The sequence below is a fragment of the Erpetoichthys calabaricus genome, chromosome 3 (assembly GCF_900747795.2).
Source record: "Erpetoichthys calabaricus chromosome 3, fErpCal1.3, whole genome shotgun sequence".
Taxonomy (NCBI): Eukaryota; Metazoa; Chordata; class Cladistia; order Polypteriformes; family Polypteridae; genus Erpetoichthys; species Erpetoichthys calabaricus.
This window is the reverse complement of record NC_041396.2, coordinates 290,320,450-290,381,397: the sequence shown is the minus strand read 5'-3', so window position 1 is coordinate 290,381,397 and position 60,948 is coordinate 290,320,450. Positions and strand designations below refer to the sequence as shown.

General features: G+C 42.3%; 1 protein-coding gene across 1 annotated transcript; it reads left to right on the top strand.

The window, feature by feature from the left end:
• The first annotated feature begins 1,179 nt into the window (after positions 1–1,179).
• Positions 1,180–41,382, top strand: LOC114649081 (pleckstrin homology domain-containing family A member 3-like). Its single transcript, XM_051924371.1, has 8 exons — positions 1,180–1,341; positions 7,401–7,517; positions 18,479–18,634; positions 22,554–22,690; positions 26,648–26,809; positions 26,901–26,944; positions 38,129–38,280; positions 40,496–41,382. Exons 1-8 carry the CDS (start codon positions 1,239–1,241, stop codon positions 40,570–40,572), a joined length of 948 nt encoding a protein of 315 aa, XP_051780331.1. The 5' UTR covers positions 1,180–1,238; the 3' UTR covers positions 40,573–41,382.
• The last annotated feature ends 19,566 nt before the right edge of the window (positions 41,383–60,948 follow it).

Genomic DNA, 60,948 nt, shown 5'->3' with positions numbered 1-60,948 from the left:
TTCGAAGTCTGTGTCACAATCTGATTGTATGGGTGGTTACCTACATATATATGTGTGTGTGTGTACTGTGCAAAAGTTTTAGGCAGGTATGAAAAAATGCAATGATGTAAAGTAAGAATCCATCCATCCATTTTCCAACCCGCTGAATCTGAACACAGGGTCACGGGGGTCTGCTGGAGCCAATCCCAGCCAACACAGGGCACAAGGCAGGGAACCAATCCTGGGGCAGGGTGCCAACCCACCGCAGGACACACACAAACACACCCACACACCAAGCACACACTAGGGCCAATTTAGAATCGCCAATCCACCTAACCTGCATGTCTGTGGACTGTGGGAGGAAACCGGAGCGCCCGGAGGAAACCCACGCAGACACGGGGAGAACATGCAAACTCCACGCAGGGAGGACCCGGGAAGCGAACCCGGGTCCCCAGGTCTCCCAACTGCGAGGCAGCAGCGCTACCCACTGCGCCACCGTGCCGCCCTAAAGTAAGAATGCGTTCACAAATATAAATTGTAATTGCTTATTTTTTACCAGTTTACAAAATGCAAAGTGAGCTAACAGAAGAAATATATACGACACCTTAAATGTGGCTAGTGACATTTTTTATATATTCTATAATTCTGTAGTAGTCACTGTAGTATTTTGGGCCAGTAACATTAGAGAATCAAGAGACTCCCAGCAAATAAACAAGCTGATTAAGAAAGCACATTCATTTATGGGACTCACCTGCTAGAAGTAGCAGAGAAGGAAAATATAACACAGAGCCTTTCATATCTATCTATCTATCTATCTATCTATCTATCTATCTATCTATCTATCTATCTATCTATCTATCTATCTATCTATCTATCTATCTATGCCCTGTCCAAAACGGAGTATAGATAAACTAAGAAGGAGTCCTGTGAGGTGAATTGAAAAAGAAAAATTGAGCAAATGTCAAGAATGGAGCCGATGTTGCTGGATTCGCGTTCGGGGAGATGTGCTGTGAATTCGCTCCCTTACCGTGTTAACCAACTACAAGTACCAGATTACTTTGTATACAGTTCCTAAACTCCTCTTCTCTGCTTACAGCTATTGGTTGAGCTACAGACTATATGCTAATTACTTATATTGGCCCGCCCAACTAGTGCCAACTCAGCTTTGTCTAAAGTGGAACGAAAGCAGCCAATCTGTATGCACCATGTCTGGACTCCTCCACCGTGATTGGTTCGTGTTGTAAACAGAGACGCGCAGAATGGGAATTGTCAGCCCCAACCCACCCCCTCACAGCAGAAGGGGATGGAATGGAATTGTGGAGATGGAAGGAATTTTGCACAAATGGACTAACTACTTATCGGGTGAGTTTTTCAGTCCTCTCTTTTATTTTGTATCAAACACTTCTGTACTGTGAAAATCGTCTGCTGTCGCGCCTTTGGGTAGAGGTTATAAAAAAAAGAACAAGAAAAAAAGTGTCGCGTGGCATCCATCACCGCCTCTCTTCCTACGGCTTAGTGCCCAAAAAGTTTTTGGTTGTACATCTATAGCGGATTGGTGCGGGAAAGAAATCATAAAACTGTGTTTGTGTGAAGACTGTCTGCATCGTACGGTCGTACCGGACTATGGTGATCTTTCATCGTTGAACAGCACCTGCTAGCTTCATTTTTGATGCCGGTTTGAAACTCCGCAAATACAAATTTATTGACCGATGAGTATTTTAAATACCAGACAAAATGCTTGTAAATGACAAGTTCATAAACATTTTAGTGCAACCGATGTGATTTGTTACGTAACTTTTGCTTGTAAACTGGCTTTTACGCTTCACAGATTCAACATTACGATTGAACTGCTGCTCGCCGTGCATCGTTTCCTAACTTCTTTATTGTTGTACTGTGCACGTATGCAAGGCGATATATTATATAATGTTAGTTCACTGCAGTTCGTCAGTCTAAACTAACAAGCACTAATAAGAATTCCAATGATGCCGTTGAAGAAGATGCGGACATCTTAATAACATTGTATTCCATCCATCCGTCCACCCATCTTCTAAACCGGCTTGACCAGTGTCAGGCGTTTTCCAGTAAAGTTGGGCCCACAAAGTAAACCGCATTTATAAACCGATGTTTTCAAGCGAGTTATATCGATTGATTCAGTGAAACGTATTTATTTATTTAGTATATTTGTCGTCTGACTGGTCAGACTAGCACGGTTTCAAACACCAAACATCCCTTCTACAGGATTTGTCTTTTATTCTTTACTGCGCTTTCATTTAGCTCCCATTACTTCGTACAGCGTTTACACGTTCTCCTCGTATTAAGAGTACGTTTCCCATCAGGTTCTCCCACACCCAATTGATTTCTGATTTCGAATTGGCCCACTGTGGTTGTGTGCGGGATTTATCTTTAGGATCAACATGACGCCCCTATAGTGTGGGGACCCTAATTGGGATTAAGCACATTTGAGAATATTATGTTCTTCCCTGACATTGCATTTCCTATTTAAATCACATATATAGCACACTCATACTGTAGTTGCTCATTACTCGTTTATATGTCTGCTTTATCCTTCCCTTCATTTCCAGTCTTTCTACCTAGGACTGTCATTGCGTTTTGTTATACACATTTATTGGTTATTGCGTTCTTTCCCCATAATATGGGGTGCTTTTTTGAAGATAAAGAAATAAAGTACTGTAACACATAAACAAAATGTACTGTGATATGTGACAATAAATGAATAAATAATAAAATATGAAATGTAAGTATCAGAAATTAAATTTGTAAAAAATGTTTTGTTTCTTGTTACCTTATATTTATTTCTTCATTTATTTATTTCAGTGATACCACATGCAACATGAAATAAGCCTCGAAATGAAAACTGTCACTGTCTCACATCAAAGTTGAGAGGGAGGCCCTAGTGACCAGTGAGTGCTGTTTTCTGATTGGTGAATCCTTCCACAGAGTGGCTGTAGGGGCCTTGCTTGACGTAGGAGTCCTGTGGCTCTTGCACATGCTCAAAGTTATGACACGAGTACCCAGGATTCCTGTGCAAAGCAGCGAGTTTAATTTGTCACTAGGAGTTTGCATCTGATATGTCCGTTGTAAATGTGATACTGTCTGCACTACCAATGATTCACCAATCAAAACACAGTACTCTGTAGAGCCCGCCCTCTCATCCTTGATGAGTGAAAGTGACAGTTTTCATTTCAGAGCTTATTTCAACTTGTGTGTGTATCACTGAAATAATATAAGAAAGATTTAAATAAATATATTAAGAAATAAGCAAAAAAAAAAAATCTATATTTTGTGACACATTAAATTATTTATACTCGCATTCCAGACCTAACCAGAGATTGCAGTCCATCTAGAGACCATGGAGACCAGTGGTGGTTTCCAGAATCCCTTTCTTTCCTTGGCCATCTTTATTTCTGTCCAGATGTCATCAGTCCATCTCTGTACTGGTCCTTCTGTTCGCTGTTCCTAATTTCTTTTTCTTCCAATCATCAATCTGATTAGCCTTTTTCTCCCATCCTGCATATGTGCTCAAAGATAACATTCCAGGTTGTTGTTTGTTTATTGTCACTTTTCACATTTCTTTTATTTATCTGCATATTTATTTATTCATTCATTTGTTCATTTATTTAATTTTGTCTGAAATATTACTCAATATCTCCAGTCCTACTTGCACTCTCTGTTCTCTTTTTTTTCTCTCACTTTCCAGTGTACATTTCACTTTTCCTTCATAATGCTTATTATTCTGTCTGGGACACTTCTTTCTTTCTTTCTTTCTTTCTTTCTTTCTTTCTTTCTTTCTTTCTTTCTTTCTTTCTTTCTTTCTTTCTTTCTTTCTTTTAAGGTGGATTGGTGAATTAAAGAGTCATTTTATGTGTGTCTGTGCATCTGGGAATCCATCCAGTTAGTATGTCTCAGTCATTCCAACAGATGGTGATTTCCACATATTTGTAGTAATAAAATGCATTACATTTGTCATTTCAACAGATGGTGCATCACAAACATTAACACTGCTTTTACAAATTCCTTACCAAAGGTCATATAACAGAGACATAAATGTTGCATTTGTTATTCCAATGAATGGTACATCACAAACACTAACACTCCATTTACGAATCCCATACCAAATGGCATATAACAGAGACGTGTGTTACATTTGTCATTGCAACAGTTGGTGCATCACAAACATCAACGCTGCTTTTACACCTCCCACACCAAATGGTATATAACAGAGACATATGCATTACACATGTCATTTCAACAGATGGTGCATTACAAACATTAACACTTCTTTTACTAATCCCATACCAAATGCATTTAACAGAGACATGTGTGTTACATTTGTCATTTCAACAGATGGTGCTTCCCAAAAATTAACATCAGTTTTACGAATCCCATACCAAATGACACATAACAGAGATACATGTATATGCATTGCAGTTGTTGTTTCAACAGATGGTGCTTCACAAACGCTAACGCCACTTTTATGAATCCGATATCAAATGGCATATTACATGGACATATGCATAGATTTTTTTATTCTACCAGATGGCACATCACATTTGTATTGATGCATTTTATTACTATAAATATTTGTGATGTGCCATGTATTTAAATAACAAATGCAATTCATTTTATTACTACATGCATTACAAAACACATTCCAATAGGTGACACATTGTAAATGTTAACTCTGTGGTCTACATGGATTATTTTGATTTCAATCACTCTTAGACAGGTAGCACAGCTAATTTCCAGTATAAACTGTAAGATTCCAAATTAAATAATGAAATATAAAACACGCAGACTTTGTACATATATACATACAGTTGGTGAATTTTGAAAGTGTTATATGCAAATAATATTAAAGGGTTGAAATAAATGAAAGTACTTAGAGACTCAAAGCCTTACAATAATGTTTTGCCTGAATATTTTTTATTCTCCCAATGTATTACTATAATGAGCAAATTCAATTTTAAACTTTGTAAAGTTAGGCATTTTCTTGGACTGTTGACATTTATGAATGTGCTTAGTACTAGGGTGTTGTACTGTGTTAGCCATTATGGATGTAATGAGAAGTCAAGGAAAGTGACACCTTTTATTGGCTAACTAAAGAGATTACAATATGCAAGCTTTCGAGGTAATATCTTGCCTGAAGAAAGGGCTTGATTTGCCTCGAAAGCTTGCATATTGTAATCTCTTTAGTTAGCCAATAAAAGGTGTAATTTTCCTTGACTTCTCATTACATTTATAAATGTGGAATTTATCATAAATAAGGAATACATTTAGGACATTCCACTCCTAATTTTCCAAATTCACATTATGAAAGACCGATACAGAATTTCTTTGTCCTTTAAGGTAATTTCAACACCTGTAGTCAGTCCTTTGTAAATAAAGGTTCAAGATCACACATCCAAAAAGTAGTCAACAATAACTCTTCACCTCAGAGTTACAAAATCCTCAAATTAAATCAACCGCCGTTTTCAACCTCACTATCATGCAGGGTAAATGCAATGAATAACTTTGAAAGAAATCTTGTGGATTTTATTGGTAATAGCATACCTCCTGCAGATAGTACAGCATGTGCTTCCTGCCCTTGAATATCTTCAAACGGAGAAAGTCAAAAACCTTTAGCTGAAGCAGGAGTTGTGCATACTGTATCTGGCAAATGTATCTAAGATACTTCTTGTTTCAATTGTTTGTGTTATATTTTAATACCATCCAGCATTAGATTTGAATTAGTATTTAGCTTTAAATCCACAATGACATTTTGTAATAATTCAATGAGCCCAGAAGTCCTGTTGTCAAATACAGCTGCATATTCTTTAACTGATTTTGTAAGTCTGTAAAAATCCTAAAGAAAGATGTAAATCGCTGTTATTATGAAGTAACAAGGGGGCTCCGCCCCCTGCTCGCTTCGTTCGCCTACCCCCGGCGTTGGGTATCCTGAAATTCATTAGTCTAGCTCGTTTGTTTTGGAGCCGTGCCCGCTTTCCCCGTGGCATTTCAGACGCGCATTGTAGGTGCCTGTGTTCATCGATTTTATCCAGGCGGGCTCGTGTTTGTATATCCGTCATTCGAGCTCGTTCGTTTTGAACCCGTGCCTGCTTTGCTTCCGCAGTTTCAGACGCGTGTTGTAGGCGCCTGCGTTCATTGATCTTATCCAGGTGGGCTCGTGTTTGTATTGTTGAGCTGTATTGTGTTTGAATTTGGTGTAAAGCATTCAGCGGTTTGTACAATCCCAAGCAGCACATTATTCCTAACTTCACTCCGCAGTAGTGCCACTCACAATATGGCGGTGACGCCTGCACCTTCCGTACTATGTCGGGTTTCACTATGCTGTGTAGGCTCCTTTGCCTTTCTTACTTTCCCGCGCCTTCCGTACTATCTTTGTGGGCCTCCGTAGCCTCTTCCGTTTGAATCCAGGCTGCAGCGCAGAATCCTCTTCTGTGTGTGGCTGTGTCATTAGTCGTTAGCTATGGGCGCATTGTTGCTTCATTTCTCATTCACGTCAGTTGAGCTCTTTCGTTTTTGGGCCGTGACTCCTTCGTGCGCGGTGGATACGACTTCGCTTGCGGTTTATGAGACGTGCGCTGTAGGCGCCTGCGCAGTACGTCTCCTGCATCCATCGCTGTGTACCTGGGTCCATGCCAACCAGTTTACCATTCTCGGTTAGTAATATGGATTGTGTGTGACGCCCCTTCACCACATCTGCCAGGGGGACAAGGGTGGAAAGCCTAGTATCTCCCCCTGGACGCTTAGATGGCAGCATCTCTGGGTTGCAGCGTTGCCTCTGACTCCCCCAGGGCTTCATGGGGGTTGGAGTTCTGTGCAGCTCTGTGGGGTTCCGCAGGCGCCACCAGGGGGTGCTGCAACAGGAGCGGCTGGCCCCTTTTGGGCACTGGTTTCGCCTTACCTGGAAGTGCAGGCGGATGTCAGGCACTTCCGGGTACCTGATAAAAGGGGGCCAGTGACCACCACTCAGTGGCCAGAGTCGGGTGGAAGGAGGACAAAGCTGAGGAGGAGTGGTGGTGAAAGAGAGAGGAGTGTGGTGACTCAGTGATTAGTGCTTGGGACTGTGTTGTGGCTGGAGGGATTACAGGGAAGATGTGCCCTCCAGCTGAAGAAAAATAAAAGTCTTTTTATTTTATACGTGCCTCCTGTGTCAAGTCTGTGCCGGGTCGGGCTCAATATAGTGCCTTTCTTACATGTGTTACCAATACAATGTCATTTTTAAACCAGTTGTTCTTCTCATTTCTGTTTCCATTTCCTGTCTTTCTCGCTCATGTAACCTTTTCTCCTGTTTTTTCTAACATGTTAATTTCAGCTTTCTCTATTGTGGCGCCTCCATTTCATGAATATTATTCTTTTTTTTTCCTTCATCCTCAACCCCTACCCCCTTTCACTTGCAGGATGGCAACCTCGCTATTTTGTCCTGGATGGTGCCATCCTGTCCTACTACGACTCGCAAGACGACGTTGGTAAAGGCAGCAAAGGGAGCATTAAAATGGCAGTGTGCGAGATCAAAGGTGAGTATTTCTGGTCCCGTTTGCTTCTTTCTTTTCTCTCCCCAGGTGGTTTCTTCACCAGAGAGCAGACACTTTATTCCTCAACCCTCTTGAGGTGCCACCACCTTTTGCTCCTTTCACGCTTGCAGCGCGGGTCCCGTTTGGCTCTGATAAGATCCCGTGTGTTCACAGGTATCGCCTGTGTGACTCCACCCTTCGGGTTCTTTTATGACCGACTTGCAGTTTATCTCCTTATCACTCGTCTCTGCCTTTGCGTCAGGGCATTTCCAAGGCAACGGCAGCCCATACCTGACCAGCTCCCATAACCCCTGAGGCACGAAAGCCAGAAATTTCTCTCCTGCTGTCTTTGGAATGTGGACAGACAGAAGCAGAAAGTCAGTAGAGCCAGTTGGAGTTCGTGGGCCTCACCTGGCGACGGGTGAGCAATGCAGTGCATTCTTCTTTCAGCCTGGCTGAACGGGATGCCATTGTCTAATGATCCAACTCCCTCAGATTTACGCAGACAGCTATGTTTAAAAATAATTACGCCTTGTGCTATTTTTCTTGTTAGACAGGGAAGATTCAACCTGTTTTTCAGTTTGCTAGCTGGCGTTCTTCCAAGTCCCATTCAGTACAGATCACACGGAAGATACTGTACATTTGGTTGGTGGCATAGAATTACATAACAGGGTGGAAACGCTCGAAATCTTGGAAAACCACAGAGGCTCAATTGGTTACATTTCTTTTGTTTCTCGTCCTATTGGAGCACAGGAAGGTGAAGTGACTTACGCCTGGTCACACAGAGTCAGTATCCCACAATTTTAGGGCTTGAAGTCGGTCAGTCTGTCATTGGCCAACCCGCTATATCCTAACACAGGGTCACGGGGGTCTGCTGGAGCCAATCCCAGACAACACAGGGTGCAAGGCAGGAACAAACCTCGGGCAGGGTGCCAGCCCACTGCAGGACACACACACCCACACACCAAGCACACACACCAGGGACAATTTAGGATTGCCAGTCCACCTAACCTGCATGTCTTTGGACTGTGGGAGGAAACCGGAACACCTGGAGGAAACCCATGCAGACACGGGGAGAACATGCAAACTCCACGCAGGGAGGACTTGAAGTCCGAAGACTTAATTACTTCACTACAAACTCCCCCGCCCCCAAAAAAAATAAGTACAGAGTCGGCCATTGTTTATTCTCACGGTTTGAGATCAACGTCTTCTGTTAATGAGATTTTCTGCAGACGGCAGCTCTCTACTGGTCATTCGGAAGTTGGTAGTGGATGTGTTGTATGCCTCAATATGAAAAAACACTTAGTATAGCACACCAGGAATAGACTCAGTCGCTTTCTTCTGCAATCACTCATGTGTCAAATTAAAATTTCAAATATTGCAAAATAAAAATATTGATATTAAAAAAATAGATATTAAAGTTACATCAAAATAGCAACTAGGGAGTGTTCTAAGAAGGTCACATCACTGACCCAGACAACCTGACTACAGACCGACATTGTATGGTAAAAGTCATCAGAAACTTCAAAAGACTTTGTTGGACAGTTATCTTATTCAAAGATCTTGACCAGACATTGTTCTTCCCTGTTGTTAAATGAATCTTAGCCTGAAGAGGTCTATTAATTTTTTACATTTAGATAGATAGATAGATAGATAGATAGACAGACAGATAGATAGATAGATAGATAGATAGATAGATAGATAGATAGATAGATAGATAGATAGATAGATAGATAGATAGATAGATAGATAGATAGATAGATAGATAGATAGATAGATAGATAGATAGATAGATAGATAGATACTTTATTAATCTCAAGGGGAAATTCACATACTCCAGCAGCAGCATACCAACAAAGAACAATACCAAATTAAAGATTGATAACAATGCAGGTATACTGACAGACAATAACTTTGTATAATTTTAACGTTTACCCCCCCGGGTGGAATTGAAGAGTCGCATAGTGTGGGGGAGGAACGATCTCCTCAGTCTGTCAGTGGAGCAGGACGGTGACAGCAGTCTGTCGCTGAAGCTGCTCTTCTGTCTGGAGATGATCCTGTTCAGTAGATGCAGTGGATTCTCCATAATTGATAGGAGTCTGCTTAGCACCCGCCGCTCTGCCACAGATGTCAAACTGTCCAGCTCCGTGCCTACAATAAAGCCTGCCTTCCTCACCAGTTTGTCCAGGCATGAGGCGTCCTTCTTCTTAATGCTGCCTCCCCAGCACACCACTGCGTAGAAGAGGGTGCTCGCTACAACCGTCTGATAGAACATCTGCAGCATCTTATTACAGATGTTGACGGAGCCTTCTAAGGAAGTATAGCCGGTTCTGTCCTCTCTTACACAGACCATCAGTATTGGCAGTCCAGTCCAATTTATCATCCATCAGCACTCCCAGGTATTTATAGGTCTGTACCCTCTGCACACAGTCACCTCTGATGATCACGGGGTCCATGAGGGGTCTGGTCCTCCTAAAATCCACCACCAGCTCCTTGGTTTTGCTGGTGTTCAGGTGTAGGTGGTTTGAGTCGCACCATTTAACAAAGTCCTTGATTAGGTTCCTATACTCCTCCTCCTGCCCAGTCCTGATGCAGCCCACGATAGCAGTGTCGTCAGCGAACTTTTGCACATGGCAGGACTCCGAGTTGTATTGGAAGTCCGATGTATATAGGCTGAACAGGACCGGAGAAAGTACAGTCCCCTGCGGCGCTCCTGTGTTGCTGACCACAATGATATATTTAAGATGTCTCACTTAAAGATTTACCAATATTGTTACTTGTCCTGGTGTCTATATAAACACAGGGAACTCCAGTTACCTGAAGAAGGGGCCCGAGTTGCCTCGAAAGCTTGCAGATTGTAATTTTTTTAGTTAGCCCATAAAAGGTGTCATTGTGCTTGACTTCTCACTACTTTGGAGCCTACATTTTTAATGTAGACTATCTAACTCGTTTATTTTAATTGTATATAAGATGAAATACCCCACACTTTAACTTAAAGATATTTACAACTATGGGTCACAACCCAAAATAGGTCATGGGGTATTGCCTTTTGGGTCACTCAGGGTCGAGAGTGGTTTGCGATGGGTTGCTGTGGTTAGTTTAAGCCAGGGGTCCTCAATCACAGTTCTGGAGGGCCGCAGTGGCTGCAGGTTTTTGTTCTAACCTGGTTACTTAATTAGAAAGCAATTCTTGCCAGTAATTTAATTTCATGGCTTGTTAGTGCTTTAACTCTGCTATGTCAGGTGATTCTCTTATCCTAGATTTTCTTCCCGTTTCTAAGGATATCATCCAAATGATTTGTAGTACTAGGGTGTTGTACCGTGTTAGCCATTATGAATGTTGAGAAAAGCCAAGCAGAATGACACCTTTTATTGGCTAACTAAAAGATTACAATATGCAAGCTTTCGAGGCAACTCAGGCCCCTTCTTCAGGTAAGATGTAACATCCAAATGATTTGAAGGCTAAAATGGAGGAATAATTCTCAGTCCTTCACCTTTTTCTCTTCACTTTCCTTCCAAGTATTTAATTAAACCCAATAGTTCCTGATCAATATGCACAAGTGTAAATGGTAACAAGCTAAATAGAGAAATGTTGGTCTCTTTTGTCATTTGTATGTTATTGCTAATTAAAAACAAAGAATACCACTCCTTAAGACTAAAATAAGCAATAAGGGTTCAAAATCTTAACAAGCGAGACAACTAAAGTGAAGCAGAAGTTTTACTCGAGCAATACGTGCTTCTTATTAAGCACTTGGGTTGAAACAAAAAGCCTGCAGCCACTGCGGCCCTCCAGGACCGTGACTGAGGACCCCTGGTTTAAGCACTCAACATCGCTCTGCTGATTGACAGTTGGTGCCAGTTGTCCAAGGGGGTCCTCCCCATGCTATGTACTGTATGTTGGTGCCAGTTCCCCAAGGGGGATAGTCCCCTTCACTATGACTGTTGGTGCTCAAAGGGGACTCCCCCTACCCCCCCTTTTTTTTCTCAAAACCGACTAAGAAGGGCAAGATTGAGTCGTGAGAAGAAAAAGTTTAAGAAACACGACCATAGGAACCCCACCAATCACAAGGCAAGTTAAAAAAAAAAAAATCTACGGTATCATTGCAACAATAACAGAGAAAAGAATAAATAATATCAACAGCACGCTGCTAAATAGAGGATAATTTTGGGATATTGGAAATCAGAATATCATCTAACACTCCTGTATATCAATAGGTATTTGGTCTGTCATATACAGAAACCAATCCCCAGCATGCAATAGAAAATGTTACATTACATTACATTTGTCACAAAACGTCAAATTTCTTTCAGCGTTGGACAGGGGTCAGCATGGTCACTCTGAGCAGTCTGTTTGCTATACTGCCCCATAAGCAGCAGGCCGTGATGCACTGCGTGTCCTCACACTTCTCTCTCTCTCTCTCTAATGGCCAGCCTGACGTTTTCAGCAATTTGTGCTCCAGTAGCCCTTCTGTGGAATTGGACCAGACAGGCTAGCCTTTGCTCTCCATGCACATCCATGAAACATGGCTGCCTGGTCCTGGTTGTTGTTTTATACTTGTCATTAATTTAGACCACTTTGCAGAAGAGCTGTTTCCACTTTTTCCTGTCAAAAAAGCCAAATGAAATCCACTGAGATTCAATGTTGTGAAACAATGAAACAGTAAAACGTCCAAGGGGGTGAATATTTTTTTATATGTGAAGGCTCCGTCCATCGTTGTATCTGACCCCCTGTAAACATTTAATTACGAGTTTTTCCAGTTTCTTTGTTGTTTCCGCTCTCCCAGGCTCCTTTTCATATGCGTACTGGGGACGTCCCACAGGGTCAGCCTTTTAGCAAGTTGTGTCACAGAGTGTGTCATCTGTCCTCTTCCGTGACTCCTCAAGTCTTCCATCTTCTGGGCCTTTCTGCTCTTTCTTTTTTCACTTTCCCACAAGCCACAGAGTTGGCCTTAGCCTATTGTTGGAAAGCCCCTGATTTTCAGTCACTCACTTTTTGGTTGATTTAATGAGAGTTATCTGCCAGCAATTCTTTTCAGACATTTGCCACATGAAGATTGCAAATTGAACTTGTATGCAGAAGGCAAAAAAGCAAAACCCCAATCATGTACTTAAATGTTTTTGTATTTCTTTTTCCTTTGTAATTCTGTTAATCTGATGTTTATTATGCATTGTGGATGCTGGCCCGGACACAGACTGGTGGACACCGATGGTTCACCCAACACATGTTTATTATACATATTTACAACAATAAAGTGCACACGCAACCCCAAAACTCCCCCAAAGTCCAGGCCTCACAATGCCTTTGCCTCTTCAGGCCCGCCTCCACTCCTCTCCACCAAGACTTCGTCTTCTACACTCCCGACTCAAGCCATCGAATGGAGGGAGGCGGCCCCTTTTTTAATACACACCCGGACGTGCTCCAGGTACCTCCCGATTAGCTTCCGCCAGCACTCCCCAGTGTGGCGGAAGTACCAGCTGCACACCCGGAAGCACTCCAGGTCTCCCCGGTCTTCTTCCCCCCAGCACTTCCGGGTGTGGCGGAAGTGCTGAGGATCAGGGCTTCACAGGCATTGGGGTGCCCCCTGGCGGTGACCACGGGCCCCTATAGGGTTGAGCTACTAAGCTCTGTTCCCGTGGTCCCCAAAGCCACCGGGGCGGTCACCCCCTCGTGGTCTGGAGGAGGCGTAAACCCTCCTCTGGTCCTCCTGGGCGCCCTGGCTGGGTGCCACCCCCAGCCACTCACCACAGCATACACTTTCAAATCAAGTTTTTTGAGCAAAAGCTATTTATAGTAAGCTTTACTTAGTACTGGTTTTGTTGTATCAAAAACTTGCTATTTTAATTACATTTTAAATATGTACAAATATTAAATGTGTGTTACTTTTGTAAACATTCATTTTCAAATGGAACTCCAATTAAACTCTGAATCCTTTATATATATATATATTGTAGCAGATAAGCCCTCGATCCACCTCTCGGACACTCAGGTACCACTTCAGACAAGCTGTAAAAGCACAAGACTCTTTTATTGTACTCTTGTACAGTGCACCAAGCACCCACCACTCCACACTACTCATAAATTCTCAATAATACAATCACAAATCTCTCCTCCTCGCCCAGTCACTTCGCCACCCTACCTCCCAGCTCAGCTAAGTGTCTGGGCTTTCCCACAGTCCTTTTATACACCCTGACCCGGAGGTGTTCCTGTCCAACAGTCCACAGTTCCTTATTCCTTCCGGGTCAGGGTAAACAGTCCTTTTCTTCAACCCGGGAGCACGTCGTTCCTTCCTGTCACGTGACCGTGACGTACTCCCGGGTTATAGGGCACATAAGAGTCCACGAGCCCCCCTACAGCGACTCCCGGTGACCCCCAAGGTATCCAGCAGGGCTGGGTATAAACACTACATGGTCCATGAGGCCCTGCTGGAACTCGGGGCATGTCCATGCTGTTGGAAGAGCTCCTCCTGGCGGTGCGAGGTGCGATCCAAAAGTTCCCAGAATGCATTTATTTAAAAGCATACACACCAAATAACAATTAATGGTGAACAGTTCCTTCAAAATAGTCACCCGCTGAGTTGATACACCAATCCCAGCGAGATTTCAACCATTCGAAGCACCTCTGGAAGTCGTTTTTTGTCAGTGTGTTCAAGACGTCGGTTGTTACCGCTTGGATCTCCTCCACCGTCTCAAATCTGCATCCCTTGAGCCTCGTCTTCATCTTAGGAAATAAAAAAAAATCAGACAGCGCTAAATCAAGTGAGTACGGAGGGTGGGGAATGGCAGTAAACTTTGTAGAAGCCAAAAATTCGCGCACAGTCAGAGATGTGTGAGCTGGTGCATTGTTGTGATGCAAAAGAAATGACTTGTTAGCCCACATCTGAGGACGTGTTCGGCGAATTCGATTTCGCAAATGCCTTAAAACATCCCTGTAGAATGCTTGTTGCAACATTTCATGGCTTTCCCAGTTTAAAACAGAATTTAACACACACTCTTTACTCTTTCAAATCACTCATTTTCATGAACAACCCTTCACAGACACAACCGAAGTTTAAACGAGAACTGCGACTTGAAAAACAACTGCGCTGACGTTATAATGCGTGATAACAGCTCTCAAGGACAACTTGAACTGCTATCTAGCGGCGATTGATATAACCAAACCCTTCTGGCTGCAGAATAAATGCATTCTGGGAACTTTTGGATCGCACCTCGTATAAATATATAATAAGCCATGTTAAAGGTAAATTGGGGTCAACAATTGTTCTGTGTGTATGTGTGTGGCAGTGCCTTCCCTTCTGACTCCTCTAGATCTTGCAGCTTTTCTCCACATTTTCTTGTTTACATGGGGCTTTGGGATGTGTTGGGTGGGCCTGGAGGGATGGGTGTTCTTCCTTTATAATGAACATTAGAACACAGCTATACCCGTCGTCCCCTCCAGTGGACCACACGGTATCAGCTACAATCTCGACACGTCTCATTGATATTGCAATCTGGATGATGCAAAACCATGTCCAGCTCAACCTTGCAAAGACAGACCTTCTTTTTATCCCAGCTTATCCATCTATTCGGCACCCCATCTCTGTTCAGCTTGGTTCATTATCACCAACACCTGCCAAGTTGGTATGCAACCTTGGGGTGGTGAGAGATGATTAGCAACATGAGCCTTGAAGGACCGCTGTAGTTTCCAAGTCTTGCAGATTCACTCTGTACAATATCCACAAGATCAGACCATATCTGAGAGAGTATGCAGCACAACTCCTGGTCTGGTCTCTGATCGTATCACGGCTGAACTACTGCAACTGTCTGCAGCCAACAGTCCCTGTATGTGTCACCGGGCCACTGCAGATGATTCAATATGCAGCAGCAGGTCTGGTGTTCAACCTGCCAAAGATGAAAAATGTCAGTCCTCTTTTCAGGTCACCACATTGGCTTCCTGTAGCAGCACACATTAAGTTTAAATCCTTGAAGGTGGTCTACAGAGTGGTCAGTAGGTCAGCACCTATATATAATATATATATATATATATATATATATATATATATATATATATATATATATATATATATATATATATATATATATATATATATATATATATGGAGACACTTCTGAGGTTCTCTGCTCCTTCTCAACCACTCAGGTCTGCTGATGAAAGCTGTCTAGTGATGCCACCTCTGTGTGATATCAAATCTCAGTCCAGACTCTGTTCTTGTTTAGTTTCTTGGCAGGTGGAACATGAGAACAATCTGGACGAGAGCAGGCCATTCAGCCCAACAAAGCTCACCAGTTCTATCCACTTAATTCTTCTAAAAAACCATCAAGTTGAGTTCTGAAAGTCCCTAAAGTGCTCCTTGTGATGATGCGTGTTCTCTCCAGGCTCCCAACATCCTTATGGGAGCCCTGAACCCAACACCGTCAGTAATGTCACCGAGTTGAGCTGACAAATAGGAACAAATCTCACATGAAGCCAGGGGATATTTCCAAAAGTAAAAACGTGTTTTTATTATAACAATCAAAAAGTGCAAAAGTGCAGTGTCCAAAGTTCCATAAATAAATCCATAAAATAAAGGTCCAGGGAGGATAAAAATCAACAATAAATAAATCCATAAAACATGGTTAATATATGCGGTAGTTAAAACGCAGTCTCTCCTTACTCTCCAGCCCTCCTCCATTGCATCTTCCGCTCCACAGAGAACCAACAACCACGAGCTCCTTCAGTTAACCTTCGTCTTGGCCCCCTATCAGGATGTCACTGCCAGACCGCCAAGTTCAACTCTCCTCCCTCGATCCTTTGCGCACCCGCAGTCGCTCCTCAGATCCTTCGGGAGGGCACCTCTCCTGCTCACCCCACTCACTCATACATTCAGTGGGGCGAACCAGCCTCCAGAGCGCATCACCATAACGCTCCTTCACAGGACCCCAGATCATGGCGTCTCCACCTTCCAGGTGTCTGGATCGTCACCCTCTGACTGCTGTTTTCCGACCTTTTACTGCATCTGCTTTTCTCTCTCCATCAACCTTTCTCCTTACTTTTCCTCCTCCACGATTTCTCTCTCTCCGATTTTTATCCTCCTCCACGGTTTCTCTCTCAGATTTATATCCCCCCTCCGCTCGTATACATCCATCTATATATACACACCCACAGGTGTCTCCGTGGGCGCAGCGCCTTAATTACATGCTGCAGGAAGCCAATGAGGCAAACAAGAATGACCACACCCACACATGCAGGTGCGACTCGCTCCGATCACCTCATTAACTCCCCGCGGTCGTGCAGTCGCGCACACGGAGAACGGCACGGCTATACTGATTTAAAAACCGACCTTTTTTTTCGGATGCCGCGGACCCGCTATACCACACTCCTGTCTACCACACTACTTGGTCACTTATTCCAAGTGTCTGTGGTTCTTTGTGTGAAGAAAACCTTTCTAAAGTTTGTGTGTAATTTCCCCTTCACAAGTTTCTAACTGTATCCCTGTGTTCTTGATGAGCTCATTTTAAAGTCACCGTCTCAATCCACTGTACTAATTCCCTTCATAATTTTAAACACATCACACAGATCTCCTCTTAATCTTCTTTTGCTTAAACTGTAAAGGCTCAGCTCTTTTAATCTTTCCTCATAACTCATCCCCTGTAGCCCTCAATCAGCCTAGTCGCTCTTCTCTGGACTTTCTCTAGTGTTGCTATGTCCTTTTTGTAGCCTGGAAACCAAAACTGCACACAGGACTCCAGATGAGGAACAAGCTACCCATCTCCATTCAGAACTTCTGACTCCCTCAAGATGTTTAAGAAGTGTTTCAAGACCCTCTCATTTGGTGAATTTCTGTCTGTTAAGTGATGTAAATTGTAACTCGCTTATATTTTGTTTGGAGCTCTTCAATTGCGGTAATCAATTTTGTAACCTTGGCCTGTTCACAAACAGTAGCCCTTCCTATTGACCTAAATTGTCCAAAATAACATCAAGTCAATAATTTTAATAGTTCTAACTGTTCAGTAGTTATTTGCACTATGCAATTGGCGTATATTTCTTTTAATAAAAGAAACTGTCAGACTGAGGCCTAGTCCACACGTACCCAGGTATTTTTTAAAACTGTTTTCCTCCTTCGTTCTTAAAAAAAATCCCATCCACGCGTGCACTGTTTTTTAAAAAATCTCCATCCACATGAAATCCGCTGTCAAGTGGGCTCAAGTGGACTGTAATTGCTTCACACACTCGCCTTACTATTTTAGACACCCCCTGTCTGTCTGGCGTTTGCCATCTTGTGTAATCTTACCTTGTTGCGGAGGCAACTTTTATAACAACACTGACAGGTGATCTCATTACAGTTGTCTTTCCTTCGATGTGCGGGTGAAGCTGCTCATTCAAAGACAACAGCGATGTCCTTGACACAGGAAAACTCTCTCGCCATTTTTCAGCAACAACCACTTCATTCTCAAATTTGTCCCACCAACGAGAGGTCTGACTGGGTCTCGTCCCAAAGTGGCGATGTTGGGGCTGGGTCGGTGTCATCGGGAGTGTTCAATGTGGCAGTGACCTCCGTAGCGTATTCTGACGCCTCTGTTTCTCAATATAGTAATAAAGTAATCGTACGTTTAAGTGTAAGCATGTAAAAAGTCCCGTTAGCATAGTTAACACCAACACTACTTTAGCTATGCCTGCCACTGTACGAAACACCTCACGTAAACAAAACAGATAATGGTGTACACACTGACGTTACAAGCCAAAAATTCCGTTTTTCTTTGTCTACATGTAAACAGTGAACATGGAGTTTCTAAACATCACCACCCTGGAAGGAGCTTTTCAAAAGGTCTGTTTTCAGGGACCTAAACCGCAGTTTGTGTGTGGACAAAAGGCCAAGACGCATACAAAAAGCGACATTTTAAAAAATAAATGCCCGGGAACGTGTGGACAAGGCCTGACAGAGCAGCAGAGTTCAAGCGTCTGAGTGTCTGTCTTTGCTTTCCTCCTAGTGCATGATGGCGACAACACTCGCTTGGATCTCACCATCCCAGGTGAGCAGTGTTTCTACCTCAAGGCCCTGAATGCTGCAGAGAGGCAGAAGTGGCTGGTTGCTCTTGGAACAGCTAAGGCGTGTCTCTCGGATGGTCGGACCAAAAAGGAAAAAGGTAACAAAACCAAGAGGTTAAGAAGCAGGTGGAAGGCTCAGAATGTTCTAGTTATTTAAAAGGCACCAGTTTTTGTAGGCCTGCTAGATGTTATTTAAGATCTGCTCTGGACTCTCTCATTCAGAATGATAAGAGACCTCGGCTACCTGCCGTCCATGTCAGAAGTTCTTAGGCTACATCCACACAACGATGTCGTCAAAATGAAAATGATCTCCGTCCACACTAGCATCTTCACCTCATTTATGAAACTCTCTCTGTCAGGGGTTCCCAAACTGGAAAACAGGAGAGCTGAATTTGTGAGTATACCAGGAGAAACAGCGAAAGGCCAAAACAAAAGAAAATAGACATAAACTGTAGTCACTATAACCCAGACGAGAGGCAAAATCAAAGTCAAATAACATGCAATTGTGGCGCTATAGCCTCACCGCGACACTAACACAGAATAGTGCAGACAGATACTGGACAGCAAGCTTCTCAATAAGCATTATGCATGAACCACAATGAACAATATGCCAGCAAGTTTACAACGGGGGGGAAAAAAAATACATAACAAGGTTTTTGGACTTACCAGCAGGTTGTTTCTTTCATTTTCATCATTTGTTTCAGGTACAAGCCTCACGTGTAATATTCCACATTTATCGGCTGGTGTTTTAAAAGGTGGCGCCAAAGCTAAACGCAGTCGGGGGTGCCTAGGAAAGGCGAAAGACAGCTATAGGGAAGTCCATTTTGGATTAATAAGTGTAGATATACTCTAACGTTTCCATTTATGTCTTAGTAACCTCGAGGTTAGGTATAAGCGTGTTTTTTATTTTTGTTATTTAGTGTTTATTTATGTGTATTTTGCTGTTGAATACTTTGATTTTTGCTCATGGTGTATGATTCCCCGACAGGCCTGAAATGGTATCTCTGTATATTTAGGCAAGCTGACCAGGGGAATTGAGAAGCCTTTATAAGTATAGTTGTGGCCGCAAGAGGGGAAAAACGATCATTTGGAGAGGTTTGAGAAGAAGGGTTAGGTTGTACGAGGTATGCCAGGCTAAGAGACGCCTGGTGGCTGAGCAGTTGGTTGATGTTAAGGAGTGGGTTAGACTCCTTAGAACCAAAAACAGCTCCTGAGATTTTTTTTGCTTGAGGAGTTGCATTTAGGGGCTAAAACAGAGTCCAGTTTTGTTTTATTTCAAGGATGCTGATACCCCTTTGTGACACTAGAGGGTGCTGTCGCTCCTCAAACCATGCAGACAAACATCCAAGACACCAAGTAAAAGCACTAAAAAATGTTTTAATTCCAATTTCGTGCTCCAAAGCAACACAATCACCCCAATAAACAATAAATCAATAATTAATAAATCTCAATAATACAATCCTCCTCTCCCAGCAGCTTCGTCACCCAACCTCCCAACTCCAGCTCAGATTGCTGGGTCTCTCATAATCCTTCTTGATCAGGAAGTGCTCTTGTCCTTCTGTCCATGTGATTCCTTAGCACTTCCGGGTCAGATAGAGACTTGTATTTTTCTTCAGCCCGGAAATACTTCTATTCTTCTGTCCTCATGACTTGGGAGTACTTCTGGGCTATAGGGAAAATAAAAATCCCTGCGTCTCCCTGCAGCATCACACGATGACACCCACAGCACACAGCAGGGCTGTGAAGCCGAACTCCATCTCCCATGGTGCCCTGCAGGAATCCGGGGCACCTCCATGCTGCAGGGAAGACGCCATCTAGCGTCTTGGATGTGTCGGCTGAGATGAGCTGCCGGCCATCCCTCACACCTTACATGGAATAGTGACTAAGAATATATCATGTAAGAGCCTCTATGTTTTGCATATTCTGTTTTTTTTCTTCTTTCAATTTTCATAATTAGATTTGTTTTGTCACAGGATTATATATTTACATCAGCAACTATTTTTTTCCATCTATCATTTTAATAAAATTACCTTCTTTTTGGAGCATCTCCCTCTATTTTTACCACCTCAGTCCTGGTCGGTCCCGGACTACTAGCATGCCTTCTGCTTTAGTAGACGGCTTGTGACAGCAATAAGTCGTAACCAGGAAATACAAGAAATGAAAGCCCACAGTATCAAAATGAAAGTAAGGAATTTTATCTGTAGATCAGATAAGGTGTCTAACGAAAGGCCCGCCTTTTATGCTGGTTGTTGATCAAGTCAAGGTCATAACCCCAGAGGCCCCGCCCCTAGTGATGAGGGATGCAACCCTTACAACGGCTGGCAAATGGCTTCTCTTAAAGAAATATGCTACAAAGCATCAGTTTACCGCCTAAATCATAACAGGGTGGTCATACCTCCAGGGAGTGCGAGATGGCATTTCAGGGGGTTGTGACAAAAAAGAAGGCTGTGTCGTGATTGGTCAAAATTCTCACGGGTTCCTTGCTGTGGGTGGAGCATTTTTAAAAGGCGAATAGCTTTTTTAAGAGAATGGAATTTGGACCTGACAATGATTAGTAGAGAAGGCCAAGGTCTAGCATTGATTTCTGTGCCAGCCCTGATAGTGAAATGTTACATATTTCAAGGTTTGCTTGACTTTTTTGCCGGGGGGGGGACTGAATTGGATGGAACACCAGCTGCGTACACTCAGCTCATCTTTCCTGCTGTAGGTCCTGGCAGTAGCGCAGCAATTTTAACTGTGTTTTTGAACTACAGTGCAGGTGTTATCAGGGACAAAGCGCATCGACTGTGTGTTTCACTGCTTTGGGACATGCCGGCATCTGTTGCTTCATGGGGGTCTCCAAGCCCCCAAACCTCTTGATCTCTGTTTGTGTATTATTTCCTTGTGGCACTTGATGCTTTGCGGGATACCTTAACCCTCGTATCGTCAATCGAGTGTCATGAGGGACACATTTACAAGATTATTGAGATTTATAAAGGCAAATTGCTCAATTTATATTTTAAATTTATTACTTAAAAGCTTATTTTTTGAGTTCAGTTTGTTAAGTACTATATGTGGTTCAAAAATTAGAAATTTGACTTCTTCATCTTGAAATGTGATGTTATTATTGTAGGGGGTACGAACATAAATCACACATTTTCTAGGGGTGCAGGGCATAGAAAAGTTTAGGAACCACTAATCTATGCCCACAATAAAATGACTTAAAACACAAATGACATAGCCATTCTTCTACAATGGGCATGTTTGCATCAGTGGAAACCAATGAGGAAATTGTTATTCTTTAAGGCCAATGGGTCGGGTTGTGGGCTGCTGCTGCTGGGTCACAAGTAGCTGCTGTTTATATTGGTATTTATGTTGAAAGTTGGTCGTTTAGTGGCTGTGACGATTGTGCTTGATTCACTAAAGGAGCCCAACCCTACTCTAATGATCTATTCTTAGTGGGTCACAAAGACACTCGTATGGGAAAAAGTGGGTCGCAACACCAAAAATGCTGAGAAACACTTTTTTAAGGGATAGTTATGGTGCTAGCCATGGGATTTATTGTAAAACTGTAGATACGTAATAATGTGCACGTAATATACAAACTACAATTTAGATACATACAGGTATGCAACTCAACCAGCACCATGGAAAGCAAGTCTTCTGTGTCCACTACTTTGGAATATAGATTTCTTTCAAAAAGGGTGACCTGTCAAAGAATGAGATATTGAAATGAACAGGATCCAGTCAGGGAAGTGCGTCATAATAAGCATGAACCAATCAGAGAATGACTAGACTGTACGTTTTCAAAAACTGTTTATTTTCACCCATCCACACCGCAGTGTTTTCAGAAACGTACATCTCTGCAGAGCATTTATCGCCATCTCTGTTTTCAGCCGTTAAAAACATCGGGGCACTGTGGATAAAAGGTGAAAATGGAGACGAAGGTCAGCGTTTTAGTAGTTAGAATGTCAATGTAGCGTTAGTTGTGAGAATGAGGAATCCTTCAGTGTTCCTAATCACATTTACTGTCTCCAGAGCTAAATGATGCTGGACGGTGTCTGAAGTCAAAGATGTCAGAACTTCGACTTTACTGCGACCTACTTTTGGAGCAGGTCCAAAAAATCCAAAAGTCTGTGCAGCCAGATGAGGAAAGCCAGACTCCAGATACACAGGTACCAATTCATCATTTATATAGTGCCTTTCATATCTATGGAAAGGTATTACATCTATCTATCTATCTATCTATCTATCTATCTATCTATCTATCTATCTATCTATCTATCTATCTATCTATCTATCTATCTATCTATCTATCTATCTATCTATCTATCTATCTATCTCTGACTGATTTCAGTAATTTTTGTCCTATTTCTAATCTACCCTTCATTTCCAAAATTCTTGGGAAAATAGTGGCTATTCAACTTCATTCTCATTTATCTCAAAATAATCTGTATGAACAGTTCCAGTCTGGTTTTCACCCCCTCCATAGTACAGAAATGGCACTTATCAAAATTACTAACGACCTCCTTATGGCAGTTGATTCTGTTTTAATCACTGTCCTCATCCTCCTTGATCTGAGTGCAGCCTTTGACACTATTTGTCACACTACTCTTCTCAACAGATTATCTTCGATTGGCATTACCCACACTCCATTAGATTGGTTCAGATCCTGCCTCTTAGGCCGCACTCTATTCAGCTTAAAACATTCACATCCCAACCCACCACTGTTGCTTCAGGTGGGCTCTGTCCCGGGGCCCCTTCTTTTCATTATTTACCTCCTTCCCCTTGGTAATATCTTTCGTAAATATAACATTCATCTTCACTGTTATGCTGATGACACCCAGCTCTACCTCACTAGCAAACCTTACTGCTTCCTTCCCACCCTCCTTGCTTATTGATTGCATAGCAGAAATCAAATCCTGGTTTTCTTCAAATTTTCTTAAATTAAATTGTGACAAACCGGAGGTTCTCCTCATTGGTACAAAATCATCATTATCCAAGACTGATCATTTTTCATTTGTTATTGATAATTCCTCTGTCTCCTCTTCCCCACAGGTTAAGAGTCTGGCTGTCATCCTTGACAGTACTTTATCTTTTCAGTCCCATATCAATAACATCTCCCGGTCTGCGTATTTCCACTTGCGTAACATTAATCATATTCGCCCTTCCGTCACTCTCCACACCACTGCTATTCTTGTTCATAGCCTTGTCACTTCTCGTCTGGATTATTGCAATTCCCTTTTCTTTGGTTTTTCTCGCAAATCTCTTTATAAGCTTCAACTGGTCCAGAATTCAGCTGCCAGCATCATTACTAGAACCCCCTCTACTCACCATATCACTCCCGTCTTGCAGCAGCTTCATTGGCTTCCAGTTCAGTTCCGCATTCAGTTCAAAATTCTCCTACTAACTTTTAAGGCTCCCCACAACCTTGCCCCTCCATATGTGTCTGACCTCCTCCATGTTGCCATTCCCTCCCGTACCTTTAGATCCTCTTCCTCCATCCACTTGACTGTCCCCTTCGTCCGTCTTACCACTATGAGGAACAGAGCAACTGAAACTCATTACCATCTGAGCTTAGAAATATTGATTAATTTTCACTTTTCAAGTCTAAACTTAAAACTCATTTGTTTAAGACTGCTTTTTCTCTTTGATTACAATTGCTCTGCCTGGTGGTAAGGCCATAATAGATGATCTACATAAGTGCAGGTGCAATCCCGCTAGGATGTATGTAGGTTCCTATCCTAGTTAGGAAGGGGACTGATTTTCGGGAACAGTTTATCTTTCACGGTGAAAGGTGGCAGTACTACTCTGGGTATGGTCCCAGTTTAGACTCTTATAGGTTTTCATGGGAAATGTAGTTTGAATTGGCAACCCTGCTAGGATCCCTTGGTGCCCCCAGAGGGCACTGCCGAGAAAGGGTCTCTCTACTTTGGAGAGCTTCCACATGACCTGGAATTGCTTCCATCATGCTATGTCATGACATAGGAAGTACTCCAAAGTCCAACATTAAAGGAGCCACCTCACCTCACTTAGGTGACTTAGAGTTGGAAAACACCACACAAAGCTCTCCTGGAGAAGTGGAAGGAAAGGGAGAGGACTGTTTATTGGAACTTGCTATATTCTAATTTATTGAGATGCACCTGTAGGTGCCCATTTTGTCAGAAGCTGCCCTTTAATCTCCGTTCTCCATGAAAACATGAGAACCAAATTTTTCTGAGTTGCCACTTCAAATCACAAGGGGTAAATGACTATGAAAAATTTTGTTTTTTGGTGGCATCTTCATTTAAGTGCAATTTACTTACAGATTATGAGTTATGTGAAAGAAAATTACTGAAAAAAATAAAAGCTTAGAAGTATTTGAAAAGTATTTCACTCTAGATAGGAGTACATGTGAGTAACATGGTGGGGTGAAGGCCAAGGTGCTTGATAGTATTGTTAACAGCTGGTATAGGTAATTAGAGGAGGTCAGCAGTTGTAAATCCATGCCTTGTAGATGCTTTAAACATATACATACATTTACAGTTGATAAAGTTTTAAGCAGTGTCACCCAACAAATCAGTTGTGTATGATGTGGGACTTTGAGGAAAGTAGCTTCTAGGGAGCCTTCTTCTGTGAGAGATACCAACTACTCCAGTGCCCTCAAGTACAGGATCACTGAACTGAGTGGGGTGTTGGATAGTTTGAGCTGCTGCATAGAACTGGGGATACTTGTCCCGTTGCCATTTAGGGAGATTGTGTGCAACCTTACATTTGTTCAAGTGGAGACTCACATCCAGCAGGGTAGAGACAGGTGCCTCATGGGTGGATGTAAGCACAAAGTAAGAAGTAGATAGATAGAACTTTATGTGTCCTCGGGGGGAAATTTGGCAAGTGCACACTGTCCAGAAATGTCAACCCCAGAGTTAGAGATGTCCAACTGTTTTCTGAACCTTGCAGAGTCAGACGGCATCTCTCATAACTCTGAGGTGGTAAGCAAGGATGAGGATCCCCAAGAGGTCATCTCTAAATCAGCCCCCAGAAAGAAGTGGGGAAGCAGTGATAGTTAAGTACTAAATTGTTAGAGGGGCTGATGCACAGGTTTGCTTTCCAGAGACACAGGTGGGATACCTCCGTGGACATGTGGATAGGCTCCTGCTCGGAGTAGGGGTAGATTCAGTTGACATTTGCCACTTTGGAACAAACCGCATAGGTAAGAATAGTGTCATGAATGAACATACATTTATGAATTTATTGCACAGTTTAAGACTTTTTCCAATGGCTAGGATACTTTTTCCCCGAATCTTGCATCATTGGTGTGTCATTTCTTTTATTTTGTGGCTACATTAGGTATTTTAATAGTTCGATTTATTTGTTTGTTGTTTATTATTCTTATCACAATGATGTCTTCCTGATGGCCACTATCGTTTTATGACTAAGTAGCTAAGAACGAATTGCTGGGGACATACGCCAAAGGTCACACCATCATGATATCATCATTCATGACAGAATTTAAAGCCTCTTTTTGGGATGTGCAATTCTCCGACTAAACTGCAGCAAGCATCTCTTGCTTTAAAAGTCTCTTTGGTTTTCGTCTTCATGTGTTACTGGAGTTTGTCTTTCACTTTGCACATTGGGCTCAGATGCTTCTCTCTGGCTGATCTCCTGGTTACAACTTTTTGCTGTGTCTCTCTATGTTTCGCTCTGTCATTCTGTCCCTCTTGTTTTCCTCCTTTCTCTATCTGTCTGTTTTATGATCAGTACAGGTAGGCGGTCAGTTCTGTAAGACACATTGGTTGATTTGGGAGACGTGACCTGCCTGCCTTGTCTTTTTTTCATTCCCCTTACTTGAAAGGCCACCTGTCAAGTTAAATACATTTCTGGGATGAAGAGTAAAGGTAACATTGTGGAAGACAGATAAATGCAAGGCCACTCATACAGAGTAATCAGCGTAGTTGGCAGGATTTAGAAAGCTTAGTAAGTTAAGCTTCTTAAGATACTGGAAACGCAAAATCCAATACCAGAGAAGTAGTTCTGTATCTGCTATAAGAAAGCAAGAGGTCAAAAATAGGGTGGAAATCCGTTAGTAATATTTGAAAATTCAAGGAGCGGATTTTAATTTTTGGCTTCTTTATATTTGTACTTACCTTTAGAAAATGACTGAGGCATCATCTTTGTTGAAAGAGACTTGCCACCAGTTTTTAGGCTCCTTGGAGGAATGCATGTGCATTGCCGACAGATGCATGGCTGCTGATCTTCTCCAGCCATCGCCACCAGAGTCCCTAGTCTCTCCCGTACGGCTCAGCTTAAGACGGGTAAGTGTTTTTGGCAATTTAGTTGTTTCATATTGTCGCGCTTTATTTATGCTTTTAATGCTTGTGTGCTCTCTTCCATGTCTTCATGCAGATGAGACGATCTGCTAGTCACGCTGGAGCTGTTCCTTCTGACAGGTGAGTTGGAAATTAAATCTTGCCATGTAAAGGTCTCATCCTTCCACCAAAAAGAGTGACATAAATACTGATTTGGTGGAATTAAAGGTTAAAATCCTAAAGGTGGCAACAACAGTGATCAGTTGTGCACGTAATGGTTGGTTTTGTGTAAAATTCTGCATTTTTACTTCTGTTATGTCGAAATTTTATTTGAGACAGGCATGGTTAATTTTTGCTTTTTTCTTTGATGATTTCCATCAAGAGTGGCGCAGTGGTAGCATGGTTGCCTCACAGTAAGGAGACCTGGGTTTGCTTCACGGGTCCTCCCTGCGTGGAGTTTGCATGTTCTCCCTGTGTCTGCATGGGTTTCCTCCCACAGTCCAAAGACATGCAGGTTAGGTGCATTGGTGATTCTAAATTGTCCCTAGCGTGTGCTTGGTGTGTGTGTCTGATGCGGTGGGCTGGCGCTCTGCCTGGGGTTTGTTTCCTGCTTTGCGCCCTGTGTTGGCTGGGATTGGCTCCAGCAGACCCCCTGTAGTTAGGATATAGCTGGTTGGATAATGGATGAATTTTCATCAATGAGTCGTCATTTTGGCTGTTGATTTCTTGAGTGGTGGCATCACATTTTGGTCATTTTAATACCCATCACCATGTTGTTGAAGGCAATAACGCCCATTGCTCTTTTGGTTTGTCATGGATCTTACCCTGGTGCTTTGTTTTTTTTTTGCTTCATTTGTAATTTGTTTTCTCCGTCCTTCTAAAGTGTTCAGTTAAGTTCTACTTTTGTTAATCATTTTGTAATTGTTAATTATCTTCTTCTAGTTCCTTTCATCAGTTTGATTTGTTCCTCATTGTTCTTTATTCATTTTTTTTTTTATTCATGTGAGGGGCAAGATCCCTGATTAGGCAGTGGCCCTCAGGTGCTGCAGTTTGCTCATGCTGAAATACCTGGTGTTATGATTGGCTTCTTCTCTTTAAATTTTCTCCACTTTTTTGTAGTCCTTTCATGCAATATATATTTTACCTCTGTGCCTTTTGACTCCAAAGAATTCATGTCTGTCCATCCATTTTCCAACCCGCTGAATCCGAACACAGGGTCACGGGGATCTGCTGGAGCCAATCCCAGCCAACACAGGGCACAAGGCAGGAACCAATCCTGGGCAGAGTGTCAACCCACCGCAGGACACACACAAACACACCCACACACCAAGCACACACTAGGGACAATTTAGAATCGCCAATCCACCTAACCTGCATGTCTTTGGACTGTGGGAGGAAACCGGAGCGCCCGGAGGAAACCCACGCAAACATGGGGAGAACATGCAAACTCCACGCAGGGAGGACCTGGGAAGTGAACCCAGGTCCCCAGGTCTCCCAATTGCGAGGCAGCAGCGCTACCCACTGCGCTACCGTGCCGCCCTTCATGTCTGTTACTATTAGAATTTTAGAATTTATTATTTGAAAGTTTGTATTTTTTCACATTGTTCCGCAATGCCATTTTTGCTTTTGTATGATCATCACTATCTTGAGAGATTAATATTCCCATTACTATGACAACACTCCCATCATCCATAGGGAGATTGTGATTGTTGATGGTATTTAGGCTGGAATGCACATTTAAAGAGAGTTACGTGCGGCTATTTTTGTTTTAAGGCTTCCTGGTTTGGGAATCCCTGCCTTTTTAAAAGAATCTCTGATTTTTTTTTGATTAGTGATTTGGATTGGTGAAATATTGGTTAGACTTTTTGGTGTTTGACTTTTCCACATATTTTTGACCATGTCTTGTTCTCCTGGTCCTATTTCATGAAATACTCTGTATGTCATGGAGATCAGAGCAACTGGAGGCTATATAAACTTGTGACAGCCTTCACATAGTTGCAGTGGCATTTACTCTGATATTTATGTTCTTCGGCTCTGTTCTGCATTCCTTGTTGCAGTTTTTCAGTTTCAACCATTAAGCTTGGATTTTTAAACATTTAGATTTTGGCTTTGTAGTAGTGCTGAGAGGTATACCGGTTCATAACGAAAACCGTTTTTAATTTTTGTTATGATAAGGATTTTTCTTATACCGCAACACCGGTTTAAATAGCCTAAACAACGTTCAGAACATGGCGCAGCGGGAAACTGTTTAGGGGGGGGGACCTTTGTCACTGTTACACCGCTAAACAAGCATGCAATGGAGTACACGCGTTAGTGTAGATATTGAGCGGTGAAAATGGACAGAGAACATTCTGAAACAGAAGCTGTAGCAGACGATAAAGTTGAACATGATGACACAGAAGAACATTTGCTGAATAAAGGAGCCGTGTCTGTTGTCTGGATACTTTGGTTTTAAAAGGTCGGATGTGGACCAAACAACTATTTACTGCAAATGGTGTTGAGCTAAAGTTGTTGCCGAAGGCGGCAACATGAGCAATTTGCTGCACCACCTTAGCCGCAAACATGCTTTGGAGTAGCATGAATATATGGAACTAAGATTGGCACCCTCCACATCCTCAGGTAAAACTGAAAAAGCGAGAGGACACTTGAGTCAGACGTCACTTGTAGACGCATTTGCTAGAGGTACTGCCTACGACAAAAAAAGCAAAAAGAACCAATGCCATTACAATCCATATAGCTAACGTGTCAGTGGACAGAGATTGTTAACGTTAACAGAAAGTGTAGTTAGTTTACAAAAAATATTTAGTATTTATTCCATGTTCAGTGCAATACAATTTTTCACAGGCACCTCTGGATATTTTACTAAGTCTAAATGCCTCTTTGGATGGTTGAAAATATGTTGTTAAAATTTTAGTTTAAGTTGTTTGCAAAATTTGTTCAATAAAAAGGTTCTATATTTTGACTGCAACTGTCATGCAATGTGATTCCTTCTCTTCATTAGTGCCACCCCCTTGAAAACTATCACTTTATGGGGCCGTGCAAACCTGTATTAATATGTGTGTGCACATGAAAATGTTTTTTTTGTACAATTCTCATGACAGTGGAATAGGTTATCCTTAGGCAGTCTACTGCAGTAATTGCAGTGGAAAATGTGGTTAACATCCACTCATGCATGGGAAAAAAATACCGTTGAATACCGTGAAACCGGTAAAATTTTGAAAAATACGTGATATAGAATTTTGGTCATACCAAAAAGCTTATTCAGTTTGTTTGGGTTGAAATAAGCTACAAGAATAAACGTTAGAAAACACAAGTAGCTCTCGGCCATTTTCATTTTGTAAAAGTAGCTCTCGGGGGGGGAAAAAAGGTTGGAGACCCCTGCTCTAGACACTATTAGGCAGAAATGATTTTGCAGAGCAATCAAAGCATCCGCCTTTGGAGTTGTTTGTTCTTTTTCTGCATGAGGATTGGTAATGTGCCATGTGTTGTGAGAGGTGCAGTTTAAGGCTGTCAAATCGTATGTAGCTATTCGGATATAATTGTAATACTAGGGTGTTATACCGTGTTAGCCATTATGTATGTAGTGAGACTGTTGTCTCTATTTAAACCATGTTGTAATATGTTAAATTTTAGCATGAGTTTCAAGTTGGGAAGTTAAAGTTGATATGAAAATTGTTTGCATCTCTCGGGCTGACAGACAACCTGACTACAGACCCACGTTGTATGGAAAAACTCATCACTAACTTCAAGTGACTCTGTTGGACAGTTATCTTCTCAAAAGATCTTGACTAGACATTGTTCTCATCTCTTGCTAAATGAATCTCAGCCTGTCAGTCTATTAATTATTTACATTCACGATGTCTCACTTATAAAAACGTATTTGTTTTGTTATATTTCTATCCTTTTGTGAAAGTGTGTATTTGATATTTGGGCTTCAGTTTTCAATTATTACTAAAATATGAAAAACATTTCTTTTTTAGTTATGTGTTCAGCATTTCTCACATTTCCTGTCATCCTACACTTACACAGATCATTGTAGACATGGAACAAAAATGTAGTGCATGTATTCCAAATAACAATACTTTATTTACCCTCTACAACTCCAGGCACCTCACTCCACGATAAACACACTTGAGCTGTGAGGATTTTGCGATGGACATAGCTCCATCGGTGTGGGGGGTGGAATGGCAAGCTTCTTGCTGCTTGTCTTGATTGACACATTTACAACACAAAAGACGCTGACGAGAGGTGCAAAGGAATTTAAGGTGGCTCAGGATTATGAGTTTTTTCGTAGGCTTCAGGCTTCAAGGCTTCAGTGTTATAGGTTTTCCAATGCTGTCTCTGTCCTGGTGTCCATATAAACACAGGGAATTCCAGTTTGTGTATTACATCTTGCCTGAAGAAGGGGCCTGAGTTGCCTCGAAAGCTTACATATTGTAATCTTTCAAATATAAGTGGAATTTATTTGAAAAAGACCTCATTCAAAGGTAGAAGCTGACATTCGATTGTAGAAAAACGGTTGTTTGTTTTACCTGCACGAATTACTACAGACGCTTTGTGCAAAGCCATGGGATGTTACCGGTCTGTTTTTGCACTTTGTTTCCACAATCAGCCTTTTTGTAATTTTTAATGGTTAGCTTCCAGTCAAGTCAAGTCAAGTGGCTTTATTGTCAGAGCCAGACCCTTCCCTATTTCTTTTTTTCCTGTCCCACTGCCCTTGTCACAGATTATTCTACCAAGCCAGGAATTCATGCAGAGTCCAAAGCCTTCTGGTTTCCTTCAGACTTTATTAAAAGTAACAGCGCAAGTACAGACGCAAACCAAGTGTATGTGTGTACTGTATAATATTAACAAAAAGAGCAGCTTACTATTGAAAACGGCAAATATAGGAGTGAGTGGGAATCGAACCGGGGACTCTTGATCATACTTGGTTTGCATCTATACTTGCACTGTTACTTAGAGTCATGTTTGGGAGGCGGGGGGGTATGGGCTGGGGGGATGTTAGAGCACATCAGCTTATTCAGTGCTGCAGGATCAACACACATGTTGATCTTTTTTCTTTCAGTAATAGCGCCAACATAAATCCACACCTGATCTGATGCTGTTCGTTTTCAAATAATATTGCATTAGTGCGATGATGTTTTCACATATATTGTCTCTTTCAGGTGTGTAATAGAAACCACAGCATAGAGAGAAGCGTGTACATTGTAACAGGTACACACATTGTAAATGTAGGAAAGACGATCCTTGCATGTGAGTGAACAGTTAACATTTGAATCTGATGATTGCATATAGCGCTTAACTTACTGCTCTGTACTATTCTATCCTCTGCATATCCTGGAGTACAAAAGAAACAGCATACAGCAACACGTGGGGACTGGCAAGATCGGGGAAAAAAAACACGCAGTCACTGATTACAAACCGCAAGATGTTATGCGAATGAATATGAATAATATGAATAATGTTTCATCTGTGCCACAGAGTTTTCCGAAATGTACTATACAGGTCATAAAACGAATAATTCCAAATATCATATATACCTATGTCTGTGTTTTTTTTTTTTTTTTTTTGACATCATTCACCATAAGGTGCACACTAATTCAGCATGAGCAGGAACACTCAATAAAACTGAATAAAAAAAAATCAAGTGACCATGAGACACGAAGAAGGCAGATTCGCCAGCGTTTGTGTGTCAGCTTTAATCCCTCCAGATGAGAGATTGGCCAGTTCCATTGTCTCAAAACACCACTCACATCTCCAGTTAAATGAATAAATGAAAAATAACATCATCTGATCCCTGGGGTGTGTACTGTATAATATTAACAAAAAGAGGAGCTCACTACTGAAAACGGCAAATATAAGAGTGAGTGGGGATCAAACTGGGGACTCTTGATTACAAGTCAGCAAATCTTACCGCTATGAAGCTGTTGTTTCTTTCTTTAATCGTTTGTGAAAGTGTTTTTACTGGATCTTTGGACTTCAGGCTTCATACATTATATAGTTTATGCCTACATTTTGTCATTTACTACTAAAATATGAAAAAGTTTCTGTTTTAAAAATGTGTTTACATAGATTACTGTAGAAATGGAACACAAATGAAATGCGTGTGTTCCAAATAGCAATCTATTATTTCCACTTTAAAACTCTAGCACTTCAGTCACTCCCAGATAATCAAACAAGGCATGAGCTGGGAAAACTTAGTGAATGTTCTGCAGCGGTGAGGGATGGAATAGCCGGCTGCTTGCTGCTCGTGTTAATCGGCACATTTAGAAGACAAAAGACGCTGGCGGAGAGGTAAGAACGGTTTTAAGGTGGGCCGGATCTACGAGTTTTTTCGTAGACTCTGGTAATTCTAGTGTTAAGGAGCTTCTGAAAAAAGCCAAATAAAGTTCTGTCCTTTGTCAGGACAGCAAGCCATAAAAGCAGCCAGGAAATGGATTTTAAATTCTTATAAGGTACATGTGCTGGCACTGTGCTTTGTGAAATTATTATTTTTTACTTTTTACTCGCGGTGCTTCTGTGAAGCATGAAGCTCTTCTGATAATGTTATTGCGTGGGTTCCATTTGTAGTACCCGGCTGGTGTCCTGTGGCTTTGAGAAATGGGGGAGCGGAGCTGTGGTGGAGCCCGGGAGGGAACAGCTCGCTCTGTTTAGGAGAGTAAGGTGCTCGTGTGTTCATCTTATCGCAACAAACAGGACAAGTAAGTAAGTTCAAATTTGATTATCAAGTGTCAGAATAAAGACACAAAGTCATCATAAAAGTCTGGGGCAGCCACCCATATGATATATCCTGGCTGCAGAATGGTTTAAATAATTGTGATACGTTCACAAGTCGGAGCCCAAAACAAAACTGAAGTCTTTGAGTTAAAATGGCAGCTTTATAAGCCGGCTAAGCAAGTGACATCATCTCTAGTGCCAGAGCCGGAAGTGATGTCATCAGTGGCGCTGGAACCTGGTGGGATTTCCCGAGAGTGGTCTGCAAAGAATTGAGATAGTTAATGCACCCGCCTCCCCCTGCTCTGTGGTGGAATTACAATTACATTGGCCCTTTAGCTGCCTCCTACTCACACGTGTGTGACACAAGTAAACGCTTTGGTTAAAAGTAGCTTTTTCTTGCTCAGGGTGCCATTATTAATAATAAGTCTTTTCTGTCTTTTAATAATTTGCAGGAGCTTGCTTATGCTTTGACTTTTGACTACCGTAGCTCTCACCGTAAGAGCCAATTTAGTAAGTTAATGTTCTATAATACTGATATCTTGTAAACATTTACCCAGTTAGATTAAAACAGTTGGCTTTATAAAGATTTAGAGAGCACACGGCTAAATGGCTAATCTTATCATCTCCAAGCCCACATTTAAATGAAACGTTCTCACTCATTTTCCTATCATTCGGAGCAGACGTGTATTCTGTCTTTGTTCCACCTGGCAGTTGGCAAGTCATGGAGGGAAGGCATTTTCAACCTGTGACCTGCGTGCTGTTAATTGAAAGTTTATCAAAAAGCAACATTGTTTGAAGCAGAGGACGTGACTGAAGCAGAACGTGAGACATTTAAGACTGTGAGGACACGCAGAAGAAATGTTATTCCTTTTTTAAAACTTTATTGGTGTTGTACCTTTTTTCCCTCAAGTTTTATGATTCATCTGCCTTCGAATTTTTATTTTCACGTTAAAAAGTTTGAAGGGAAAAGGTGCTCAAATCCCCCTTTTTTTTAAAAAATAAAAAAAGCTTGGAAGCTTAAAGTTTGAAAGGAGTAAAGATAATCACACCTGGATCCACACTCACTTAGAAAGAGGGTCTTCACAACGCTCCTAAATCCACTCTTATGAGGTCCGTTTTCTCAGTTCCTGCAGGTTAAATCCTCTTTAATGCTTATAATCTAATGAAAGAAGATGCAGGTTGCCACTTTACCAGGTACACCTCTGGCCATTCCTCTCAGGTCTTCCATCAAAAAACAAACCTTGGTGCCTCGGCTTTAAATATCTTCTCCTGGTTTTACCTTCCAACTGTCGCCACAGATGTCAAAGTTCACTGGATTGCGTTTACGTTATAAATGAAAACTGAAGTATGACAGCACAATTACAAATATATAAACCAACAAAACACTGTGTTTAATCAACTATGTAATGAAATGCTACAGTCTGCGTATGCATGTGTCTGTGTCTGGTCCCTCTGATCTGATTGGTCAGTTTGGCCTTGGCCCGATTGGCTAGTGTTTTGTCCTGGTAGAGCTCTGTATTACTCTACTTTCCCCTTTTGTATTATTAATATGTAGCCTTTGTCAGAATGCCTCAGATCTCCCAGACTTACAACTGTTTATAACGTATTGTACCATATAACTTCTCACCACCATCTATAACCTCAGGCAATTAGATGTAGTAAAAGTCAAGCAGGAGTTAAGTTACAATTTAAACAATGTATTATTGATAATATTCATAAATAATAACAATATGCAAAGTACATTTGAATATTGGCAACCATACAACCTGATAAATGTTGATGTGTAATTTCAGGCGGCACACAGACTTGTTAGTTACTTAAAATGTCTCTAGTTAAGGCATCATTTGAGGTCAGCTTTCTTCAGAACAGGCCGCATGCCTGTCTCAATATGGCTGCCGAGCTGCACTCTTCATTGTGTTGTCCTTTTCAGTTCATGGTGTGTGATGGTCTTTCATCAGTTTGGTAAGTGAGAAAAAGCAAGCAAATTTATAGATTCTCTGTCCAACCTCTAGAGCCAATAGGGCGTCATGGTACTTAAAAGCTTCTGATACAAGCCAGTTCCAAACAGCCATACTTCAGAACAATGGGGGGATAGAACATCTTCACACCTGCCCTCGAAACCAATTGTTAAGGTAAAGCTTGGCAGTTTGGCAGCCTGGCTTTACTATGGGGGTTGAGAGACTTCAGAGAAACATTTACCAAACTTATTTGAGGCACTTCCCCCAACTCTGTCGTAAAATTCACTTTCCTGACTTAGTACTGGGGGGTAAACATGAATGCTTCTCACTAATATAACACTAATATTACATTGCTTTGTCTAAGTTACAAATAAAGACATACAAAATATTTATCAACTTGTATGCAAAATTTCACATCACAACAGCTAGTTTGGCATCGGATGATGTCAAGATACTTTAGTGGTGGGAAATTCAGTCCGCAATTGTGACCGTTTTTATTTGTTTATTTATTTATTTTTAGCAAAAATGGAGTCCTAATGGAGCATTTCAATGACAACAAAGCAAATACCTTACCAAGTGACGTTGGGTCCCTAAATAGTAACAAGGCACAACCTGAGTCTCCTTCAAAGACGGGAAATATTTGCAAGAGTACAAGTGATGTTTTCACAGGGGGTAATGGGGGCCTGTGCAAAAAACAGACAGGAGTTAAGCTTTGTGCATGGAAGTGACAGAGTCTTTATGGGAATGCGATCGAGAGCGGAGGCACCGGTCAAGAGAGGTTGGGACACTTTAGGATACCAAGGAGAGGTGTAGGAAGACCACTTTATTCTAACATATTCTTTTACCTGTCTTTGATAGGTAATGGAAGTTATGTATATATAATAATAATGATGACAATACATTTTATTTATATAATGCCTTTTCCATGCTCAAAAGCTATATATCGTTAGTGTGTAATATATATATATCTCCTTCCATCCATTATCCAACCCATATCCTAACACAGGGTCATTGGTGGTCTGCTGGAGCCAATTATGTATGTATGTATATATATATATATATATATATATATATATATATATATATATATATATATATATATATATCAAAATACAATCAATTTACAAGAGAACATTCTATAAAAATTATAATTTTTTAAGTTTATTGGTTTTTAACCTTCTTCACTTCAGATTACAGGCATCGCTGATGAATCGTTTGAAAGCTTGTTTACTGCTCTTTCACTCCTAGCATGAACTTTCACAAAGTTATTCAAGCACTTTAGAATGATCGATTTTGAATGCACTGCTGACATCGCAACTCATTAAGTCCGATTACAGTCCTGTTTTTCTCTTACAGTACCCTTGAATGATGCCGCCAAAGTGTAAATCCGATGCACGTCTTGGCGATGCATCAAAGAAAACAATTACAGAATTAAAGTTATTATAAGGTTAACTCACAAATGAGTGTTAACCTTTAATCATTATCCTTTTTGTATTTTTTTCTGTCTAAACTTTAAATTTTTTTTTACAGTACTCTGCAGTACATGAACATAGTTACTTTTATTATTGCTATTATTACTACAGTATTATGTACAGTTCTGTATATTATGCTTTAAAATTTTTTTTTATTTGGAAGTGTCTCTTAAGTGTTTCATATGCACAGTAAGATAAAATAAATACTAGACTGAAGCAAACATTTGATTAAGTGACATTCAATAAGAACCGCATGTACGTGTTCTAACTTACAAATTTGACTTAAGGACAGCCAAAAAAAAAAATGGATCTCATTTTTAACCTGGGGACTGTGTGGATGTGTGTGTGTGTATGTATATGTACAATATATGTATGTATATATGTGTATGTGTGTATATATATATATATATATATATATATATATATATATATATATATATATATATATATATGTATGTGTGTGTGTATATGCATGTGTATGTATATATATATATATATATATGTATGTATATATATATATGTAAATGTATGTGTATATATATGTATATACTGTATATATATGTGTATATGTATGTGTATATATATATATATATATATATATATATATAGGAAGTTCAGCCCCCTAACACAGACAGACAGACACCAAATGTCCAAAACACATACATGTAATATTTTTTTTCTGCACACAGCGCCTCACAATGTCCAAATCAGACAAGCACTGGAGTGAGGTGGCCCCTTTTATAGTACTCCGGATGTGCTCCAGGTGCTTTGTGATGATCTTCTGGCTCTATAATCCTCTGTGCGCCCCTTGGCGGTGGCCACGGGCCCTTAAAGGGTTGAGCTTCTAAGCTTTGATCCCGTGGCCCCAATGCACACCAGGGCGGCTGCCCTCTCGTAGTCCAGGGGAGGTATTGTCCCTTTCCCAGTCCTTCCAGGCATCCCAACTTGGCAGAATCCCCAGCCGTCCACCACAACTAGGGAGTTTTGCCCCCTGCTCACTTCGCTCAACAAAAATATTTATTTATTTATGTTTGTTTGTATATATAGAAATGACATTGCGATTGCTGCTCTCTTATTGGTGCCCTCATTTGTCTTCCTTAGACCTCCAAAATACATGCCAGTTTCCTCAACTTATTAATATGATAGACTACTTTAATGCTTTTATTTTCCCTTGGCAGGGTGACAGAGGAGGTGCCAGGGTCATGCATTAGCACCCAGAACAGCGGTGAAACGGTGATGCGCAGCCTGGAGGAGATGGTGGCCTTCCGTGCTCAACGGCGGATGACCCATCGGTCCTTAAGTAACGGCTCACCAGATGTAGAAAAAGAAGGTACTGTACACGGTGTAAGAAATCACAAATGTGTGACGTCAAGACACATCAGGAGGGGTTGAGGCCTGCACGCCTTGGGCCAACAATCCTCTTGCGTTAATTCAGCTCAGTTCAGTTTTGTATGACGCTCCCCACTGAGCGTTGTAACAACTTTACAGTTGAACCAGTTTCTTAATGAGAAGCTGATTCTTGCTGTTAATTAAACCCTTTATTTAATTCCACAGCTTGTTGCTGCTCTCATTCTACCACAGCAGACATTTCCAAAATTGTTGATTTTCTGTTTTTTTCAAAGAACATTGTCAGAAGGTTGAACTGAGAGATCAACCTTACTGAGACCTTCACCTTTCTTTATTTTCAGCTATTGTATGACAGGCACAGGTGAGCTGCTCAAGTGGCGGCCTGTTTTGTGTCTCATTATTGTTTGGCTGCTAATTAAGGAAAAGAAATGACTAAGGGGCCTGAGTCAAGTTAATTAAAACGAAGGCAAAAGAAGTTAATTAAAAGCAAAAACTGGTCACCAATTAAAAAGACAGGATGAAAACCTGCAGCCACTGCGACCCTCCAGGACTGGAGTCTGATAGCCCTGTCATAAAGAGTACATGAAATGAGCTGGTTTGTTACTGCAGTGTAGTAATCCATTCTTGTTCATCATAGCGCCGTAGCATGGTGATGTGGTACAAGTTAGTCAGACATGCAGGTCAGAATTTCACTGCTCTCTGTGCACATAGCAGTTCTACGACTGTGCATCCATCCATCCCTTTCCAAACCTGCTTATCCAGGGTAGAGTTCAGGGGGACCCCACTGCCTTTCCCATCTGCTGCCTGCTATATTCTGTACTTTGAGCTTGAGCTGTCATTGAGATGGTCACCACCAGATGGCACTGTCTTCACAATGCTGTCAATATATTAATCAATTTTTTTAAAAAGCAGTCTTAAAGATAAACTACTTCTTTTTCTTCCTCTTCATCTTTTTCCACTTCTTTGTGGGGTAGATGTGCTTGATTAGCCTTCTCCATACAGTTCGGTCCTGCTCTTCCTCACCAGTCAAGCCCTTTTCCTTCAGACCTTCTTTTATTTTATCCATCCACCTCCATGTTGGCCTCCCTCTCTTTCTCTCCCCCTGCACTTCTACATTCCCATCACTCTTTTGCCCACATATTCCTTGTCTCTGCTCATCACATGCCCATACCATCTCAACCTACTTTCCTGTCCTTTCTTAGATTTCTCGCCCACTTGTGTTGTCCATCTGATTGTTTCATTTCTTATTCTGTCCTTTTTATATAACACCACACATCCATCTCATCATTCTCATGCCTACCACATCTCACTTCTTCTTGTCCTGCTGTACTCCCTTTACTGCCCATGTCTCAGCTCCATGCTTCATTGCTGGTCTCACCACTGTCTTAAAAACGTGACCTTTAACCTTCTACTTAATTCTTCGATCACACAATCCTCCTGAGACCCTTGTCCAATTGCTCCATCACACTGCACTCTATGGGTTATCCCTGTCTCTAGTTTTCCATCTTATTCTACCACTGATCCTCCATATTTAAACTTATGCAGTCTTTTCAATGTCTCTCCCAGAAGGCTAACGTCTGAATCCTGATCACCATTGCCCCTCATATATTCTGTCCTCTTCTTCTTCCTGGTTATCTTCAATCCTTCATCTTACAAAGCCCTTCCCCATTCTTTCAACTTCCTCTCTTCTGATGCTACACAACACCATGTCCTCAGCACAAAGCCTGCACCAGGTGGGGGGGATTGGTCTCTTACCCCATGACTCAACACATCCATAATCAGATCACAGAGGTAAGGACTTCAAGAAGACCTCTGGTGCAGAACTGGGATTTTGAGTGCCTTCCAGATTCACAATTCTTCACTTTCATAAATGCAAAATTGGAGTAAGCATTTTCAGAATGGACGAGTGAAGAAAGTGAGGGGGTGCTTTAGGTGGTCTCGTAGAAGAGTTAAGATACCGTAGGCTCAGGGTCATAAAGAAATCTGATGGCGTATTGGAGTAGTAAAAGCCTGAAAAATGTTGGGCAGGGAAATTCAAGAATGTTCCATTAAAGGGGCACACATTGGCCCTTCAGTTTGTCTCTGAACACACAAGTGGGGTGGCAGTGGAGTCCAAACGATTCATTCAGCTGGCCAGACTGTATGTGGTTCCAGTTTTTTCTATTCAGGTCTGACAGTGTGTATCTTGTGTTTTGCAGAAAAAGAGTTCCTTCCCTCGTCGTCCTCCGCAGTGCCAGAGAGTGAAGATGAACATGGACTGCTGCCCATTCCGTAAGACTACCTGAGGTTATTACTCATGAAGATGGGCAAAGGGTTCTAGAGTTCCATCTCATTCTTCATCGCCTCCTTACTGCCCGCTTCATTGGAAATTAGAACTTGAGCAGTTCAGCGCCTACCTTGAGTCAGCTCTGGACATCTTGTCTACTCACTTTGGGTCAGTCAAGGGTTTGCCTTAAACAAACTTCATTACTCATAGATACACCAGGAATGCCAAAGTCCAAAGGTTTTATTGAGCTCTTCTCCAAAGTGCAGACGTCCACAAAGTTCTGTTCCATCGTTCATCCTTTTTCTGAACCTAAGAGACAGAAAGGACAGAGACACAGCTGGACAGGAGGCCGGCCCATCTCACATATTTACACTGTAAACAAGAGAAGAGGACAATTATAAAGGTTTGGGGAGCCCACCCATATATTGTCACTACCAACACAATATGGTCACGAGTAGTCATGATGAGTGGTGGGTTCATTCTTATACTTTCTTGGCAGGAAGAGGCGGGATAGGAAGGGAAGTGAGGTCAGTAGTGGGGCGTGGTCTGGAACTGGAAGTGGGTGGGGTTTTCTTTAAGCGATCTTCCCTTCTGAATGTCTGTGGAAAAGGGAGAAAAGGCATCAGTGCTGTTCCTCAACCCCAGTCTCTGTTGCTTACCCTCGGCTAAACCCTTAGACTCCTCGCACATGCCCATGTGTGACCATATTTATTCACTTAACAGATTCCTGTGTCCAAAGTGACTTACAAACGACGTCCACATAATCAGTAAAACGTCAGAGAACAAGTGTTACAGGACAAGGGTGTGACGTTGATCATCGCGAGTGAAGAGCTTCAAACCAAAAAGAACAACACAAGACTAGTCACTCTTATTTGCTACTATGAACGTCACATCAAAGCCATTGTTACTTAGAGAGATGTTTACAGAACAAGGAGGTTTTCAAACCCTTCTTGAACACAGTGAAGGAGTCAGCTGTTCAGATGGAGGTGGGCAGCTTGTTCCATCAACACCTGAAAAGAGTTTGGATTGAGATTTGACACCACACAGGGGTGGTATCACGTGACGACGTTCACTAGCAGACCTGAGTGTGCAAGAAGAAGCATAGGACCTCACAAGTTTCTCCATGTACAGAGGTGCTGACCCGTTGACTACTACATAGGCAGGAATGAAGGCTTGGAAGTGAGTGTGTGCTGCTACGGAGATCCGAAAAGAGGAGGGGCACCAGAGTCACCACTGTATTGTGAGCCATCTGCATTGGCTTGGTGGCACACACAGGTACCCCTGCCAGTGAGAAACTGTATTATTTCAAACCTGACAAGACTGATGACTGAAGAAGAAGTTGTGCTGCACAATCCATTAGGTATGGCCTCATCTTGCTAATGTTATACAGACACCTTCACTCGCGTGAGTTTTGATTGAAGGAGTAAACCCAAACATAGCCAGGGGCCACAAGCAGACACTAAAAAGAAGGCAACCCCAGCCAAGGACTGAAGATGACGTGTCACTATATGCCATGCCACTTTGATGCCATGTGTCATTCTTTCAAAATACTCAGAAGTGGGACAGCTGCATGTTTGAGCGCTGTCAGTGGACCAATACAAGTCAATGTGACAGCTAGCCTCTTCACTAGGGGGGCATCACTTTTGTTTCCATAGGATGGAGCAGTAGAAAATTCCATTTAGTAGAACCTCCTCCCAGTGATTATTCTGCCTTATTTTGTAAATAAGTGAAACCCTAAAAAAATGTAAAAAAATAAGCTTTTACAAAGCACATTGTTTTGAAAATGATTGCTTCAAAGAATTCAGTTTAAGACTTGGGGGGGCACTGGCCGGGTTGTTAGTTCTTTCACATTGCCTTTGGTCTAAGTCTAAGATGGACGTGCATTGAGTTGCGTTCTGTTTAACATGAAAGACAAAGGCTGCACTTGCCGATGACTGAAAATGGTTCCCTGGCACTGCCACCACCTTGGCATTTATCACTCATTTGATGTTATTTCTTCTTCATATTTCCTGATGAAAAACTGACAACCCAGATTTCCCCATCAATAGTAACAGTCCCTGCCTTCCCCTGGGCCTTGAGATGTCACTGTTCTGTCATGTCATGAATCTGCTCCAGGTCTCACCCCATGAGTGTGTCTTGCTGGATTACCTCTCTTTCTGGGGGTAACAAATCAACTCCACACTCTCCATCTCGGTATTTGCATGAGCAGCTGAGAGAGAGAATCCCACCATCATGCTCCGAGTCTGCTCCTTTAAGATCTGGACTGGATTATCTGCAGCAGGAGGTTCCCGGCTGACATCCGCACCAGTTTCAGGTCCATTTGGGCAGTAACCAATTGTCCCCAGCACCCATGAAAAATTTAATGTCCTGGGTCTGCTTTAGGTCTCTGATCAGTCGGCCTTTGTTGGAAGCCCTTCTCTAGGGGGCGTCCAGGTGAAATCCTCAAATCGGTAATCTCTAGGACCACTTGGGCAATGACACACCTCAGAGATACTAATCACTCCAGCATATCCTTATTTTACTCCAGGATAGGTCATTTGTGTCTGGTATTCCTCCAGCAGGAGGTGCCTGTGATCAGTGGTCCGTGGTGTGGGGCAGGTATTTAAAGAAGTAATCACGTTCTGGGTAGTGTGGGCTCCAATCAGGTGCGGGGGTGCATCAGCATGCTTCACTCCGGGATTGATTGGGGTGCTGGGCTGGTCGAGCACACCCATCAGTCAGGTGCCCCCTTCACACCTCGGAGGTGGCGGCATATCACAACCGTGCCAGTTAGGCCAAGTAAAGGAGCTTGCGTGGCACTAGAATGGGCAGAACAGAAAGAAAGAAGATGGGGAACTGGGGTACAGCAGCTTTGCGCTACACCAATATATTGTAGAGGCAGTCAAGCAAAGTGTTAACTATTTTTAGCCAGCATAGTCCTTTGCAAATAGTTAAACGGTGCACACACTTTTGATTGTTTTCATTTTACCTTCTTGTATACGAAGCATAGAGAAAGTATTGGAATCCTCTAAAAATTCCATTTCGAGATTTTGACGAATCTCAATGTTTTAGACATCCATGAGTCCAAAAATACCATTTTTGGAATTGTGTGTGTGTGTGTGTGTAAACACTATAACTTGTGAACGTTTTCACTTAGGTCAACCAAATTCTGCATACAAGTTTTAGGTACAAAACGTAGATTTCTATCAACTTTTGGGCTATTTCCGCTCACCGGAAGTTGTACTTTACCTTTTATTCATGCAGCTGCAGAGTCCGATTTATTCAACTTTACTTTTATAATAATTGTTCAATATATTATTAATTTGATTTGTTGTTGATGGTTCTTTAATGTACACAATATAAAAATGTAATTATTGTCTTGCAGTTTACTCCTTAAATATCCATCCCCATATCTGAGTATACGAGAACGTCGAAGGGAGACCACTCTTGATTTTTATTCCAATGCAGCATCAGGGACGTACGGCTGGGGGAGGCAAGTGAGGCAGAGCCTCACCTGTCATCATGAACAGAAAAAAACTAATACATTTGTCCACTGGTCTGTGTTATAAATTTGTTTTCCGAATGATTCTAATTATTTCGATCAATTTTATAGACATAACCGATTAATTTGCGCCTTTCCTGTTCAAATACAGGGGAGAAACGTAAGATGTGCAGCGACGAGCTTCACGTCAACTCGGACTGCGCTCTCCCTCCCTGGGCTGATGCATGTAATCGGTGCGTGCCTGCTGCTGTCTCTCTGTATGTCGCCAATATAAGGTTTACAGACACGTGTATTATACACCCTGACTTTCCACAGTATGGCAAATATCTTTAATGAATGTATGTGACATATTTAGTCTTCCTGATCTAACATAAAACCGCAGTGAAAAAGCACAAGGTGATACAGACAGTACGGTGCCGACCTGAAGGGGGCGCCTGTGAGCCCAACAGGGGCTCGTTGCTGTTGTTCTACGTAGAGGCGCCAATAAGTTAGCGATATCAGAAAGCGGGCCGTTTATTTTTATTTTTTGTTCCGACTGACTGCCCAGAATGGAAGATTAAGATTTTTAAAACTAAAGGAAAATAAGGAGGACTTTTACAAGAAAGTGACGGAGATTTTCGTGGGGAAGAATAGGCGCATGGACTTCATTTACAAGTAAAGGTAAGACCATAAACAGTTTTCACTTTTATAAAAAATGGGATCAGACTAAGAAAAAAAAAATTCCAATATTTTAAAACTAAATTTTGACCTTAAATAAAATATTATTTTACTTTTCTTGGTAATCCTTTTGTTGAACAGTCTCTATTAAAATTGATAAAAGCATCGGAATTAAAAGCTTTTAAAAACAACTAAATATTTCATCCATCCATTTTCCAACACGCTGAATCCGAAAACAGGGTCACGGGGATCTGCTGGAGCCAATTCCAGCCAACACAGGGCGCAAGGCAGGAACCAATCCTGGGCAGGGTGTCAACACACCGCAGAACACACTCGCACACACACAAACACACCAGGCACACACTAGGGCCAATTTAGAATCACCAATCCACCTAACCTGCATGTCTTAGGACTGTGGGAGGAAACCGGAGCACTCGGAGGAAACCCACGCAGACACGGGGCAAACATGCAAACTCCACGCAGGGAGGACCAAGGAAGAGAACCACTGCGCCACCATGATATTTCAATTAAGGTCAAAATTGAATTGATCCATTTTTTTGTACACCACTCAATACTTTCATTTGTATTGAATGAGTATGAATTGTGGAATTGCAACGACAAATTTAGAAAACATGGAGGGTGCAGAGCAAATACGCTCTCTCCGCTCTCTCTTGCTGCTATAAATGTAACATTCTTTCTTAGCCAAATATGCACCTTACCTGTGTGTGTGTAAAGAATGCTGATGAGATATGAAACATAACCAGTAGTCAATGTGCAGGCTGCCTATTTAATAGTGAATAAGCTACTCTGTGGTGTTCATATATTTGGACATGTCACTCCGAAAGAGTCAGTGCCTCACAAGCCATGAGCCTCCCCACACGTCACTGTGCAACATGTAAATAAGTGCATATTCTCACAGGTGGAGCAGTGGTAGTGCTGCTGCTTTGCAGTAAGGAGACTGTGGAAGATTGTGGGTTTGCTTCCCAGTTTCTCCCTTTGTGGATAGCGCTTTGAGTACTGAGAAAAGCGCTATATAAATGTAATGAATTATTATAATAACACACGCTGAATGCGTTACCGGCAGTAAAAGGGTTGCCGACAGTCCTCCATATCGCACCAACACTGGGAATAAAACGGGTTGGAGTGGCCAACCTTATTGTGAAACACCAGGGGCCACATGTATAACACCGTGTGTAGAATTCGCACTATAACATGACGTAAGCACAAAAGCCAAAATGTGCTTATGCACAGAAAAATCCAGATGCAGGAATCTGTGCGTTCGCCAACTTCCGCGTTCTTCCGCTACATAAATCCCGCTCAGCGTGGAAATAAACACACGTGCACGCGCTTGCTGTCCCGCCCCAACTCCTCCCAGAATTACGCCTCTTTGAATATGCAAATCCAATATAAATAGCCCTTAAGCCCAGCGTTCTGTGAAAAGGCAATGGCAAAAGTACGAGGAAAAATAGAAGAATTTCAGCGAATACCAAATGGAGGCAAAGAAAAACGTACTATTTGTTGGTTTAAACAGTTATATAAGCAACAAAAGGAAGTTGATTGAGTGACATTGCGTGTCGGAGAAACTCGAAAGCTCAAGTTCACAAAGTCGCACAGTGCCCGAAATAAAAAAGAAGTTGTCAGATATCAAAGTCCGCGTGAGAAGGCGACTTGTAGCCCAGCGTCTGAGTGTCATATGAAAGCTTATTAGGGTACAGTGAAAAAAAAGGCACACAGTGGGAAAAAAAACACGAAATGTCAACTTTAATCTCAAAATTTTCACTTTAATCAAGTAGTTTACTTTGTCATTAAAGTAGAACATCATAAACTTCATCTTAAAATCGTTTAATTTACTAGTTTCTCAAATCCCATCGTAACTAAAGTAGCACGTTAAATTCTTTGTTGTGTATTTGATCTTCTATGTGCTCATTATGCCTGAATCACTACGTGCTCTTCCTCTGACAGGACACAGAATCCATTACGTTTGTGATATTACAGCTCTCTAAGTAATTAAAATATTGAGAAGTATACGTGATATCATTTTCATGATGATATGAGTTAAAGCATATTATTAAACATGGGAACACAGTGGCGCAGTGATTGTTCATGTCTTACAGCAAGATGCTTGCTGCGCCATGCGCGACCTTCAATGAAATGCTTTATTACAGAAGTACTGTCTTTTTCAAACGTACTAACCTCCAATTCCTGTCCTTACTTTTCTTTCTCCAAATACCCAATCGTCACACAATCAGCTCTGTAATATACGTTAAGCCATCTGTAAGCTTACAACGCCGATTCTTCAAAACTTTTAAGGAACATCGAAATATCTTCGTAATGTTTAATTATTCTATCCATCTATCCTTCCAGTGTCGCGCCAGCCACAGCATGAATACAGCGCGAGGCAGGAATAAGCCATGAACGAAGCTCAAGCTCGCTAGTGGATGTGGATCTAAGAAAGGGTAACCACACAGGAACAGTAGCATTGCTTTGACGCTGGGTGCCGCCAGTCTGCAAAACCGAGCGGAGAACTTGCGTACGACAGGGTATGAGGTGCCTTGTGTAGGTTTTATACATCGCGATTTGAACGTGGAAACATTCTTACGCAACATTCTGTGCGTACACACCGTTTATACATGAGGCCCCAGGTACTTGACGAGAGGCCATGGTGAAGCCCAGACGCGCGTAACAGAGAAGCCAAAGTGGCCCGCTGAACAAACAAGCCACTGTGCTACGTGCACGCGGGTAGTGCTGCAGGTAAAGTGGGAGCGCGCACGCGCACACTCAAGCAGGTAACAAGCTTTATTTTATTTTTTGGGGAGGTCAGCTAGACATAGAAGCAGCTAGCAAGCTACGTGAATCAGAATAGGGGATATCGTAGTGCATCCCTCGCGATTTACCGCTATAGAGCATAAGCCCGTATAATAAAGGGGGGTGAACGCTAAAGAAGGGTCGGTCCTCAGACCGAATCAGTTGTTTAGTCGGTGGCAATGCTGATGGAGAGAAGACACTCGGGGAGAACCTCCGAGCGCATATAGACTGGAGCCGGGCCATGACCAGAGAAGCGGAGGAGTTTGTGCTGGTGAACTTTACGAGGAACTTTGTAAATATGATCATTTTTGTTCAAAGTTTGCACTTTGGAAAGAAGGATTTCTTGCAATGGGTTATTGAAGAAACCTTGTTATTTGTCTTTACGTTTTCTTTCAGTCCTGCAGACTACTGAAGTGCAGAATGTGTAAATAATGTAACAGTATTATAGTTTACCGCCTCGAGAATTTTTTGTTTTGAGTGTTGATTGGATTTTGCATGATACCCACAATGAAAAAAGTATGACATCCATTCAACTTAAAATAATCAAGGTAATGATTCACACTTAATAATTTCAATCTGAACCAATATAATTCTTTTTATTTTATTGAACCCACAATTTTAAGTTGAGGCAAATCATTTAGAGTGATTAGGTGTAATTCACTTGTTTTATACTGAAGTAAATCTATTTTTTAAGTTGTTACAATTTAAAATGGTTTATTGGTCGTAACCTGTTTTTATGCTATTAGAAATACAGTGGAACCTCGGTTCACGACCATAATTCGTTACAAAACTCTGGTCGTAAACCGAGTTGGTAGTGAACCGAAGTAATTTCTCCCATAGGATTGTATGTAAATACAATTAATCCATTCCAGACCGTACGAACTGTATGTAAATATATGTATTTTTTTAGTTTTTAAGCACAAATATAGTTAACTATACCATAGAATGCACAGCGTAATGGTAAACTAAATGTAAAAACATTGAATAACACTGAGAAAACCTTGAACAACAGAGAAAACTAACACTGCAATAGTTCGCGCTATAGTGCTAGGAACAGCTCGCTAAAAACACTTTTTTTAATGAGTTTTAAGCACAGGGGAAAAAATGAAAATTTGAAAAATCCGTAATTTAATAAACCACCAAGAAAAGTAACATTGCAACAATGCAGGCTATGAACCGATCACTTTAAATAGAACTGAAAACAAAAACAAGCCTTCTCTAACTTATGCGTCCCTCGCTCGCTCTCTCTCTCTCGCGCCTGTGTGTGTGTGTGCATCTCTTTTGCGAGCCTGGAGTGCCTGTGTGTGTGTGTCTCTCTAGCGCGCTCCTGTTTGTGTGCATGCCTCTCTCTCCCGCGCCTGTGTGTGTGTGCGTGCATCTTTTTTTTGCGAGCCTGGAGCGCCTGTGTGTGTGTGTCTCTCTAGAGCGCTCCTGTTTGTGTGCGTGCGCCGCATGCTCCTGTGTGTGTGCGCTGCTCTCTCTGTCTCGTGCTGCCTGTGTGTGTGTCTCTGTCTCTCATGCTGCCTGTGCCTGTGTGTGTGTGTCTCTCTAGCGCGCTCCTGTTTGTGTGCATGCCTCTCTCTCCCGCGCCTGTGTGTGTGTGCGTGCGTCTTTTTTTTGCGAGCCTGGAGCGCCTGTGTGTGTGTGTCTCTCTAGAGCGCTCCTGTTTGTGTGCGTGCGCCGCATGCTCCTGTGTGTGTGCGCTGCTCTCTCTGTCTCGTGCTGCCTGTGTGTGTGTCTCTGTCTCTCATGCTGCCTGTGTGTGTGTGTGTGTGTGTCGCGCTCTCTCGCTTTCTGTCTCTTGCTCGCTGCACAGGAAATGCACAGGGAGAGACTGAACATGTACAAACCGAAAGGGAACCTGGCTTGTTCGTATATCGAGTGTGTGGTCGTGAACCGAGGCAAAAGTATGGTGAACTTTTTGGTCGTAAACCGAGTTATACGTGTACCGAGACGTTCGTGAACCGAGGTTCCACTGTATTATAAACACAACACATTCCAGTGCTGTACTTTTTACATTTATTTAAAAAATCTAGTGCAAATACACAAGCATTTTGCAGTGTAAATCTTAAATATAAAACAAAAAATTATTAAAACGTTTCTACAGCTTTCTTGAAAGTATGTTTTGTTACGAGTTCTTATACTTAAAAGTTAACAGTTGAGAACCAAGGTTACTTACCAGAAATCCTCCATTATAAAAGTCTGCTGCTGTAAATGCCGAGACCTGTATAGCCACGTCCACTCCGCTCAGGAAAGTGTTCTTCTTTTTTGGAAGTTGGAAAGCCAGCATGCTGGAAAGTTTGACCGGAAGAATATACAAATGGCCCTCCCACACAGCACATGAACAACCTAAAATATTAGGTTAACTGAAATAGGATTTTTATGTTTATTACTTCCACCATAACTTACTTTGGTACAAACAATTTTTTTTTTACTTTGACTGAGATCTGAAACCAAATATTTCAAGCTACAACACTAAATGACTAATCTTAAGTTGCTTGAAAGAGAAAATTTACGTTGAATGAGCAACATCAGTGTTGTACTTTTTTCAGTGTAATTTTTAAAGTATTTTGTAATTCTGCTCTTGCACAGTATCTGTTTTTTTTTGAATAAACAACACTATTTATGATGCAGTATTTGGATGAGTCTATATTGCCAATGGTTTCCTCCCACAGTCCAAAGACATGCAGGTTAGGTGCATTGGCGATCCTAAATTGTCCCTAGTGTGTGCTTGGTGTGTGTGTGTGTGCTCTGCGGTGGGCTGGCGCCCTGCCTGGGGATTTGTTCCTGCCTTGCTCCCTGTGTTTGCTGGGATTGGCTCCAGTGGACCCCTGTGACCCTGTGTTAGGATATAGCGGGTTGGAAAATGACTGACTGACTGACTATATTGCCAATATCTCATGTATATCTGCTTTCATCTCAGTTATGAACCACTAGGAATCCCATTACCAAGCACGTGCCAAGGGTTCAAGGACACAGGGTTCCACAGAAACAAAAAGATAAGAGACAGAGGTTAAAGACAGGAGAACGACAGCAGGATCAGGAGCCACCGGGGTGCTGATGAAAGGAGGCAGGCAGCCGGGTGGAGAGCCCTTCAGAGGAGCGTAGGGCCAATGCTCTGGGCCTGAGCTCTTTTGTTGGTAGCCAGAGTGGCCCAATGCCCACTCTCGTGTAAGACCTAGGAGTGGCAGTGAGAACCGGAGGTGCGAGGCTCAGTGAGATGCCCTGCTGGGAGCTCATGGGACAGCAGGGACCTGCACCCATGAGCAAAGGTTGGCTGTGCCTATCGACAGGACGTTTCCTCTCTCAGCAGGATCCCGTATGGAGTAAGCAGAGGAGATGTTGGTTAGAAAGGGAGACTAAAAGTTTAGAATGGCGCCCTGCTTTGGGAATTTGACCTCGATATTAAAGGATATCCGTTTATGGATTTTTTCCTAACTTCCACAGTCACGTGTGTTTTTTTTTTTTTTTATTGGAATATTTATTATTAACTGAAGAAGATTTGATGCACCGCACTGTTCATTTGGAATGTGGCTCATTTTATTTTTATTAATTTGAATTAAAGCACTGAGCACTTTTGCGCGTGCCCCTTTGCTGCATCTGTGTGTCCTCATTTGCCCGGCTCATCTTGGCACATGACTATCAACCGTTTCGGGTCCAAGAGGCTCTGAGGAGCACCCAGGGTGTGTGGAGCTGAGCCGGACCATCGCAGTGCCCAGCTGGTCTCCTCACCAGATTCCCAAGGCAACTCCACATTCTCCAGCTCCACCTGGGCAATGACCAGGCCTGTGCAGACTCTGCCCGGGTGCTCCAACCTTGGGAAGGAAGAGAAAACACACACAAACACATAGAAGGGGGTCAATACAATACAGTGCATCCGGAAAGTATTCACAGCGCATCACTTTTTACACATTTTGTTATGTTACAGCCTTATTCCAAAATGGATTAAATTCATTTTTTTCCTCAGAATTCTGCACACAACACCCCATAAGGACAATGTGAAAAAAGTTTACTTGAGGTTTTTGCAAATTTATTAAAAATAAAAAAACTGAGAAATCCCATGTACATAAGTATTCACAGCCTTTGCTCAATACTTTGTTGATGCACCTTTGGCAGCTATTACAGCCTCAAGTCATTTTGAATATGATGCCACATGATTGGCACACCTATCCTTGGCCAGTTTCGCCCATTCCTCTTTGCAGCACCTCTCAAGCTCCATCAGGTTGGATGGGAAGTGTCGGTGCACAGCCATTTTAAGATCTCTCCAGAGATGTTCAATCAGATTCAAGTCTAGGCTCTGGCTGGGCCACTCAAGGACATTCACAGAGTTGTCCTGAAGCCACTCCTTTGATGTCTTGGCTGTGTGCTTAGGGCCGTTGTCCTGCTGAAAGATGAACCGTCACCCCAGTCTGAGGTCAGGAGCGCTCTGGAGCAGGTTTTCATCCAGGATGTCTCTGTACATTGCTGCAGTCATCTTTCCCTTTATCCCGACTAGTCTCCCAGTCCCTGCCACTGAAAAACATCCCCACAGCATGATGCTGCCACCACCATGCTTCACTATAGGGATGGTATTGGCCTGGTGATGAGCGGTGCCTGGTTTCCTCCAAACGTGACGCCTGGCATTCACACCAAAGAGTTCAATCTTTGTCTCATCAGGCCAGAGAATTTTCTTTCTGATGGTCTGAGAGTCCTTCAGGTGCCTTTTGGCAAACTCCAGGCGGGCTGCCATGTGCCTTTTACTAAGGAGTGGCTTCCGTCTGGCCACTATACCATACAGCCCTGATTGGTGGATTGCTGTGGAGATGGTTGTCCTTCTGGAAGGTTCTCCTCTCTCCACAGAGGACCTCTGGAGCTCTGACAGAGTGACCATCTGGTTCTTGGTCACCTCCCTGACTAAGGCCCTTCTCCCCCGATCGCTCAGTTTAGATGGCCGGCCAGCTCTAGGAAGACTCCTGGTGGTTTCAAACTTCTTCCACTTACAGATGATGGAGGCCACTGTGCTCATTGGGACCTTCAAAGCAGCAGAATTTTTTCTGTAACCTTTCCCAGATTTGTGCCTTGAGACAATCCTGTCTCGGAGGTCTACAGACAATTCCTTTGACTTCATGCTTGGTTTGTGCTCTGACATGAACTGTCAACTGTGGGACCTTATATAGACAGGTGTGTGCCTTTCCAAATCATATCCAACCAACTGAATTTACCACAGGTGGACTCCAATTAAGCTGCAGAAACATCTCAAGGATGATCAGGAGAAACAGGAGGCACCTGAGCTCAATTGTGAGCTTCATGGCAAAGGCTGTGAATACTTATGTACATGTGCTTTCTCAGTTTTTTATTTTTAATAAATTTGCAAAAACCTCAAGTAAACTTTTTTCACGTTGTCATTATGGGGTGTTGTGTGTAGAATTCTGAGGAAAAAGATGAATTTAATCCATTTTGGAATAAGGCTGTAACATAACAAAACGTGGAAAAAGTGATGCACTGTGAATACTTTCTGGATGCACTGTATAATACGCAGTAGAGAACACAAGTGGGGCAGTGGCCAGGGGTCATCACCCTAGGTATCTGGATATAAATGCCAGTGTCGGTTCATGCCACCCTTTTCGGCCTCCTTAGTACCACCCCAGCTTAGGTCCCTCTGCCATAAGCAAAAGCCAGAAACTGGCATTGTATGCCTCTTCTGTCATTTCTGTTGGGACTATCAGGAGGCCATTTTAGGAAGGCACTGTGTCCCTCAGGAAACCTGCTGAAGCTCCAGCAACCAATTTCCACTAGGTAGATTAAATTAATTAATCAATCAATAAGATGATCAATCAATCCATTGTTCAAGCAACAGATTTGTCCATTAATCAGTCATTTACTGAAAAAATCATGCAGTAAATCAATCAACCAATCAATCAATCATCAGTCCATTAACAAATCCTTCAATCATTCACTCAGAATCATTCAATAAACCCTAAAATACGGCATTCAATTACTTAATCAATCCATCAATCAGTCAGTCCATTAATTAATTAATCAATCAATCAATCATTCTGCCAATAATTCAGTACATCAGTCAATTAATGTTTGTCAATGAGAAGTCAAGCAAAATGCCCCTTTTTATTGGCTAACTAAAAAGTGTCCAATATTCCATCTTGCCTGAAGAAGGGGCACACATTGTGATGTCTGAAGTCATTGTGCTCGACTTCTCATTACGTCCCTAATGGCTGACAGGGTACAACACCCTACTACTATACAGTTATCAATGAAAGAATCCATCACCCTGTGAATAAATCAATCCATCAGCATTGACTGCTAGTAATTGAAGTCTTCCATTCTTTTGGTTTATTTATTTTTCATTATTTGAAGTCTTCATTTCCCTCCCACCCCTATTTATTGCACTTTCAGATGCAGGGGGGCCGCCATGACTGATGTCTTCAGGCTGCTCAAGTTCGTTCATTCAGTGTCTGTCACTCTGTGTTCATGCCAGTGCCCACCTCGTGTGAAACCTTCAGCTCTACTGAGTCCCTAATGAGGATGACATGGTGGGCAGTTAGGGTCCGACATCTCCAGAGTCTTGGGTACAAATCTCTGCCCTGGTCAGTGCACATGTTCTCACTGAGGGCTTTCCTCCAGACTCTCTGGTTTTTCTCCCACTTCCCCTTTAAGTTAAAGATCAACTGCAAACCGGTGTGTCAGTGCCCATACTGAGGGCATCAGGAGCAACATCTGTGCACAATCTGCTACTCTTTCCAATGATATGCACCCAGACAGACTGGCATGTATGTGGACTTCAGGAGGAGGAGAACTGGGGTGACATGGGAAAAATGATGACACCACTATGCAGGGGCCACACCAACTGGGAATCGAACCAGAGTGCCGCTGCCCCACCATTCCACCATTCTGCATTAAAAATGTCTTCATATTTGATGATTTGGTAAGACTGAGTCTTTATGAGGATATGGAAGTGCCCTGTGGTGAACGGGCATCCTGTCCAAGGTAGCTGCTTGCTTTGTGTCCTGTGCTAAGCCTCCATCATCCTGAGACCCTCTAACAAAGTGAGTACCTTATTGAATGGGTGGACTAGGAGGTGTTCCTGCCTTATTTCTGACCCTGCTCTGGATAAGCAGGTGAATGAGATGGATGGACGGATTGAATGGGTATAAAAATCACTGGATGGTATAGGGCCTTGGAGACCCTCAACTGTTATTCATGCCATGCCATTTTCTGCACTTGCTTCTTCTGGTTAAAGATCACAGAGCCTATCCAGGCAGCAGTGGGCACTCATTCTGGAACAAGCCCTGGGTGTGACCACTCACATTTAAAAAAAATTAGTTTGGATTTGGCATGAGTATATTTGGAAAGAAAACTGAACGAAAACTCACAAACACACAGGGAGAACATGCAGACTCCACAGGGACCGTGCCCAGACTGGGACCCTGGAATTTTGAGACCAGCTCATGCCAGACCATGCCATCCATGTTTTAGCATTCCTTTACATCAAACAAATGCCTAAAGATACTTTTATCAGTAAAGGAATGGAACTTGTATTTGTGTATAGCGCCTTTCCACGGGTCTTCATCACGACTGCTTACAGCTTATTATTCAATTCTCAGTCATGTCTTAACATTATAGATACTTCCACTCTACATGGCTCTTCTGCACTGGGCTCGTGTGACTGCTGGATAAGCTGGAAATCAATCAATCAGAGTAAATTAAAGAATTAGTCAATTTATCAAGAAATCAATCAATCAGCAGTTCTGTAATTTGTGCTGCTTCTTTGCATATTCCATCCTGAAGACCATTTCTGGACTTGCGTCTTCTCATTAAACTCCACAGGGGGTACACAACCTGTCCCTGCAGCACTGGGCACTAAGCAGGACCAAACCCTGGGTGGGCTGCCCTGTCCAACACAGTGACCACTCCCATTTAAAGAGTCAATCTCGATTAGGTATTCATATATCTGGAAAGAAAACTCACAGATGCACAGGGAGGACATGCAAACTGCACAGGGTTCATGACCAGATTGGGACCCTGGAGTTTTGAGGTTAGCTAGTACTCCACCATGCCATCCATGTTTTAGCATTTATTCACAATAAACAAAAATCAAAAAGATACTCGAGAGAAACGTGAATTTCCATATAGCGCCTTTCAAAGGGTCTTCATCATGACTCCTTACTTTGTTTTATTCAATTGTTAGTCCAGTGGTTCTCAATCTGTGGGGTAGACCCCCCTAAGGGGGCGCGAAGATGTGAAAAAAAGAAAACAAGAATCAAAAATATGAAAATTACATCTATTGAAACCAAAACAAATTAACTTAAACTACATTGTGATACTAGAAAAATAAATATAGAGTTAGATAAATGTCGATAAAAGTTAAGTAGGTATAATAAAATATGCATCTATGATATATCATTAATTTAAAAAGAACAAATTGGTATTAGTGGGCTCCTTTCAAAAAAACCTTAGGGAGGCGCGATTAAAACTGTTATGAAAACTCGGGTCGCAAATACTTAAAGGTTGAGAAACGCTGTGTTAGTCATATTTTAACATTATAGGTACTTCCATGCAAAAGGATAACTCTTATCGTCAAAGCAGAGGAACTTGTACTCCTGTATAGCGCCTTTCAAAGGGTCTTCATCATGACTCATTGCTGATTGATGTCCATCCATCCATCCATTTTCCAACCCGCTGAATCCAAACACAGGGTCACGGGTGTCTGCTGGAGCCAGTCCCAGCCAACAATCCTGGGCAGGGTGCCAACCCACCGCAGGACACACACAAACACACCAAGCCCAATTTAGAATCACCAATCCACCTAACCTGCATGTCTTTGGACTGTGGGAGGAAACCGGAGCCCCTGGAGGAAACCCACGCAGACACGGGGAGAACATGCAAACTCCATGCAGGGAGGACCCGGGAATCGAACCCAGGTCCCCAGATCTCCCAACTGCAAGGCAGCAGCGCTACCCACTGCGCCACCGTGCCGCCCTGCTGATTGATGTTCATTTCATAATCATATTTTAACATTATAGGCATTTCCATACAAAATATAACTTATTATGATAAAAGGGGAACTTGTATTTCTGTACAGTGCCTTCCAAAGGGTCTTCATCATGACTTCTTAATGTGTTTTATTCAGTTGTTAGTCATATTTTAACATTATAGGTACTTCCATGGAAAAGGATAACTCTTATTATCAAAGCAGAGGAACTTGTACTCCTGTATAGCGCCTTTCAAAGGATCATCATCATGACTCATTGCTGATTGCTATTCTTTTCTTAGTCATATTTTAAAACCATAGACACTTCCATACAAAAGATGCTCGTATCAGCAAAGGAAGAGCACTTGTACTCCTGTATAGCGCCTTTCAAAGGGTCTTCATCCTGACTCCTTACTGCGTGTTATTAATTTCTTAGTCATATTGTCAGATCGTACTTCCATACAAAAGATGCTCTTATCAGCCAAGGAAAAGGGACTTGTATTTCTGTATAGAGCCTCTCAAAGGGTCTTCATCATGACTCCTTACTGTGTGTTATTCAGTTCTCGGTAATATTTTATTATTATTGGTCCTTCTATTTTTCGTGGCTTTTCCTTATGTGGCTGCTGGATAAAATGCTGTGTTTTTATAATTTGAATCCCATTAGAAGGCAATCACTTGCCACTATGGTTAATGTTCCGGTACAAAGAAATGAAGACCCGTCCAAGAGGAAAATACAAAAAAAAAAAAAACAACAACTCGCACCAAACCCCCACCTCCCAGCCACCAAACTCCACTAAAGCCGCAAACATCCCAACTATAACTTTTTGATCTTAATACCGTTAGCATTAACTTCAATATTAGCCTTCCGGTTTGAACACATTGGAATATTTCAGAGTGAAAAAAAGTCTTTTTTGGAAGCCTATCAAGTGAATATTATTATTATTATCATTATTTTACTTTCAGCACCCCCTTTCTATTTCTGCCTGCCACAAGAGTTATTTTAATTTCTTCAGGATATTAAATAAACTTTTAACCGAAACCGCGGCAGCACGCAGCCTGCCAGCTGCGGCCTCATTTTCGCTTTATGGGGAAGCGCTCTGGTCGGATTTGGGGGCTGCGCTGGCGCCACATGGTGGAAGACTTCAGAATAACCACACGCACCACAGGCTCTGCCAGCTGCGCTAACTCGCTTTTCCAGTCTGTTAGTTAAATGGATTGAAAAAAAAGAAAGAAAAATGTTCCTAGGAAGTCTTTAGTGGGAAGCGCGAGTTGGGCGCTACGTCAGCGCGAGAGCATTAGACGGGAGCCCCTCGTTATTTATAGGCTCGGCGCGGCTCCTCAGTGTGTAAAGTAAGCATTTCTGCGAGGTTTCCTTTGACATGGTGAGTTCTGACGGCGGTCTGCCCCTCTAGTGATTTACTGGCACGGCTTTAATCCGAGCCGAGCTTCACATCAGGACTTTACGATGTTATTTTATTCAAGTCGACGTTTTGTTGTTTTCCTCCCGGAATCCAGTGGCTCATTAACCATAACGGGCGTACAAATGGAGAGAGAGAGAGAGAGAGAGAGAGACCCTAAACAGCGACCTAAAAACACGTAGTAAACTTCCGTATTTTTTACATAAAAAGCTCCTTGAAAGACATTTAACAACGGGGAACATATACTTAACAACAGCCCATAAATCAACCTCTTCTATATATAGCGCACTTTCGGAGATTTCCACCATCAAGACGAAAATATACGCGATAGGCGCAGTGACGCCTTGAATCACGAACACCGTAAAACACGCGATAAACACGACAGCACAGCATAGCCCGGGGCCGCCATTATAAGGCACCAGCTTAATGCAACTGATCGAGCTTGTCACGGTGGGTACGGTGGCGTGACGGTTAGCGCCAACAGAGTGTAGTTGCAGACCGCAGTACCTATGAGGTCAGTCATGTAACACCCGTCGCATTAGACTATGATTACGATGAGGACCCTTAAGATTAGGGTTGTAGGAGGGTTATCTGACCTAAAAGGCATTTTGTGACTGACGTTATGGGCATTACCTGACCTGTGCCATATGTATTGCAGGCTGCAGCTGGACCCTTCTCGTTAGCGCTGGTGTCTCTCCGATCGTGTCACTGCACAATATAACCTCCAAAGGTAGGAGAGATTCAATTGGGCCTTGTTAATGGACCCGAGTGTGTCCTGCAGCCCCTAGCCTTCCTAGCAGGGCCTGCATGTGAAATAATGGCACTGGAGGCAAATCGCATTTATTGCCACCCACCTAATGCCTCAAAGACCCCCCATTAACCCACCCATAAATCTTTACGAGATGTCAATAAAGAGTTGAAAAAGAAGCTGCAAAGGAGAAAACAGCTGTATAAGGCGTATAAGATTATTATCTCCAATGCAAATCATAGGCAACCATTGAGCAGGACATTAGGGAGGCTAAAAGGAACTAACTGATGAATAGAGCAGATAAGACGAAAGACGAGCCAAAAAGATTCTTTCAGTATTTCAGAGTATTGTGGGTTGCGACCCATGCAGTGCCTGACTTAGGGTTGCGCTGAATCGTAAATTACAATTGTACTGAATTCTGAGCGCGCCAGCAGTCTTAGCGTCGTTACACTGGTTACCCGTGTCATTTAGAATTGACTTTCAAATACTTCTAATGGTTTATGAAGCCATAAATAATCTTGCTCCGTCCTATATCTTGGAATGCCTGCCCCTTACACTTCAAATTGTAACCTTAGATCTTCAAATGAGGGTCTACTTAGAATTCCAAGAGCTAAACTTAAAAGAAGTAGTGAGGCGGCCGTCTGCTGTTATGCACCTAAAATCTGAAATTCACCAGGCTAATACTGTGGATCTTTACTAATCTCTACTGTTCTCTGCTGTCTTTTCCGGTTCTTCCGTGGTGGCGATCTGCGCCACCACCATCTGATCAAGTCGCCATGCAGTGATGATATCATGAAGGCGGGTATCCCAGCTGTCCACGAGACTAACATCATCCAATCCTATTATGTGAATCCTGAAAACTAAGAGGACTGATTTTAGGCTGTACTCTGGGCCGGCGCCATCATTATGGCCAAATAGCCATTCACCTGGGGCGCAGATCATTAACCCAGACACACAGATTGGCTACCAAGCAGTCAGTTGGCACGCTAATCAGCTTGGCCTAGGGAGCAAAATAAGCTAGCACCAGCACTGGGTCTACTCACACTACTAATTTGCTCCGTGCCTACATTTGTACACATGTAGTCCACCAAAGTCTAGTTGGTTTGACTAGTGTGATCGCTCTGTGCTGGGCCAACCGTACTGTGCACTGACCCTCTTGGGAGAGGTGTGCCCGGGCACCGTTCAGTAGGATTTGAGAACAGAGTGATTGCTAAACATGGCCGAGCACGGAAAACAGACATGACGTCAATGGATGTGACAAGTCAGATGGCACAATTCTTGTTTCATTGGTTACCATTTGAGTTAAAAACAGGTCTTCATTCTCACCTTACAGATGGGCATGAATTGTAGTTGGCAAGAAAAAGTTACAAATTCCTCCCTTTACATCATTTGTCACTGTAAAAAATGTTCTAGTACGGTTAACAGCAAAATGCCATGCTGCACACTCAGTTAATCTGTAAAATGGCAGAGCGTGTTTGGATTTTGTTTTTGCTTCACACAAAGTCGCATGGTGATGATGAAAGTGTGCCCGGGCCCAGAATGTTAAGCGCAGTGTGAGTGCAGGCCAGCGGGTATTGAACTTAGGGACGGTACGGAACAAACGTGCCTAGTGTGAGTACACCTTTGGGCACAGTGGGCACTGTTCGGGGTCCCGAGAAGCATTGGGGCCCATGATGTTTCTGATGCCTATGCTTGTTTCTGTTTTGCTGTCAAATCGGAAGCCCCAATGCACTACTTTGCCCAGGGACCTATGATGCTGTTAAGGCTGCCCCAAGGTGGGGATGACGCTTGCTGGTGAAGATGGGTATTTTGATGGATAGGTGCTTTTAACACTTGGTCATGTCGCCAACAATACCACCTGTCTACCAGGGCATGTGGGCAGCTGCTGAGGATGTGTTCTAATGACCCCCCTACCAGAGCATAAGGGGCATGTCGGTGTCTCCCTCTTGTCCCAGGTGTGAAGGTTTGCCATACTTGGTTAGTCTTCATAAACTGCCTGAATCAAGAATTTTTTGCCCGCCAGATGTCTGATGAGGTGACTTTCTGCTCTAGCGCGCTCTCCCACCTAGTTTAGGCCCCCTGCTGGGGGCTGGGTGGTCTTCTTAGCCTTGGAATTCCTGCAGATTTTATTCCTTTCTCCAGACTAACATTTTTTTTATTTGTTGTTTTCTGTCCTCCCAACCATTTCTCCTTACCCTTCTTACTTTGTGACTTATCTCTCTATTATAAATAAAATCTTGGAAGGTTGGAAGGAGACGAGACGTGATTTTCTCAGAGAGACACTTTCATGTCCCGCGAGACAAGACTTTGT

What these genes read in the sequence shown, in the direction of transcription:
- LOC114649081 (XM_051924371.1), top strand. Translation starts at nt 1,239, where the DNA reads ATGGGAATTGTCAGCCCCAACCCACCCCCTCACAGCAGAAGGGGATGG. An exon ending in TCGGACCAAAAAGGAAAAAG is followed by an intron (nt 18,635 to 22,553) that starts GTAACAAAACCA and finishes TACTGTCTCCAG; the next exon opens with AGCTAAATGATGCTGGACGG. An exon ending in GCCAGACTCCAGATACACAG is followed by an intron (nt 22,691 to 26,647) that starts GTACCAATTCAT and finishes ACTTACCTTTAG; the next exon opens with AAAATGACTGAGGCATCATC.